Source organism: Clinocottus analis, unplaced genomic scaffold (assembly GCF_023055335.1).
Source record: "Clinocottus analis isolate CAN_PGR_092001 unplaced genomic scaffold, fCliAna1.0.p SCAF_5, whole genome shotgun sequence".
In the NCBI taxonomy this organism is placed as follows: Eukaryota; Metazoa; Chordata; class Actinopteri; order Perciformes; family Cottidae; genus Clinocottus; species Clinocottus analis.
In genome coordinates this window covers 4,319,172-4,390,759 of record NW_027176207.1, presented here as the reverse complement: position 1 = coordinate 4,390,759, position 71,588 = coordinate 4,319,172, and the positions used below count along the sequence as shown (strand labels likewise).

General features: G+C 43.5%; 3 protein-coding genes across 13 annotated transcripts; 2 read left to right on the top strand and 1 right to left on the bottom strand.

The window, feature by feature from the left end:
* Window positions 1–22,107: 22,107 nt before the first annotated feature.
* gdpd5a (glycerophosphodiester phosphodiesterase domain containing 5a) lies at window positions 22,108–44,826 on the bottom strand. Of its 9 annotated transcripts, none has more exons than XM_068601460.1 (17): window positions 44,546–44,826; window positions 38,750–38,924; window positions 32,515–32,618; window positions 32,243–32,336; window positions 32,099–32,158; window positions 31,918–32,016; window positions 31,084–31,177; window positions 30,332–30,477; window positions 29,557–29,639; window positions 29,105–29,255; window positions 28,249–28,479; window positions 27,262–27,407; window positions 25,958–26,105; window positions 25,475–25,557; window positions 24,394–24,408; window positions 23,992–24,152; window positions 22,108–23,063 (listed from the first exon to the last, which is right to left on the bottom strand). In XM_068601460.1, exons 2-17 carry the CDS (start codon window positions 38,864–38,866, stop codon window positions 22,972–22,974), a joined length of 1,824 nt encoding a protein of 607 aa, XP_068457561.1. In that variant the 5' UTR covers window positions 38,867–38,924; window positions 44,546–44,826; the 3' UTR covers window positions 22,108–22,971. The 9 variants fall into 9 exon arrangements, 7 of the variants coding, with proteins under 7 accessions (XP_068457561.1, XP_068457565.1, XP_068457562.1 ...); XM_068601464.1 differs by having other exon boundaries at window positions 24,040–24,152; XM_068601461.1 differs by having other exon boundaries at window positions 28,258–28,479.
* A 5,464-nt stretch (window positions 44,827–50,290) lies between these two features.
* Window positions 50,291–55,635, top strand: serpinh1a (serpin peptidase inhibitor, clade H (heat shock protein 47), member 1a). The gene is made up of 5 exons (XM_068600346.1): window positions 50,291–50,451; window positions 52,560–53,179; window positions 53,264–53,362; window positions 54,326–54,558; window positions 54,640–55,635. The coding sequence occupies exons 2-5, from the start codon at window positions 52,582–52,584 to the stop codon at window positions 54,940–54,942; spliced, it is 1,233 nt and encodes a 410-aa protein (XP_068456447.1). The 5' UTR covers window positions 50,291–50,451; window positions 52,560–52,581; the 3' UTR covers window positions 54,943–55,635.
* A 1,658-nt stretch (window positions 55,636–57,293) lies between these two features.
* On the top strand, window positions 57,294–66,656 carry acer3 (alkaline ceramidase 3). 3 transcript variants are annotated; one of them, XM_068601216.1, is made up of 11 exons: window positions 57,294–57,720; window positions 59,704–59,814; window positions 59,935–59,987; window positions 60,150–60,202; window positions 61,686–61,767; window positions 61,869–61,904; window positions 63,156–63,214; window positions 63,344–63,445; window positions 63,714–63,818; window positions 64,250–64,295; window positions 64,435–66,656. In XM_068601216.1, exons 1-11 carry the CDS (start codon window positions 57,618–57,620, stop codon window positions 64,444–64,446), a joined length of 762 nt encoding a protein of 253 aa, XP_068457317.1. In that variant the 5' UTR covers window positions 57,294–57,617; the 3' UTR covers window positions 64,447–66,656. The 3 variants fall into 3 exon arrangements, with proteins under 3 accessions (XP_068457317.1, XP_068457314.1, XP_068457315.1); XM_068601213.1 differs by having other exon boundaries at window positions 64,393–66,656; XM_068601214.1 differs by lacking the exon at window positions 57,294–57,720 and adding an exon at window positions 57,840–58,205 and having other exon boundaries at window positions 64,393–66,656.
* Window positions 66,657–71,588: the final 4,932 nt, after the last annotated feature.

Sequence of the window (71,588 nt, the reverse complement as noted above, 5' to 3'; positions counted from 1 at the left end):
TCAGGCGGCATCACAGCAGCACATCACCTGCCCCTGAGGCCTCTGGGTGCACTCCACCTTCACCGTTATGAACAACCTCCATCCGAAAACCCTGTACGAGTGACATACATCACATCTACTGGGTCCATATAGTCAGGGGGCGTGAATATAGGCGGTACAGGCAGTGCGGTTGCTCCGGGGCCGGTGGGAAAGAGGGGGACAATTGGCCCTTTGCAAAGCCCCGCCCCCTGCTGCCACTCTGTCAAACTGTCAGAGCCACCATGCAGCCCACACGGTCACTAACTGCACTTCATGAAGTAATATGATCATATGATCACATTTATATTTTTTTTTAAAAGGATGAAGGGATTTCAGAGAGAAGCAGGAGATAAAGATAGAAGCTAAAGCTAAAGACCACAGGCTGAAAGTCAACCACCTCCTCACCTGGAGATCCAGACAGAAGACAATAAAGTTAAGGAACAGCAGTGTTCCTGTAAAGTCGATGAGTCTCTGTTCTAATCATTAAAAAGCCAAAGCAGCGTGTGTACACATCCGGTACACCTTCAGTTGCTAGCATCGCGTGATGTGCTAGCTTTCTCAGGCTAATGTTAACCATGTCCACAGGTATTTACGTAGAAACGTAACCTTTCAGAAACGTACATCTCTCCTTCCAGCCTTTGGGTAACAAAGGTCACTATGACACAACGTTTCACCATGACGAGCTCTAAATCCACAAAAACCAGCCTGAACATGAAGAGCATGAACCGGCTGCTGCGGGGCTTGGCTGAAGCTAGCAGGAAGCTGACTATTCTGTATTTATTGTAAACTACCACAAACTATTGAATTAATTCGTTGGTATCTTTGTCACACATGGACACCGTATATATGCAATGAGGATTTATGGGTAATACGGACTTGAATATTGTCTGATGTCAATGTTGATCATGTAACCAGAAAATAAAATGGCCCGTGTGTGTGTGTGTGTCCGTCTTAACTACCTTACACCCCTGCATACAGTTGGCACCGGCAGCGCCCCCATACTGGTGTGTGTGATTGAAAACCGCTTCCTTCCCTAACTGCTGCAATCGTGGCCCAGAAGATGAAGGCTCTTTAAAACTCCTCCCCGAATGGTGAAACGATGGTCCACTTGCCCGGAGTCATAATCCCGTGTTTTGTCTGAGCCGGTGATGTGTTCTGTGGTTTTGCCTTGAGAGAAAGGTGTTTGATTGCCTCCCCTGCCGGCAGCGTCACCGCCGTAGAAAACACAAAGCCAGCAAACACATTTGATGACACGACATCACTCGGAACGAGCAGACGAGATGAGAGAGGACTCGAGTCGAAATACGGAGGGCAGTCCAGTTCAGACAGGGGTTAGTTAGTGGAATTGGCAGAGCTGAAAAGAAAAAGAAGAAGAAGAAGAAAAGAAGCAGGACTTCGTTTGAGATCTATGTCCTCCCCTCCTCCCGGCCTTCAAAGCCTCTTTTCTGCAGCTTCTCCTAATTTCCACCCGGGCCAGAAGAATGGGTAATTGCTGACCAGAAAACGGGTTTATTTTGCCATCCTATTAAAGAACACACATGGTGAGGATGTCCTTCCTGTGCCGCCGTGCGATCAGAGAGGCAGCACTGATGCTCTCGGCTTCACACACTTGAATGCACACGTAGGGGTGGGAATCTCAAAATTAGAAGTGGGATCACACCGGTGGTATAACGAGCGACAGCTCCTCTCTGTCTTTTCTTTTTTTTTCTTTTTTTTTTAAAGAAGGGTGGCTGTTGTACAAGCCTCTTTTTCAGGAGTCCTAATTTCCTTATGGTCCCTCAGTGACAAACCCTTTGTCAGAGACTGGGGCTTTGTAGATATTTAGGTGCCTGGGGAGAGCATTTTTTTTATATCATTATTATTATTCCAAACAATGAAGCTCACACAGGGACAGAAATGGGTCACAAATGGATTATCTATTTTGCGTTTGTTTGTTTTTTGACACCGCTTTCATTGCGTTCTATATTTAGCTGTTGTGAGGAAGCGATTCATTATTGTGCCTTTGATAAAGTGGTGGCTGAGCGCCGTCGCTGCAGAGCACACGACCGCTTTCAGGCCTCAAATGAAAACACAGAAACTCTTCTGATTTGAGTTTTGCGGTGGAAAGCAAACTCCCGAATCCACGTCTGCCTGCTCTGTTCCTACACAGGAGGAGATGCATTATTTTCACTGCAACAGAGTATCTTGCACATTTTAATTGAAATCCCATCTATAGAGAATACCATCATCATTTAGCTCTGCATCAGACATATTTATTCATCATATAAATTCATACGTGCAGATCTTCCTCTGTTGGGTTGCAGGTGAAAGGATCCAGCAAGTGCCGCACATGGAAATAAGGCACAAGTTAAACTTGCAATAACTATTTTATTTATTATCATTTGGGCCACTTGGGGGCAGCAGTAACACAGCTGAGAACACGTTGACATATTATCGCCTTTTAAGTTGACTTTAATGCATCCAACAGATGTGGGATGAATCCCGAGTCGTGTGTTTTAGCCGCCGTCGTAAACGACGTCATGAAACAAGAGGGAACCAGAGCGCTGACCCTCTAGCGCTACAAAGTGCTGACCCTCTAGCGCCGTAATGCTGAGGAGAACAGGAGTCAGCTGATGAGTCTCGGACATCGCTACAAGCCACCATGTTCTCGTTACCCGTAGTTATTTAATCCATTGTTTTTTATGAATGTATTGATTAACCATTAGGCTAAAAGCCTTTTTGTCCAGCCACATTTTCACTCCGTGTGAGCTCGACTGTCCAAAGGTTAAAAAGACATCCGTCGCCTGGACTTTAATTAATCAACTTGAGTTAACCTAAATTCTGCTTGCTCCATTGTTATTTTATCGCTGCGAAGTGAAGGCTCCTCTCCGTCCTGACACGCTGGTACACGCCCACTTCTGCCCACGCCCACTGCTGCCCACGCCTTCTTCATCAGCACTAGTGCACCAGCGTCACAGGGTTCGGCCACCTGACTTTTACGACTGTCACAGACAACACGGTGTGTGTGCAATTAGCCTGACGTCACCACGCCAGTGGGAATGAAAGGGCACCTCGTGACCCACGGGCCGAGGCAGATCAAAGGTCAACGTAAAGGGCCAACTTGTGTGAGTGGCGCGCTCGCATCATCTGTGCTGCCCGGGCCCGCACAGGGAAGCTCGCACACGTCCGCCGAGCCTCATTATAGTTTCCAGTGCGTCTTTGAGTTGAACGACCTCCAGTGACACAGTGGATTATGTAAAAGAGGGTAAACAGCAGCCTTTGAGGGCCGGAGACGAGGTCTGGCTGCCCTCTCCTCTTTGCTACATTACTGTAAGGTTGAAGGGTGAATGTGGCCCCGGGGACGCGAGCCAGTCGATGGTGATGGGCTTTACTGAGAGTGACATTTAAGATAGGAACGACATCAAGTGTGGCACCGCTGTGCCCTGTGGCAAGCCAACCACATGGAGACAATGTCAGCATGATCTGGCTTTAGCCCCAAAACGCAGCGGATCCCCCCCCACCCACCCACACCCCCCACACACACACACACACACACACACACACACACACCCTCCACCATCACTCCCCTCCCACACACACACAAACCGACATATCTCTTACACATGTCAACTGCATCTCATGTCAAGTGACAGTAAACAAGATCTGCCACCTTCCAGATGTGGATGTGCTGTTGGTGCCTTGGGGGCGGATTTAGCTGCATGAGATTTATGAAATACACAATAAATGTTCTTCTATTTTAGTTTGGTTTTTTTTAGTGGTGGAGGGGGTTATTCTATTTATTTTTTTCTTTTAGCATTGAGATCATCAAAGCTAAATCCCCTTCGCTGCTTTTAAAAATAACATCCGCCCGATTAAGTTATTCAGCCATCGCTAAGCTAAATGTGCTCAGGATGAGCGTGAGGGGGCCTCCTGCACCGGCAGCGTTCAACACAATAGGTTTCACGTCGTACGGGAGCCAAACAGGAAAGACGTGAATCACAGTTGTCGGGGCGAGGAGCTGCACCACCCGGCATAAGCACTCGGCACATCGGCGAGCCTCAAAATCCAATTATGGTATTCAGACGTGGCACAGTGACCTTTGACTTCACATTCAAATGGTCAATTTCAGTGGAACTCACAGACACACAGGAGGCGCGAGAAATTGTGTGTGTGTTTTTTTTTCCTCCTCCCTCTCTCGCTGAGAGCTTATCTTGAGCCGCGCTATTATTTTTTTATTAGAGATCTGTTTTGTGCCACACGTAAGTCATCAGAACTACAACTCCCAAGGAGAATGGAGATCAGATAGGGAGGTCTGGGCAACAAGGACGGGGAAGCCATTTAAAGGTGACATTTCAGTCCACGCAGCAGATGCTGCCAATCTATCTTCCCCCGGCTCTATCTGCTGCCCTCGTTTCACATCCCTATCTCTCTCTCTCTCTCTCTCTCTCTCTCTCTCTCTCTCTCTCTCTCTCCCTCCTCCCCTCCACAGCTCTCTCTTTTTCGGCTTTCTTTTGCTTTCCTGCTCGTTCTCATTCTGCCCCCCCCCCCACCCCCCCTTCTCTCTGGCCTCCACCATCCCCCGCCCCGTGACGTGCTGACGAGGCAGCAGGGGAGGAAGCTGTGTAATAAAAGGACGAGCTAATGAAAGGTCGAGCGGGGTCAACGTGCTCACATACCTTTGCCGGGACAAGGGGGGGAAGAGAGGTCATTTATTCCAAGGGGACAACTGTTTCACTTTTCGGCTGAGGCAGGGGGAGGAGGCGTCGAAAGGTCAAAAGGTCGCAATAAAGGACGCCGGGGTCGTGGCCTTTGGGCTGAGATTCTGCACGTCCCGGGGTCAGAGGTCGGCGCAGGAATGCTGGGTAAACGGGAGGTTGGGAGGAGGGTCAAAGGTGCGGTCTCCATCCCCCGTTTGGACGGACATCTCTATGAGTAGAGGTCAGACTCTACCTGCAGCAGCAGCTGGAGCAGAATCAAGGTATAACTGTGATTTAATATCATAATTACGCACAGTGGAGGGCATATAACGGGAGATAATGAATCATATTATATTCAGACTGTCGGAAGAAGAATTACGGCATTTAATTAAACTTTTCAAGAAGGACTGTTGCTGCGTTGTATAAAATTGATGCAACTAATATAAGATCCCATGACTCTCATTCTTCCAAGACTCAAAATGTAGAGGCTTGCACACTGTAACTCATTACAAGTCTGAGGGATATGCAATCATTTAAATAAACACATGTGGAATAGTTAAGATTATGGAAGATAAAGCTAAAAGAAAGAAAGCCCAAGTACTTCTCATTGACATCACTGTAAGGCGTATGGATATTAACAGTGTCGAGCTAAGCGCTAATGACAGATGGGATGAGCTCAGGGCCACGGGGAAATCAGCAGGTGTGACACTGCCATCTACAGGAGCCGTGTGGAACAGGCAGCGCCGCTCCGCGCTGACTCTGTGAAGACTCCAAGAGAACGACTGAATGACAGGAGGTTAACGTCGGGGTCGGCAACGGGAGGAGGCCTTTTTTAAATCCTCTTGTCCACCCGTTTGCCGCATCAGCATTAAGTTAACAACATTTGCAAATATTGTAAATATTCATGCTCTCATTTACCGCACTCTGTTTATTGTGAAATGTCAAATGTTATGCACCTCCCCCGCCAGGACACATTCCTTGTCTGTGAAAACATACAATGCTTGTGATTCTGATTTGGATACCAGATTCAAGTCAGGGTTTTTTAATCTAAATATCAAAACACATGTTTCTCCCATAATAAGGACTTTGTCATCATATTTAAGACGCTGCTGGTGAAGCGACGGCGTGCCTGCGGTTGCCAGCTGCTGGTTTGATGCGACGCTGGAGATGACAGCAATGAGCCTCTAGACATGTCACGCATGTGAAAGAACAGGATCACTAGTCCTTGTTTAACTCACGACAGCGTTCAGACCTGAGGCCTCGTGTGATCCCTCATCCGGTGTTGGAAAGGCCCCAAAATGAAATAACGTCTGAAAACGTCCTCCGATTTGTACTTCACCTGATTGAAAATGTAGTAAAGCCCAATAATGTAACAACTTGACCGAGAATGTAATAAAATATCTTGACTGATATTGTAATAACATTCCAACCCTTAATATAATATAATAATGTAATATTATTCATGGCCCTCTTGTGTAACGTTAGCCATCTTCTGCAGCGTTAATCATCTTCTGATGGAGTCTGAGATCCACTCTGCTCTAATGGACCACTCGTTCATCCCTCACTGAGAGGGATTCTGAGCCTGATAACAACGGGCCCTCGCCTTCTGTTGTAAATATCAAATCAATACAGCCTCCAGTTTACTTTATCGTACATTAAATCACTTTCAAGTATTATTGTTTTAAGCAGCAATCTGGACTCTCGGGTATCACCAATTTGTATACATGCACTTTACATTATCCGTCATATTGATCCTGGTGTTTGAAAGGTAATACATTATCAATCAATTGTTATTGCAAGACCAATGAGGCCATTTTTATTACGTTATTGGTCAAGTTATTACATTATTGGGTTTTTGCTCGTGAAAAGTGCCGATTTTATTTCAGTTGTAATTCTTTTATTATTTTGGTGCTTCAAGAGCTCCGACTACAGTAAAAGGAAAGTGAAACACATTGATAATCGCTCATGAAACGTGCTTCAGTCTCGTCTGGACAACAGAAACGATCTTTTAGTTTGAAGCGTTGGAGGATGAACGGGAGCCGGCTGCGTCCGAGAGCTTGCATGGTCCAGTGGAGGCAGCACAGAGGCTCGCGGTTCACACCCTAAAGTTATTGGTTGATTTGGGCCCAAAAACAACACAATACAGAATTTTTCTCCAATGATCAACCAGGATTCACCAAACAAGGAAAATATGAGTATTTACTTTTTTTAAAAACTTTAAAAACAAAAAAAATGAATAAGGAAATTGGACCTAATCTAGAATCCAGAAGTTTTTTCAAGCTGCATTATCTATGCCGACCACCAGGGGGCGACTCCCCCGGTTGTATAGAAGTCTATGCTTCATGTGTTGAACCTGCATACTTCAATTTGGCTTTATTAAATAATTTTCACTGATGTCGGCAGTATTTTTTTTAAAGATCCGACAGCCATGACAGGAGGTTAACGTATCTCTTCCCCATGAGCTCTGTGTCACACAGAAGCTTATGTCTGGGACAGATGTTCAGCAGCAGCAGCAGCAGCAGCAGCAGCAGCAGCAGCAGCAGCAGCAGCATGACATACAGACATTCAGCCATAACATGAGCGTTTCCATACGCTGCAGCACTGATAGCTACTTAGAGGATCGAGAGCGAAGCCATAGGGTCCACAGTGTGTATGGTGGGATTAAGTTAAAGGTAACCCAGAGGTTGCAGCCCTGCTACTGTTGAGGTGCCCTTGAGCAAAGCACTTAATCCCCTCAGTGTTCAGCAGATCAGACTGTGGTTGTACTGGGCGGCTTCCAGGCCGGCCGGTGTGTAACTGGGTGAGTGTGGTGCACGCAGTGAACTGACCATTGACTAAAAACACACAACTAATAGATTTGAGAAAGTTCAGAATTCATATCAATACTCTTTTTGTCTATCTATATCAGCATAGTATAAATAATCATTAAAACACGATACTCTGTAAATGTGTTGGAGAAGAATGCTCGTGCAGATCTAATTTAATCAGATAGATATCCTTAAAGGGCCACTCCGTGAGGTGCATTGCTGGAAAAAGGTTGACAAAATAGTCGGCGAACAAGCTCTCCAAAGTCTGAAAAATGATGACATTATCATCCTCCTCCTCATCAGACGCTTTGCAGCGACCAGGAGTCCAGGTATCTCAGCCGCTGCAGCTTCCACTTTTCACTTTGAAGAAAAAGAAATCATCCTTTTTGAGTCTTTGAAAGCGCAATGCAATAAACCCCTTTAATCTCATGAATAGCAATGTGAGATTTGATTGACATCACGCATGTAAATTAAAAATAAATCCTCGCTGCAGTGAACACAGAGATGCAAATGCAAGTGTCACTGTTAGCCTCTGTGCTTCTGATTAGCACAGAAATATGGCTCTCGTGCTCTGACCCAATTCTGCAGCCGAGCTGCGATCACAACAACATGAAGGGTCTTTATCTGCATGAGGAGGCAACCAGACAGACAGCGGGGCAGGAGGAGGCGACTGGACCGGGACCGACCAGGAGGAGATCACCAGCAGTGATGGAGGTGTTGTTGTTTTCAGAAGCCTGTTCACTGACTCGCCAGGTCAAGAACTGAGAGGCAGCGAGCCGAGAGCTCGGCATTGAGAGATCTGTGAGACTTCCACTCACACACGTTTCTGCAGCATCACCGTGCACCTGTGGGGTGATGACGTCATGTCTCATGGCTGTTTTTTACCCCGAGTTCAATCGTCCTAGAAATACTGTCGTTCGTTAGCTCCACCTGTCCAATCAGAAACAGTGAGGCTGGAGGATTAAAAGTATTCCTGGCCTGATTAGGAGCTGTGTTGTGAACCTTTAGCTCCACACCAGCAGACGTGATAACGCAGGACAAAACCTCGTGGGGGGGGGGGGGGGGAGGAGACACTTTGCTATTGTTTGTCTGTTTTTTTTTGTGGTGTTCCTGGCCTCTGCTGATCTCGTCCAGGTCGTGACGTGATGTCTCCGGACACACGGCCGTCATTGTCTTGTTGTTTTCCCTCCCGCAGGCCCGTGTTGAACAGAGGGCTCACCGCGTCTATTGGATTACGCGAGGGATTTGAAACTAGGATTATGGGCCTTTGGGTCCACGGGCGGGAGTGGGGAGGAGGGAAAGGGGGGTGGGGGTGGGGGCTGCGTGCGCTTCTGCATCAGAGGCTGTGTGTGCGTGCGTGTGTGTGTGTGTGTGCGTGCATGCGCATTTGAGCGGGAGGGTGGTGGCGGTGTGTGAAAGTGTGTGTTACGCATCCCAGAGAGGCCACACAGCTTGTCTCCACTTGGCTCCGTTGTCTCTTCTGGCACGGACCTTCAAACATGAACCTGTTCTGCTTCACTCTGGTAAGATATATCTTCATTATTATTATTATTATTTTTTAAGCTTTTTGGATCCGGGGCGGCGTGTTTTTTGGACCCCCCCGCAGCCGGAGCGTCCCGCTGTGGGAGAGATGTGATGTTTTTGTTGTTGAAGGATCTGGAGGTCCCCCGGAGGGACGGACCACTCTCCCTCTTCTTGACTCATCGGGTCCCTCGTGGAGTCTTCCTGCTGCGCGCACATTCAATACAATACAACTGTAACATATAACTTATTTTTTATCTGATCATTATTTAATTGTTTAATGGTAATCCTGTCCACGTGACACATTCTCCAGCAATGTAACAACTTTCTGACTCTGCATGGTGTCCACGAGTCCTGATTATTGAATTTCTTATGAGTTGATATATGTTTAAAAATCAGCTTGAACAAAGCTCATCACAATGTGAGGATTATCATAACAAGAAGATACAAGAATGCTAATAAGTATAAAGTCTTTGTTGTGTCTTTATCAGGGATGAGGGTTTGTTGTTGGAGGTGATGACGTGTTCAGGTGTCACGTGGCTGCATGTTCAATTTGATTATTAGAGGCAATTTTTAGCTGCTGTTAATACACTTACTCCTCTTCCTCTCAGGGCCAGCTTTGGGGCTTTACTCTCAGGTACACTCCTCTATGCTATAGCAACACAAACAGGACACAATGTCACAACAGAAGACGTTCAGATTTATGTCAGCGGTTACATAACTGATCTGAAAAACAGTGTAAATATAATATTATATCATATATTTTCATGATATATGAAAATCAGCATGAAATGTCCCCTTTAAAATATTTAGCCCACTCAAATATATATCAGGAGAGCCAAACATGTGTGTTGTAAACTTCTTTCCATGACATAAAACAATCATTTCACGTAGATTTATCATACATGATATGGTTATCTTTTCTTTGCGGTCTTGTATGTTTGACCATCAGCTGAAATAAATGTATGGACATGGTGCACTGGAGTCTTTGGTGATTGTTGGTGGAGAAGGATGAAGGGGTGAAGGGATGAAGGGAGATGCTTGGAGAGAGTTGATGGCAGACTGCTGATGTGTAAACCTTCAGATGGAAGAAATGAAAAACAAAAGTGCGTTGAACAATGAGTGAGTGTGTGTGTGCAGAACAATTCCACCAGTGAAGATGCTGGACGGTTAGATTAGAAGACCTGCTGGTCTCTCCTTGATGTAAAGCTTTTAATTGGTTTTGCATTGTTGACTCGGACTGATGATTGATTCCAGACAATTCCTCTAATTGAGCCTCAGCAACAGGAAACCTTTAGTCTCTTGAACGCAGCCAATCAGTGTGCTGTAGTACTTATAATCCCACTGTCCTCTCCCCCTCCTCTCAGGATGGCTCCACAGAAAGCATGTATGAACCGCCTTATGGACAAACACCCAAGGAAGTCCCGCCCAAGTACCATAGCAGCCCTTCTCTCCACAGGTGTAAGCTTGAATGGGGCGGTTCAGATCCAGCCATCGCTTCCGTAAGTTCATGTCTTTATGTGTTTCACTCAGATTCGACACCCACAATGTACACAGCTGACGCTTTCCAGACATTCAAACCAATTGGAAACCGCTGTGTTTGGAGGCTTGTGACACTCCTCACATCTTTTACTGGCTGCACCAAAATGTGCATGTTAGCGGGATAGTTAGTTCGAATGCCAAATCAAAAGGCTTCCTGGATGTTTGTACCAAATTTCCACCCAATAGTTTCTGATATACCTATACGGGGGCGCCTGTGGCTCGGTGATGGAGCAGGTCGTCCTTCGATAAGAGGGCACGTAACCTCAAATTGCTCTGGCAAAGCTGGGTATGAATGCGTATAAATGATGAGTTCATGCTCTGATGGGCAGGTGGCATCTGGCACGGAAGCCCCTCCCATCAGTGTATGCATGTGTGTGAATGGGTGAATGATGACATGTAGTGTGAGAGAGCTTTGAGTGGTTGGAAGAAAAGAAAAGGGCGACACAAGTGCATTTGCATTTTTCCATTTCCTGGTGTCTCTGCTGAGCTACAACAGTTCCAGTGTCCACGTCAGCTGACTAAATGCTGGCGCATCCAATTATTTCTTTCTCTCTGATTTTACCTCTAAGATGCGTCTGTCTTTGTTCCCTCAGGGCCGACCTCAGAGTACAATAAAAGTAAAGAGAAACAGCAGACGGTATGTGAGTTTCGTTAGCTCATGAATAATTTTAAAGAAGGCATTTCTTTAGATTGTCTCGAGTTTGGTTTGTTTTTCACTCATCGGAATGAACTCATTTCCCATAAGGAAAACACAATAAATGTCATTATCTTTTGTCATTTCAGGTCATGTGCGCCGACATTTCCCTCGAACGATGAAACATTAGGTTGGTGCAAAATGTTCACAGTCCGTGAAGTTCATATTTTCAATGATTTTCTTTCAGACTTTATTCAGAAGTAACTTCAGGCTCACATTGCTCATATTGATCTCACATTATTTTACAATCACAATGAGAGCACTCGTCCACGGCTTCCCCTCCACCTTGTCTGTTGCAGACAGGAGTTGTACCTGCTGGATGTCATCAGGTGACGAGAAGGACCTTTCTCATCCCAGGAGAGGTAAAGACATCTACCTGAGCAAAAACAAAGCGCTTCCACTGACACACCATGGTGCACTGAAGATGGAGATTAAAGTGCAGAAACAGTTCTAGCATATCAGAGACTGTCTGGTGTACGACAGCTGAAGGATCAATGCTGATGCCATTTATATGTTTTACAATATACAAACGAGAAAGGTGCACTCTGCAGAGCTCCACCCGGAGTCCCAAATTGGCTGCGAGGCGTCATGATGAAAAACACTTCATTCAATCTCAAAAACAAGAGGCTGCGTATGCAATTGACTCAAAGACACATCTCACTCAAACCAAAATGAATCTCACCAGGAGGCTGAGGGGCAGAGAAGTACAGCAGTGTGTCCTGGTAGTTCTGCTAGCGAGTAAGAAACACACCCTGCAAAACCATGAAAGAGAGCCAAGTAACAACCTGTGATGTACACAACCGATGGGCTGTAAGATGTGGTAAAACTCAGTGATGTCTGCGAGCAATCGGCTCAAAGTTGTAGTATCATACACTTCATGCAGTCCTGCCATAATACGCATATTACAATCTTGCCAAAACATTATATTAAACCCACAAAGCAGTTTGCCAGCGTAGCAGCGACTGAGTCGCAGAGATATAGCAGTGTTGAGACGGGTGGTGCCGTTAGCTGTTAGCGATCATCCAAACACACCGTCCAACACAATACGAGTGAGTCGTCGAGCAGCGGCTGAGAGGTACACAGCAGTGTGTGTACTGGGGGTTTCGTTAGCTCATCCGATTGTGTCTCTTGACGCAGGCGAGTGGCTGGGGGTCGGAGACGCACTCGGTTGTGTTGTCACTACAGGCCGGTTCAGAGTGAGGAGTCAGCAGACAGTCAATGGCAAAAAAAACAAATAATAAAAGGCGTTTTGAGAAAGAGGGAGTCTCAAGAGGTCTGACCACCAGGTGCACACTCACTCACTCACTCACTCACTCACTCACTCACGCCTGCACACATGCGACCTTTTGCGTGACCCTCCTTCCGGCGATAACAAGGAGGAAATAGAGCATGGTCTGACCCGTGTGGTTGATCCTACAGAGATGTGCGACGCTCCACGTCCGAGCGGCACGTCGACACGAGGCGACAGAGAGAAGGAGCTGAACTCTCACAGGATGCAGACCGATCCGCCCGCTCAGGTGAGCCCACACCATGCTCACTGTATGCTTCAGCATTCTCATTGGTGGTTTTAATACTACATTCTCTCACTTTTTTTGTGTACACCGAGATTTCACAAAATGTTTTGGTCATGGAAATTTGGTTTAAAGTCATGGACAAATCATGGAAATCTATTGGTCCAATGTCTTTAAACCCTGCTTAGGGCAGGTTTAACCCTCACAAGAGCCCGATTACGATGATATAGAAGAGAGACTCTTAATTATCTAAATAAAAATCACATTTGAGTTTAGAGTCCGTGAATACACAGCATAAAATTGTAGTTTTTCACATTTGGACATAATCACTTAAGTACCATGAGGAATTATTATTTGCAAAGCTGCCGAGTCTTTTTTAATATCGCACCCGCACCTGACACACCTGGATGTTTGTTCACATGTTAGTGTTCGTCTGTGGTTGTTTATTGGATCATATTACAGTCCGGCATCTCTAAAATGAATAATAAGGCTGTGTTAGGCCCTTTGACGGTAGATAACACAACCTTTGTTTCAAAGCGTGAAGCCAGTCTTCTGACCACTGCTTCAGAGTTCGCTCGCTCGGTGCCCGCGTGGTCACAGGAGTTACAGAAGGGGAAAACTGAATCTATGACAGAGAGGTCGTTTGTAAGTCAGCCAAATCAGATCCCCAGTTCACTTTGATCTGCTTTGTAATCTCGGCTCTTCCTTTTATATCTGCCCTGTGTTCTTCTGGATTCTGTACCGTTTGGTGCTTTTCATGCCAGCGGCTGATAGTTGGGAGGGAGACGGGACAGCAATCGCCTCCACGTGGAGAGAACAAAATGATAGGGCGGTGCCAGTGTGATAAGGTGACTTTTTTGTCTGAGCAGGAACCCGAGAGGGAACACAGAGTGTTTCTGAAGGTTCAGCTCTGCCAGCATTGGTGAATGTTGAGGCGACGTTGTAGGGGTGGAAATAGGAAATACTCACTTCCTAATACTGCCCTCAAAATCTTACCGAGGTACAGTGATGTCATAACAAACTCAAAAAGTTTGAAAAGGTAGACTGAGACTGATATATTATTATATATACCGGTATTCGATCGTTAAAGGTCCCATATTGTAGAAAGTGAGATTGCCATGTCTTTTTTTTTTAAATTATAAAGCATGTCTAGGTGCAATTTAGAGACTGCGTGAATATTAAAGCGCTTAATCCGCGAAGAAATGCACATTTATTCAGAAACAGCGCCTTTAAAGGATCAGTATGCAGCAGAAAGAGGGATCTATTGGCATAAATTGAATATAATATTATTCAGCATGTTTCCTTTCGTTTATTTTCACCTGATAATAAGAAATATTCTGCCCCGAAACTGTGTGGTTGACATGAACGGTGAAGGCCTGGCAGAGACCAGATATGCTGATATGCTCGGAGCAAACTGGGCTTTTTTGGGGGGTGGAGCCTGACAGTGACAGGCACTAATACAGAGCGCTTCAGAGAGAGATTTAATACAAATAATCAGACAGATAGTATGAGAAATATAACCTTTTTCTTTTACATTAACATGTAAAACCCAAATATGAAGCTGTAAATGATATGTCTCCTTTAATACTGATGAACCGATGTGTAAGCAGCACTTAAGTGTTGAAAGGTAGTTTTTCTTCTCCATCACATGCAGTTAGGGCTGAATGTGTGTCCACTGCATTGAGCGCTCACGTTGTTTCTTTCGTGCAGGGCGGTGAAACTGCAGCTGACACCGCAGAATCAATACGCACTACAGGAAGACTGAAGAAGTTACAGAACCTGCTGCAAACAAAGAAGGCCCATCAGAGCGGCGCTGCGAGAGGGAAGAGGACCTCGGGGAATACCGGTGAGTCTTTGCGGACGATGCTCTTCAACCTGCTCAGAAAGCTGCGCCGACGCAATACCAGGACCTTCTGCTAATCTTCAGATCACTTGGCAGATGCGTCGAGTAACAACAATCCGGTGCTGACCTGCATCGGCCTGGGGAAGAGAGCGGAGAACCCGATGGCGGCGACGCCATCGCCACAGCGCCAACAACGGCGGACCAGAGACGCCCATGACGATTCGGAGGAGGAAGGGCTTTGGAGTCCACAGCTTGGAAACTATCAGTGGAACCCGTTTGAGTGTCCGCAGCCCTGGACTCCCTTCTACCACACCTGTCGACAAGCCCGACACGAGCCGTCGCTGTGCGGTGGCACGTTGTCGCTGCCCCGCACCACAGAGTGGGACCGCTTTGAGAGTTTGATCCAGGAACTGGACGGCAAACAGTCTGACCTGTCTCCTCCAGAAATGATCCGCTGCATCACGGATCGGCCGCTCCCGCAGAACACAGTAAGACATACCTCAGTGACATCACCTGCAGGAAATGGGATCAAGTAAATCAAGCTCACAATCTAGTATCTTTAAACAGTGGGACATATTGGGAAATGGTGGGTTGGCAGGTGGATTTTGTGACCTTTTGACAAAGAAAAGCGGTTTCCTCGGTCTTCCAATCTTTATGCTAAGCTAAGCTAACTGGCAACTTGCTTGCTATTGCAGTATATTTAACAGACTTTTCATCTCGAATTACTACAAGGCCTTCAGGTAATAGCCAGTGTTTGGTTTGTCCCTTCTGGGCTACTGTAGAAACATGGTGGTGCTACATGGACCCGCTCCATTTATAGATATGAAGGGCTCATTCTAATCCAACGATTTCAAATGATTATTTATATATATATATAAATAAATAAATAAATAAATAAATGAATGAATGGAGTCCAAAAAAAAAAAAAAAATTGAAATCCACATAAAACTGAATAGATTAACTGCCTGAATTATACATCTGAAACATGATATTTAATATATATATATATATATATATATATATATATATATATATATATATATATATATATATATATATATATATATATATATATAAATATAAATAAATAAATAAATAAATAAAATTTCTACTGATAAATCCCCGAAATGCTACACTGGCCCTTTAAGTGGCTTCCTCTTGAAACATGGTGGAGAGCCTTTCATTTCATCTGGTTATGCTACACATTTTATTTGAATATCAACCGCTCTTCCTGTTGAGGTTTGGCGTAACAGAGCAGACCAACACATGTCCTGAGGTCTGTTCGAACAAACAAAGGATAACACATTGTAGGTTTACAGTTGAAGCCCGTCAGTCTTGTGCGATCCAGCAGACACCAACAAGAAGCTCCATTCAGGACGTCCCTCTGTCGGCGCGGCCTGCTCCCACAGGATCTCTGAAGTATCTTTAAACTGGGCTCTGCATGGCCTGACTTTCTAATTGAGCTCTTGGGGGAACATTTAGACCAACAGCATTTAAATTTCCAGCGAATGCTTTTTTATATTTTTTTATTATTGCGTATCAGATATTCAGAACTTCGTAACGATTACTTTCCTGTTCAGCCTCAGTAGGCACAGCTCATGCGTCATATATTGCTGTTTAATAATACCAACAAAATGTCAAACTCTCATCCGGCAGGTCAGAGCAAACATGATTCACAGTAAAACATCAGTTTACTAACGGTCAATGTTGGGAATGAGCCAAGACTTAGTGTAACAGATGCTCTGTGGGCCACTAAACTGAAGCTAATGGCAAACAACAAGGAACGACTCTCTGTCTCATTAACGTCATGGGAAGGAATAAGATCTGCACACAGTACAATGCAAGATCAACGCGACAATATCTTTAAAAAAGCATTCTGATATGAAAACAAACGACATGTCTCTAACAGGGTTTAACCTAATTCAGAACACAGATCATGAAGAGGGAATAAACACAAACTGTTTGTGTTGTGGGGTCACACACACACACACACACACACACGCTCAGGCTGATAATGTGCCCATCTGTCACCAGGACAACACACATGTTAATCGCTCTCTCACCCAAACAGTTGACCAGATTGGGGAGATTTGACGCTTCCAAGCAGCCCTCCCCTCCAACCAGGCCTTCAGATAATGGAAGCGCTCCGGTAAGAGAAGCGTCGTCCTCCATCTGCCAGTTTGCCCATCGAGGAAATGTATTTACTTCAACGTCCTTCACGACCAAATCAGATTTCATCTTTTCAGACAGACCGGGCACACAGTGGCGGGTGAAGCCGTCTGCTCACGGTGCGCTCTTTGTGTTTCAAAGCCAACGCAGGAGCAGGAAGGCGACCCGAGCACACCGAGGCTGCCGAGGAGGGAGGCGGAGAGCTCCTCGCGCGGCGGCGACAGGACGCACGCGGAGGCCTCGCCTGGCAAAACGCCGCCAGCCATCACCGTATGTCACGCACTCTGCGCAGCTTTTATTAATGCGACCGCTTTCGGGATCGCGGCACCCGGCGCTGGCTGTGGTTAGCACCTAATGAAACATCTGTTTCCAAGCAGACAGCTGTCAGCCACACACCTGCCTGCCACGCCGCAAACTATCAATCACAGGAGCGCTTTTGCATTTTTTTGACACGAGGCTGTGAAAAGTGGAGCTCAACGCAGAACAGGGACTGACAGATCCAGCACGCTCTGCCGCCTTATCGGGTTGACCTGGTTAAAAACAAACGATGTGTTCACACAACAATATGGACACGAGTCTCAGTGGAAACGCCCCAAAGACAGTGATTTACTGAAGTAGAAATGGGTGTTTGTAGTGAGAGGAAACTGCAGAGCTCGTCAAATGTCTTTTCTTCTTCCTTTTGGAGACGTAAAACATTATCCAGCAACTTCATCAAACCTTGACCAGACTCGCATTACAGATGTTTGTAATTCATAAGAGGAAGTATGAGGGTGTGAAAACACATGATCATGAAGACTAAGTCATGATGATTTAATAAATACATGTATTAGGTATTTTAATACACAGTTTACTGTAAAATCCATGTATGTATTCATTAAACTGTACACGTCACCTGCATTTTATCAAGGAAAATACCTGTAAAGCTCAAGAGGACAGCTTCATTATCTTTTTTTATATTTAATTTTATACAATTGCTTTTGCAATTGCCCTAGAAACAAAAACTGGTACACAATCAGAGAGAGCACAAACTCATGTAGGCATATAATTCATGAGCAGCTATGCTGAACCATGAATAAAATGATGAGGTGAACGACCGCCATTTTTCAAAATGTCTGATCATATAGTAGCCATGCCAGCTGTTTTTCACTCGGTACTATTAAGATGTGTGCTTTGTACCATCATTCTCATCAGAGAGATGAGTCATTATGATTAATAAATACTTACTAAGTCTTAACAGTGATAAATAGGCATTCATGAAGCATCCGCATTAAGTCATGCATTAAATCATTGCTCATTGTCATCACTGGTGACATTAGTTATTTCTATTAAGCACATGTTTTATCAAAACTATTCCAGGCACCTTTTCATAGCAGGATAGTAAATGATAACATTAATGAATGCCTCCATGGAACAGAGCCATAAGGCATGACATTATTCACACCTGTGTTCACCCTGTGAGGACCACGTGGCTGCTGGGAAAAGGGCCTCACGTAACGTCATTGTGAGTGCTTGCTTCGACTATTCACTGAGAAAGAGGTCATAAATGATATCCGATAATATACACTGGCAGTGACTGTGTTCATGTGATGTATGAACGTACACGAGGCTGGTTAAGTTGTCCTAGCCAGTGTAATTCTAGAAAAACGCAGGTTCGATGGGGATGCTGATGCAAACGTGGTCCCCGTACAGGAAGAGGAAGTTAAAAGCTGAGCGCAGGTAGCTGGGGATTATTCCCGCCACACATCTCCTGTAGGTCTCAGCTATAAAAAGCCAGGCAACCCTTGCAGGATTAAGTGTTTTGCTTGCCAGAGGAGCCGCGTGTCCCAGAACCGGAACATTGAGGCGCTCCGTCGCATGAGGAATCAAACACAGCAGCTTTGGGCCCTGACTCAGCTCTCTGGTTGGTTAGCTTCCTCTTTTGTTTGCCTGAAGTGGAAGATGACGGATGGTAGGGAACATAAAGCATATAATGCCGGATAAAAAATCTGACTTGTGGTGGGTTTTTTTTTTTTTACTGTGCAGACTGGGAACACGCAGAAGAGGAAAGCTGGTAGGCGACCGTTTAGTAAAGGACACGGGCGGTCCAGTAACTCTCTGGAAAGCCTCTACAGCCTCAACAGTGGACAAAGCTCCTCAAGTAAGCACCTTCAGGCCCAGTCGAGACCTTTCTCTTTCTTCCCACCACCACATGATGAATTATGCAACCTTTGCTTGTTCACCCAGGTGTCCCGTTACTGCCATGTAGGATGCACTCATTTGTGGAGCGACAGCAACCTCTGACAAATCAAACGACTAGTTATTGACGTGTGGTGAGCTCACTTCGACCCTTCATTGTTGGTGTGCTGTTCCCCAGGTGGAGTCACCAGCGGGTCAGGCTGCTCCAGTAACAGAGACAGTCTGAGGCTGGAGGACGACCTGCTGTGCACACGAGCGCTCTGCGGCCGAGCAACGGTCCATACGGACTTCACGCCCAGTCCGTATGACACCGAATCCCTCAAACTCGAGGTAAGCAGGTCAATGTGTTTGTCACAACATGCACATTTCAGTGACGCCACTTGCAAAACCCATTCCGCTAGGTTGGAGGAAAACATCATGGTTAGGCTCAAAATAAGAACGTTAATTATGTCAAATGTTAAAGTAACACAAGTAGGGAATACTTCTTTAAAACATCACTCATCAACTCCAAAACGTCTCCTTGAGACTCGTGTGTGTTTGTTGGACCCATCCACCGTTCCAATTCCCCATTAGTTGACTTTCTTGTCTTTCTAGATTGTGATAATTATTATTATACCACTAAACCTTCATACCACATTACATACATCACCTTCCAGGTGACTTTCTCTATGCATAGTTTTTAACTACAATACAGAATACCATCAATTAGTCCTGAATGGTCATATCACCTCAACGCAGTCTTTTACTCTATTTTGTCTTTGTGGCTGCTAACAGAAATATGAACGCAATAAAGCATTTTGTATTCATTTCATTTTGACCTTGTATTTGTGTTCCCTGTATTAGTAGTAACATATGTAAAGTATCTATAGCTACTCTGGTACAAGCATCTCTTCTCTGTCTGAGATTTCACATGTTTTGAACATGCTCTAATAAATGCAATGGACCTAAAAGTAAACTTTCATCCAGGTGGGAGATGTGATCGACATCATTGCCAAGCCCTCTATGGGAATATGGACCGGCATGCTGAACGGCCGAACGGGAAACTTCAAGTTCATTTATGTGGATGTGCTGACAGAGGAGAGTCCTCATACGCACACGGAGACACAAAGCCGCAGACTGAGACAGAAATCAACGGTCCGGGAAGTGTTGAGGCGCCTCAGTATGGAGGTACTTTGACTTTGGGAGTTGGACGCAGCATCACTCATCTTCCATACCAGACCGTGTTCCTTCAGCTTCTGAATGGTTATTTTTTTTATCCCACATTTGCATTAGGAGCATTTCCCGTCCCTACAGCTGAACGGTTACCAAACAGTGTTGGACTTGATGAGACTGAGGGAGCATCACCTGACGGAGCTGAATGTGACTGATCCAGAGCACCGGCTTCGTCTGCTCACCGCTGTCCGTTCCCTGCAGCAACTGCGCTGTGAGTAATGGGGAACGTGGGAAAAGGAGTGTCATCACGCACATTTTGTGACATGATAAAACCGTAAGATGATTTGCCGAGACGTTTAGCTCCAGAAAGGGAAAAGGGACAAGCAGATAAGACTGGGAGGGTATCCGGGCCACAGCTAAAGAGGTTAAAGATAACAGGATCACCCCCAAAGAGTGTAGCTGAGAATAGAGCAGCACACAAATAGGCCGCTGAGCCCTGATGCACGCGAATAGTAGCTGTAAAAAGGATTACTTACTGCTCATCTATTCAACTCGGGGACCGAACATCCAACCAACCCTTTTTCTATGCTTCACAGCTGACAGTCAGTTGGAGAACAAGGCCAATCAGGGGGCCGAGCCCCCCGGCGAGAACATGAAGATGGATACGAACAACTGCCCAAGAGACTCCGGCTGCCACATGCCATCTGACAACCCCGACAGCAGCACAGAGGACACAGACCTGCACTTTATCTCTGAGTACCCGCTGCCAGCTGAGACGACAGCTTCGTGAGAATAATCTGCTTCCTGTTTATTCCTTATGCTGCTTTTGAGACGACTTGTGAATAAAAAAACCTGTTTTTCTACGACTTGGAATGGCGTCATTTCTCATCACGTACAATAAAATGGCCATGCTGAGCCTTTAACGCTGTTAATCCCCAACTCCACTACTGTATGCCGGGCTGAAAATGGAAAGATTTGAATTTGTTTGAAATAAAAGTATTATGTGTTCTTTTTAGTGTAATTTACTGTGTTTGAGAACCGACTTCAGAGAATCATGATGAAATGTATAAGTGTTGATCGCAACGTCACAGTAAAGCTGACAACAGACCATCCAGGAAAAAGCTAGTTTTCAGTAGTACAGATGTCTGGGCAACTAACGGCTATTTCATTATAAATTAGTTTAGACTTTTCATTTCTTGATTAGTTGTTTGGTCTGCAGGATGCCAGAATTTATTTATTCATGAGGTGGAAAGTCTTTAGTAAAACAGCAAATTGAGTTAACATTGCTAATCATAGAAACAAGTGCAAGCTAACTTCCTGTTGTAGCCGGTGCATTAACGTCATTGACAATTACACCACTTTACAGGAAGTAACACTATGTAATAAAAGTAAACACCTAAAGCAGCAAACTACTTGCAACATATACAGTAAATGCTCCTTAGAAGTGTCTTAAGACCAAAAAGTCTCCAGCGAGCCGCAGTGCTAGTGTTTATTTACCTTGTTTACCAATTTAGCATAGCGTGTTAGCCCGCTAACAGTAGCTATAGCTGAGGCCGATGAGGATGTTGTTAGCTTTATTTGGCCCCAAACCAAATTAACAAATACAGGTAGAATGCATGAAAGTTAAGCTGCTCAGTTTACTGACCTATTGTTAAACAACACTATTTTTTTCCCCTCCATTTTGAAAATTTTGTTTTGCGATTTATTTCTTACAAAAGACAAAGCTCACATTTATCAGAGAAAAAAATATGACTTTTATTGACCAGCCGACATGTCTACGGCTGCAGAGGTGTAGCTGTAACTAGAAAGTTGTACCCTTTTTATTTAACTAAAAGACTACACTAAATAGTCAACGCTATACTACCAGTCCATTAAGTTAACAAAAAGGCAGTCACGTGAAAGATGCAATAGCTAATATGACTAAATCAATCATGGCATGACAGAAAAGAACATTCATCACAATATGCTCACAATAACCCCCCCCCCCCCCCCTCCATAACACTTTTGCAGTCCCTATTCTGTCTTTTGCACATAAAAGAGGACATCAGTCACAATGGTAATACATGAAAACAGAAAATATACAATTGATTTGTCCAAACCATTGAAAAACAGAATAAAAACAACTCATATTTACAACAGTTTATAATACAGAACACTACACCTCTGTTATAAAACAGTGAAACAAATGAAAAATTGAAAAAAAATACAACATTACAGTCCGTATTCACTTAAAGGTCACTCAAGCACGCAGATTCTTTTCTCCTTGTTGTCAAATGGATTTTGGCCCAATCACCATTAACATCACCAAAGATACAATGATGTTTTTAAATGATTCATAATAATGATTTAAATAAGGTTTTGAGCAGCACAAATCCCAGGTTCACCTGGTCAATGGATTCAGTTCAGGGGGAAATAACATCCGACTCATCAAGAGACGTTTGGTCACTGGTCAGCTGACCCCCGAAGTGATGACGACATGGACACACACAATGTCCCAGTGAAGATTTTTGTTAACAAATTTATAACACTGAAAACACGAAAATGACTTTTAAAAAAAGGTAAGTGGTGAACTATTTTCATGGAAAATGCTGGCAGTATTACGGAAAGAATGCACATAATAAATGATATTACATACACACATTACATAGAACTCACACATTAGCAAGTGAATAATGTGTTATTTTAAAATCTGAATCAATAGGCCAAACACTTTAGATACAATTTGGTATCCGTGCTGTCATAACTCCACCAGTTGACCAACAGATTGATTCCCGAGCTGTGCTGCTTCTTCCTTCCGATCACAAAACGAGGTTCAGTCCGTTGAGCGCTGAAATCAGACGTCCAGCTGTCGCCAGGTGTTCAGTCAGTGACCGAGGTCTCCATGAGAGTACGTGGCATAACCGTTCTCAGGGTACAGACACAGCTCCTCGGTACTGCTCAGCCCATTGTTGACTTCTGAAACAGATGACAGGGAGATGATGGATGATGATGATGTCCATGTCTCTTTATTGAACACATTAATGTATACGCCATTTAGCTGGGAAAGATTTAGTTGGATTCCCTTTACAGCTTAGGACTGCATATACTGTCCCATCATACCTCAATGAAAAGTGAAGCATTTTAAAATTTGAACTTTCGGCACCCCTAAACGGCATTTACAAACCAGGGGAGTTTTGATTATGTGATATATTTAAATCCAAATTTATTTCTAAGACTGCGGTTTAATTCATAAGTACTTTTACAGAAAATCTTATTTTTTTCTGAACTTTCGCAAGTAAAAGCATCAAAAGGCATCACATTGTGTAGGACATACAAAACAACAAGGAGGCAACCAATGCTGAAAGGCCTTAAACCTGCATTCTCTGAAATGCCCATCAGGGGGCGACAAGAAAGAAGTCTGATAGTATAGAAGTCTATGAGAAAATGACCCTACTTCTAATTAAACATCCTACGACAGAGGCTTTGAAGTGCAAACACAGAAAGAACTCTTTCAACTTTGACAAAGGCAGCAGACCAGACCGACTGCTTCTGTTATTATTTTTAACAATAAAAGCCTGAGAACTCAATTTCACTGCGGGACAAACTTATAATAATAAGTGTGGGTAAGCATGTTGTGCTGAACTGTTATTATTGATAACCATGATATTTAAAAAAAAAAAATATTGATATTATGTTAGTTATAGACATATGATGTCATATGAATAATCCAGCCCCTCTTAAGGATGCTTTTGTACAGTTATAGACTCTCTACCTCCGTACACACATTGAGTGTAATGCATTTGACAAAAAAAGATAGATGAATTTGACTCGTGGCATCATTTATTTTTCTTTTCTTTCAAAATATTGGTGAAGGAGTGAAAATCTGATATCGTATTTCACACACGTTTTGTTGTGTCCAGTTTCAAACTGTGACATCCAGTCAAAGCTGCACCTGAGAATATGAGCTTCTCCTTCATGATGTTGACGTCCCGACTGGACCGCCGCGCCACGGCGCTCAGCATGATCTGCTCCGGGTTGTAAGTCTGCATCCCTCTCATCCTCCACCTGGGGCAGCGCACACAGATACAGACCGTCACAAGCATGCCGGGGCAATGAGTCCATTACATCATACAATTCAATTGTTATGCCCAGACTGGGTCTTTACAGTACGAGTACACATACACTGAATGGGATGCACATCGGTAAACAAGAGGAAGGAAATCGGCCTTGAGCCGTCGGGCAGAGAATGCACAAGTAGGACAGACAAGGAGGCAGAAACAAAGGCCGAAGCAGTCGCAGCAGTTACCTGATCATATGATAGCTGACAGATGCCAGGGGGGCAGCGGAGGAGAGGTTGCATGCAGAGCACAGGACAAAGTACAAATATCAGAGAGAGACAGAGAGGAACAGGACAGGTTATAGCGTGGAGGAGAAACAAGGAGACAGCCAGAAGACAACAGACACAGGAAAGAGACAGACAATAGATAAAGAAAGATTAGAAAGTACAGTTACACTTAGAGGCTGTTATTGGCACTGTGCAGTCACAGGAACACTGGCAACACCTTAAAAAGGGACAGAGCTGATATTCTGCTGTAGCTGGAGGCTTGGGAGACAGACAGGAGCACCAAAGCAATGTACTGCTGTGGACGCATCTTATACAGCGTACAGAGTGTACACTATATTTGAAATATTTCCACCGCTTCATCTTGTTTTGAGACCGTGCTCTCTTCAAATTCATTAGACTCCAGTGGCAGAAACAATCAGTTAGTTTGTGTTATTGGGGGACCTTAACACTTCAAACTCATCCTGATGGGCACAGCAGTACATTATTTTGCCCGTTTCTACAAACTCCATCTACTGTAGTAATTAGCCGAGCATGGAACAGTACCTCATACAACCACGCTGCAAACATCAGAACTATCCCTTTCACACAACACTACTTATATATTCAGAGATGTGATAAGATAAGCTAAATAAAAATACAACATGTACTGTGTTTCCTAAAGCGGATCAAAATGTTAAATTATGATTCTGTGAACAGGAGATTGTTTTTAATTTAAAACCATCCGTGTGTTCAGTGAATTATTCAGAATGAACGTGACATTGTTTCTGTAAAGACACATTGATGTTGAATGGAAAGTTTCACTACTGTGTGTACCACACATGCAATTGCATTGCATTACATTATAACAAAACCAAAACTATCTGCATAGGTTGGATACTAATTACTTATCAAAAAGTAAATACATGTTTCTTGTTAGTGCTTTAAACTAATTGCAGTAAAAATAAATGTGATCAAAATGTTTGATATCAGTTTTTTTCTGACAGACGGGTGTGTTCGGTATTCGATGCAAGCCTTTGACCTTCAACATGATCACTGCACTTACTTCTGGAAACCGAAAATCCCTATGACTAAGGCGATGGAGACCAGATCGGAGGTGATCCAGATGAAGTTGTAAGCGGTCCGACTCTGCAAGAGAAGGGAAGAAGAGGCAAGGCAGTTCCCAGTCAACGCCACCGGAGGTCACCATTAACATGCGTGTCGCCTGAAGCTGCTAACGCGAGGCCCCCCCCCTCCCTCCCCGAGTGCACAAAAGCAGTCTAGACAGCTGCTTCTTACTTTCAGATCCCTGCCCTTGTCTCACTCTCTTCCCAGGGTCCTGTTGTTCCCCATCACCGTGCAGAGCTCCCGATCATTTCTCTGCGTCCTTGCCCTCGAGTCTTGCTGGGCCCTCGTCCGTCTCTGTCCTCTCTCCTGCTGTCCTCTCGTCTCTCTGTGCGACCTTGTCCGTCTGTGTCCTTGTCTGTCTGTGTGTGGGTGTGTATGTGTGTGTCGTCAGATGAGAGACAGGGAGAGGAGAGCTGTTTACCATGAGCCAGATGGGGTAAGGCACCTTTCGGAGGACTTGGGGGGCATCAGAGGACACAGAAGGCACCCCGCTACACCACAGGATGGAGTAGAGCCAGGGCTCATTCACCGGGTAGACAGTCACACTCACATTATTGGCCAGAAACTCTCTGGGGAAAGAAGAAGAAAAACAACCATGTCAGCACTGAGGAGAAAAGGTCGTCTCCCTTTTAAATCCTTTGCTCCTTTCACTGCGTTTTGTGGATCAGAAATGCACATAAAGCCTACGGCGTGTCACCTAAAGCTGCTGTAAACAGGGTTGTGTCCCTGATGACGACAAAGTACACAAGTCATCACTCTGTTGTTGTTATGCCTGTGAATACACGCATGTTGTTTATGCATTATTACATATGCAATAAGGGCTCAGCGGCCTTTATGGATGTGCTACTTAGCGGACCTTAGGGTTCAGGTAAAGTGGCTGTGGTACTATATTTTATCTACATGGCAGAATAAACATTAAGAACATGGCAGGACGCTACCTTACACGCCAGCACCGGAATGATCCAGCTATCTAATCGAAAAATCCCACGTTGCCGTTGTTTGGTTCAGTGGAAAAGAGAAACCAGCGTGACGGATTTTTTTGACGGCGGTATCACAGAATCTAAACAGGCTCATGGGGCTTTATTATATATTTATTATTATTTTCTGTCAAAGTTACAACTGCTTTTCACCATCTTTCAGGTAGATGAGGATCACCTAAGAAAAGCTGGTGTTGAACATTTCAATTCCTCAATCAATATTTGAATCAAAATCCGTAAATAACTTGTGGGTTTTTAATTACTTTTTACTATTATGTCAGATTCATAACGGAGAATTAGAAGGAAAAAATGCATGAAGCAGAACCAAAGATAGTCTTTTTTGTTCAACTTGTTCTTCTTTCTTGTCAAAATGTAGCGACTGCATTACCCAGAATGCAACTCAATATCATATCACATCACTTTTGCTGAAGAGATGAGACTTGAAATTATTCCCATACTTTATCTCCATCCCTTTTCTCCATCCGCTCAGCAAGCAAAGCAAAGCAGACACCGTACGAGCACAAGAACATGGGCGCCATTTCACACGAGTCCAGAAATATGAAGGAGTTGCATCACAGTCATTCCTAAATGTCAATATTTTATGAGGATCAAGGCAAAAGGACAACAATGTGGTCTTTTAATGTTCTGTCTTTCCGTTTTTTCCAGCAACAAACAAAGCTCCCTGTTCTCTCCATCGTGGTCCGTCTCAGCATCCCCCCGTTGCCTAGCGCTACACGCTCGCTCTTACTGTAGGTCTTTGTGGCTGGCCTTGCTGTAGTGGAGGGTCAGGCTGGTTATTCCCCTGCGCCTTATGTCTTCCACCGACAGCTTCTCGTTCGCGGTCTGCTGAAGCCCTCGCACCCTCCCCCTGTCCGTGTCGGGGGTCCACGTCACCTGGCACAAACACATATGACAGGGACAGACCCCTGGTCAGACAGAAAGCTGCGGGCCTCACATCCAGAAATCTTGCACATTCATGGCATAAAAGAAAAAAGAAAGAACAAAAAAAAAGACGTTTTTTTTGTTCTTTCTTTAATTGGTGCTACTTCTAGAATTTCTAACATCAACATAATGCTGTTCATTTGTTATACAGTAATTACAGTAAACATGGTGATTATTTCTGCACCATGTTTAGCAGACAAACTCCGGGCTGCGTATTGTTTGTGCTCTTTTTTTGTCCAACAGTATTAACACAACAAGTACAACTCAGCCTCCTGGAGGACAATACCAGCTGCCAATCTCAGGGACAGTCGTTTGTGTGCTTAACTCAGTGGTTCTCAAACTGTGGGGCGCGACCCTCTAGTGGAGGTGTTACAGGTGGGGCGCAGGGGGAGATGCAGAATCTTGAAAAGAAAGTGTTTATAAATACTTTTTTTTCTTCCTTTTTTAATAATCCTTTATTAATCCCACAGTGGGGAAATTATTCTCCTCATTTTACCATCCTTAGTAATTCAGGAGCTTTGTGCTGCTGTGAAGCTCTGAGGCTTCAGTGTCTTGCTCAAGGACACTTCAACATGCAAACTATGGAGAGAACAGGGGTCAAACCGGCTACCTTGTGGTATTTTTTGTTGCTAAATATTAGTTATATTTTGCACAGATAGACCATTTTGTCCCAAACATTTTTCTTCCTCCACAGTGCGGCATGACAGAAAACGTTTGAGAACCACTGGCTGAACTCAACAGTACCACAAGCAGCGCCTTCAAGCAATCAAAGGTGGATTATGGAGTGACCTACAGTCCTCACCCTCTTCTGGGAAATCCCCGCTTTCTGCACCGCCCACAGCGTGTCCATGAACCAGCTCCGGTAGCGCGGGTGCTCTGGAGGAGGCCTGCGGACGTTGAGCAGTGCCGAGCTGTTGGTCCTGGCCGCCAGACGCAGCATTTCCAACAGACTGCAGACCGTCTGGTTGCCTATTCTGCTGCGGTCCCTGGCTGTGAGGCTCTCGACCGTCCAGTAGGGGTCAGTCTGGAGGCAGAGGGAAGCAAAGGAGAGACACAGATGTAACGTACACTTTGCGCTTTTGTGTACAATATATTCTTGCATTTAAATTTTAGTAATTTAGTATGCAGCCTATTTGTTCATTTTATTTTTTTAAATAGCGCTTTTTTTATTTTTACGTCTTTGCATCACTATTTAGCAGAAGAAATCATCGACACACTTAACTCCAGTACAAACATTGTCGTGTCCGCCGGGCATACGACTGCCTGTGAGGAGATCATGTGTGTGTCTGTCTGTGCACGGCTAATCGGACACACTTTTGTGCTCATTTAGGACTGGATGCTCAAGGACATCTTGTGAAAAACTCTTGTATAACGTTTTCTACTGTTGACTGCTGACTCCTCTGAACCGGTCAATAGAGAAAGAGATCAGCAACTGCTTCAGAAACATGTCCGGCCATCAGCGCGGTTAAAAACAAGCCTCATGTAGTCTGCTAAAGGCCACATTTTGACCTTTGTCAGAGCACAAAAACTGACAACCATTTTATATTCCTGAAGGACTTATTTTTTGTGGAAACAGAACCTGGTGAATAAGGTGGGGTGATGGTGGGGTGATTTAAGGGGAAACGTAGTGATGGAAAGGATTTCAGTACCTCTAAAAACCACTGGCCTGCGTTTAGAGAGCGAATCTCAGTCCAGTTGAAGAAAGAGGCGTCTTCATACTGCCGGCCTGGAAAGACCTTACGGACGTCTGTGGTTCGTTTCAACGTGCGGTCTCGCATAAGGAAGGGAAAACCATCCACGCTGAAACAGAAGAAATGGTCAGAAAAAAGAACTATACAACTTTAGTTATGATTTAGAATATACTTTGGTAATAAATAATAAAAACCTCACATCAAAACAGCTCAATAAAAAAAACATCAGAAGAAAAGGTGGAATGTGTTGATAACGAGCTCAAATGGCAATATTAATGTACATCTCTCTCAGTAAATGTCAACGTTCCTACCAAACAACCTATATGTCAGCTGTGGGATCTATATATGGAACTTCGGTTCATTAAAAGATAAATAACGTGGGATTAAAAAGGCTTCATGTGGTGAATAACCTGATAGTGACGTCTGCCTCCAGGGAGCTGGCTCCATACTGCAGGGCTCTGTTAAAGGACACCATGGTGTTTTCTGGTGCCAGCTAAAGCAGAAATGAGATGCAAGAGAACGTTAAAAGAACAAAGAACAAACAACAAACAACTGAATGCCCCTCCGCTCAATCCTCCCTTCCCAAGCCGGTCAGAGAAATACATTGTCTGTAAATCTTGTGACGACCCGGCAGTCCCCCGTTAGAGCCAGTTTTGGGTTTGTCTGTTCCAAGCTACTCCGTTTCAGGGGATCAAAACATAGTTATGAATATTATTTGACTTTTTAGAAAATAAATCACACTAAATCCTACACACGGTGAGATTTATTGAAAACACACTTTCAAAAAAAGTTAGTTGTTCTTTGTCGTGGATTTATTTGTGTCATTTGTGTGGACATACTGTGCGTGTGTGTCTGTGCATGCGTGTAGGAAAGGGACAGCTCTGGACATCTCTGAACATTTGTTTACAGCTAGTCATGTGGAACAGTGTGTGCTCGCCCAGCTGTGAAATGACAGTTCAGTGTGGTTCTGTAGCTGGATACCACTCTGCAGTGTGAAGTATTAGTGCAGAGCCATGCACACGCTCAGTCTCCGTACTGATGAAAATAAAAACAACTCCAGTGATCCATGAGCGGGATTATGCACCTATGAAAAAGGGGGACACCTGACACGGCCTCTGTAGGGACGTGTTCTCTCGCAGAGCAGTGAACCGGATCAGACTGAGGTCCGGCCGAGCACCCACTCACCATGGGAGCTCCACGTCGACCGATAATGTCCGGTCGCGGTCCGAGGCTGTGGCGGTCCATGATGCAGGGGCAGGTGAACGCGAGCGGCGCCAAATACACAGCCAGGAGGATGACCATGTAGATCAGCAACATCGTCACCTGGAAATCTGAGAGGGAGGAGTGAAGGGGTTTAAACAACATTTTGGAAAGGGACTTGCTGAAAAATATTAAAATCATGTAAAAAAAAAAAAAGATCACCAGTCCTCGTAACTCTGCATTAGTGTTGTTGTAAATACAACCTAAACGAAGACCAAGTCAGGTCCAAGACTAGAGTGTATCAAATCATTATTCAGATAAAATGAGGAACTTGCAAACCACATATGCATCCTTGTATCGGAAAGATCCAAATTTCCATACAAAGACCTTCAGAAAAACCTCTTCTATTGCGATGTACTGTGTGTGTGTGTGTGTGTGTGTGTGTGTACACATACATAGCATTATAAATGTCTTGATTAAATAATCAAAAAGGCATTACAGGAGATGAATTTGATGTGTCTGAATTTTCTTTGTCTCCTATGAGCAATCACAGTACTGATGGCAACAAATGAGTCAAGCAATGCAGTAATACGTTTCCTGGATCCCCCCCTCAATTGTGGAGGACGAGACAAGATAAATGATGGTCCATTCCAAGACCGGGACCATCGTAGACTACGACGGCTCTATAAGCCAAAAGAATTAGAAACCTTTACTTAAAACAAGTCAACAACACTTACTGGATCGCTCTCTGCGGACCACATATCCAGCTACCAACCAGCTGATCGCTGTGACAGTCACCAGGGCTCCAATGTGCAGGAAAGGTGCTGTGGACTGGCAACAAAACACAAATGGAGAACACTGTGGTAAATTGGTGGTCACTTATTAGAAAGTAACACAGGACAATTTTGAGGAGATTCAAATAATAAATACACATCAGAAATACGTCCAAGAGCAATGATCAGAGCTCCTCTTACCGAAGGAATAAAGTAAATTTAGTTGTGTGTTCCTTCCAACACAAACAGTGTGTGCGCGGTCTGTCTTTGATCATGCGTATTGTTGGTGACGTTAATTTACTTCCAGTGGTAGCAAGAACAGACGCGGTAGTCTTTCAATATTTGAGAGCCGCAATTTAGTTTTGAAAAGACATGTTTTTGTTTGTAACAGATTGATCGATACCACTCTTATGGTCTGTTAAATAACCGTCATCCAGCAGGTTACCTTAGCTTAGCATAACGAGTTAAAGCAGGGGGGAAAACAGCTGGCCTGATTCTGAATGAAGGAATAAAGAAAATCTGCCAACCGACTCCATAAAAGTGCACCACGTTGTGGTTTTACAAGGCGTCATGTGCCAGGACTACTTCCTGACACGAGAGCAGTGAATTCATTGCGTTATGCTAAGCTAAGCCAATTTACTTCCTGTCAGTACATTTAACGTCTGGCGACAATGCACAGATGGTGTGTTCCCTAAATTATTAAACTGTTCTTTTAAGCAAAGGTAAAAAAAAAAAAAAAAAACAGCAAAAACATCATGCAGCTATTGCACAGCCATGTCCTTCTGATGGTGGACCAACCTGCAGTGAAACCAGCAGGATGTCCCACTCATCTCCCCATACGTCGTCGACGGAGATGACGCCGGAGATCGTGGTGAGCAACGTTGCCAACACTCCTATCTGTGGAGACAACAAGGTTTGTATTTTAGAAGGAGTTGTGGAGCAAATTCACGGCAAAAATGTGAGAGGTGAATCACAGCACCTTGTGAACCCAGTAGAGGTTCAGCTGCTGGCCCAAGGATATATGGAAAAGTGCCAAGATCTGAAAAGAGAAGCTGCATTCAGTCAGTCTTATCGTCACTGAGCAATAAACACGTTCGCTAACATCTAGGGGTGGAAGCATTACCAATAAGAATGTGATGTAGCTGAATCCCACAGTGGTGGATGCGAGGATGGGGATCGTCTCGTCCCTCCATTCTCCAGAGCGGTTGTATACCAACCTGGAGTGGCAACAGGTGAGGTTTTAGTTCTCCATTAAATTTCAAAAATACATTTGTTGGTGGAGCTGGTTGCCGCCCTACTGCCTGCCCTTCACGTCATCATCTGAATTAGTTTCATCCTCATCTAATACGCCGGGCACAAACAGCTTACAGTCACATCGGGGGATAACCGACTCACCAGTTGAACTCGTTGAAGTCATTTTGAGCTACCAACCAGAAGTAGGCCCAAAAGAGAAGCAGGAGGAAAGAACTGCACAAGATGACGAACCATGTACACTCCCACTGTGAAGGAAAGCACAAGCAACAGTTATCACACACACATCAGAATATGAAGTTTGTTCTGCACTACACGCTCAGCAACAAACAGCCAGCAGACTAACAGGCAACATTCACAAGGTAGCCCTGCCCATTTGACTCAAAATGGACCATAATTTACTAAATGAACGTCATGCTGTACTGACGAAGACATGAAACTGGAGATTGAGACAAACTCATGTTTACTGAATAAATCAAGAGAGAAGTAGTCATTTATTTATATAGACTTCTATACAACCGGAGGAGTCGCCCTAGTGATTAGTAGAGAGATTGCAGGTTAAAGGCGCTTGGCTTCACTTTTCAGAAGTGGATTTTGCCATCTGTTACAACCAGAGCTTAAAAGGAGAGTGAATATTGGACTTACTTGTTAACCATAAAAACTTAATGGGGTGACAAGACGTTTTTTTTAAATAATTTTGAAGTATGCAAAGTATTTTGTTTTTAGCTTGGCTGACAAAAATGACCACACAATCAACTTGAAATTAGCTGATAATCAAATGATATTCAAACATTAATGTCAGACCCTTTGAGGATCTCCAGCAGAGTCTGGTTCTCAAGCTCTCGCATCAATAAAATGACTACTTTTACTTGTTTTTGTTAAGATCCGAGATGATATGCATGCAATAACGTGTGACCATCACTATGGTGTCGTCACGCTGCACTTGCCAGAGATTACTTTTCAAATCAGACACTCCTTCATATTTTCTCATACTTGTGGAACATTTCTGTGACTCTTCAGTCATGATGACGATATCCATCCTTCATGGTATTTGATGGAAGGATGGACTACGAGCCGAGAAAGAACCCATTGAATCAGATCCAAATCATGACGCAGTTACACATTTTTTATGAACTTATGGAACGGCCTTGGTGGAGGTCTGCGCTCTCCGGGTGTCCTTTCAGCCACTCGTAGCGCTCAAGGACTCGTCCCTTCAGTAGTTAACAGGATTAGGAGCTAATGCCATGTGAGGGGCGGTGTAAAGTATGATAGGCCTTCAACAAATCTTGTTGAGCGTTGATCAGCTTTGCGCCACACTGTACCTGGACTGGCTTACGTAAGAGGCTGGGAGCTAATGAGATGTGTGTGCAGGTGAACAGCATATGGCTGCACTGCTGAAGCAGTTGAGTCGGCACAGAGAGACTTGTGAGAGGTTTCACTTCATGCCAGGCGGGCATGCACCAGCGAAGGCCTTGTAACCCGCTAGCCATTGACAACATGGCAGTAGACGAGGGGGTATGACCTGGAGGTCAGGTGACTCTGAGGTACTGAGCCGGTGTCACATTGTTAAATTTACCTGTGCACCAAACAGTGGAAGGGCGTCCTAAATATAAGCCACTTTAATGAACTGGGAGAAACGCAGTGATTCCAATTTGCCACTTGCCAAAATGTTTGTCTCATATGATCCCGCCTTGGTTATTCTAACATTTTCTGCACTCTCTAAATGGCCTTGCAATAGAGAACGGTTGTCACTAACGGGTCAAGTAATCCCTGGCTGAGAAAATCTCCTTGGTGAAGAAAAATGGTGACGAGGAGAAGCATGCGCCTCAGTAACTTCTGTTAAAACTCCCTCAGCCGCTTAAGTGGGGCTGCCTTTGTGTCATTGGACAAATAAAAACCTAAATAGAAATTCATACAAAAACGTGAAGTAAAACGTGAGTCGGAGGGGATCTACAAAAGGATTTATCTGTGCTTGAAAAGCACATGATAAAAGCAGTTAAACCGTTAGTACGAAACACATTTACCACATTTCATCCACTCGTTATCTAGAGTGTGGTAGTTACCTCCATTTCACTTTTTACAACCCTTAGCAGGTCACTCTGTGCAGTACAACCCGTGCTGCGTGATATTTTATACTTTCTCCTGAGTGCTACATGGCCTTCAAAGGTCTCTCCATCTCTTCAATTAGAACCGTGGAGCACAGCCTCAGACAGCGCTCATAAATCCTGATCTCGGTGCTGACTTGAACCCCCCCCCCTCCGTCTTCCCTCTGCTGATTAATACAGTACAGACGAAGTCAGTGCCAGAGGTACTTGGACCCTGATAAAGCAAGTACACATGGGTGTATGCAGTGTGCAGTTATGCAAAACTAAGGTATAAATAAGTTACAAATGGACATGTGCAACGGGAGAACAAAGTAGAAATCAACATTGTATTCTCAAAATGTTGACTAGATAAATGTCTAATGTGTACAAGGACAGGACTTGCATTCATTTACAAACTGTAGACACAACATTGACTACTAATGCACACTTATATCCCACTATTATTCTGAATATGGCATGACTCATGGGAACATTACTCTGTTTGGATATTGTGAATTAGGCCTCATTCTGGATGGAGCAGTTTGCCATTAAGACATTTGATAATTATTCGGGTCTGAGAGGCATTCTTTGGACATGTATGAATATGAATATGCGTCTCAGTAGATGTAGGTTATGGGAGGCTGTTGAACAAGTCAGCCACCAGTGTTTTTTTTTACCTTTGAAAAAAGACACTGTGGCTAAATATTTTGACGTGATTAACGACATCTATGAGCACAGACGCCAGTCAAACTCAGCCGAGAATGGCGATGCCGTGGGATTTGTTAAGACACAAAGTCTACGCCGCACAGCTGGACAACGGCGTTAGTCCCGCCTCTGGCGCTGATTGGTAAAGCAGTTAGTCTCGCTCTGGCACAAATTGGCTCGATTGCTTTTTCAACCGCGAAACGGTTTCATATCCCGATGCCGGACAAATCGATCAACTCAAACTAGGTCAAGAGCGTCGAATCCACACACCCAGACAAGGGAGACTTGCAGAGTTGGCTAAAAGGCTTTATTTGAGTCAATATTTTGCAGCCAATTTAAATTATTTACAGGATATTCAACCTTTGTTTCGTCATAATGAATGTAATACGAAGTGTGTTCCGATACAGGGCTTGTACAAAGGCAATAAAGTAGTGCATGAATATGAGTTTACAGATCATTACAATCCCTCCTCGGCATTGCGGAGGTTGGTTTTTAGGGCTTTTTGCCAGTTATACCTGCAGTCTTTGAGCATATCTATAAGTAACACTCGGACGCTGCGTTTGCTGGAGCCGGCGATTTCAAAACAAGATTTCAACGATTTTAACCATCACAAACTCAGAGTGTCCTCCCAAAATACTATCAACAAGTGAACTTCCCGACAAATGGCAATGTTGTATCAATGCAGAGTGTATAAAGATACAATGAACAATACTATTATCATATTTATCATACCAATACTATTATTATATTTACAATAGCAATACAATTATATTTTTGTGCAATACGGTTATATTTTTTGCCTTATTCTTTTTTTTTTTAACCTTAAGTTTATTGTAATTCTGTGTTAGGAGGACCAAGCAAAATATGCTTTTCATTGTATAGAATAACTGTCTGTTATCTCTGTATACGACAGTAAAAACATATTGAATCTTAAACTCTTTGTCTTGATTCTTCACAGTACATTTGTTTGTACGCCCTCTGGTGTTTCGGGGAATTATGCGGCGAAACAACTCGGGGTGGGAACCACCAGAGGTCCCACGATACAATATCGTCATGATACTTAAGTCCAGAAACAATATTATCGTGATATATTAAGTAATGTGATGTAATGCAATTTATTACATTTTTTCCAACCACAAATTGTCCCCAAAGGAAAACTTTGTCAACAAAAAATATAATGATGTTATTATTCTAGGACCAACAAGTTTAGAATTAATTAAATAAAAGATCGATACACGGCTTCCTTGTAAAATACAATATCGCCACGCAAAATATTGCGATACTACGCTATGTCGATATTTTCCCCCACCGCTAGAAACAACGCAGAGAGAATAACGATCTCCGTTCATGCTCGGAGCTCGCAGGCCCGTCTGCGGAGGCTCATGCGCAAGTAAAAACAAAAGCTGTATTCTCTGAGGGGTTGGACCTCATCAAATTAAACCTAATTATGTGATCCTGTGTCAATACATATATTGATTGAGGCAGCTTTTAACGGTCATGAAGTAGAAGCAGAGGTTCAGAGTCCTGATGATGTTGAAGAAAGAGTTAAGTCTGAAACCCAAAGAAGCGCTGAGGTAGTAATCTGCCCCTACAGATAAAAGACTGTCCTGGATGACAAATCAGCCACACATCACTGTGTTGCAGTGTAAACAGACAGCATTGCAGTGTGTGAATCCTAACCTCTCCGCTTCAGTGTGTGAGTGTGAGTGAGTGTGTGTGTGTGTATTAATCTTTGTAAAAGGGGACAGAAAAGGGAAAAGGGGCAGCTGTGCGCTTGCATTTTCCCCTTTTGGTCAGCACATCATCAGTGCCCGCCTCACACATTCAGTAAATGGACTAATTTACGGCCGAGCCGCTGGCTCTTTGTGATGAAGACGACGTCCAGCAGCAGTGGCTGCGGCTGCCCAGTGGGTGTCCAACACAGCTGGGTGTCTGGCTCTGCTTTACACATCCAAACACTGCACTGTTTCTGCTACTTGCTTTATTGTGAGGATCGTTTTCCCCAGTTACTATGGCCTGGCCTAGAAGTCACTTAGGAATTCAGCAAAAAAAAAAAAGAAATTGGGATGACATCAAATTAGATAGATTAGTCTTGGAAATAACCTTTCAAATTAAATCTCTTTTAAGCATGATGATGATTCCTAAACTATATAATGAGTTGCTAAAGTGAAGCTACAAATTAATGATACTTTACAAACACAGAAGAAAGATTTTTTTTTAAAAAAAGGAGATTAGGCTGGGATAATTATTTGGGGTTTTGGCTCTTTAACGCTGCCCTACATCCTGCCATTGTAAACAAATATTTTCTAAATCAACAGAAGTTTATTTTAGCCCCATATGCCATAATCTAAATGACTGAATGCACGTTGGGGTACTGTTTTGTGTTGCCTTTGACAAAGCCTGACCTATTTTCTGCCCTTCAAAACCACAAAATGGAAAATAGCTCATTTATTCCTGAGACGCGATCAGGTTTCAGCGCAGTGTCAGCAGGATTATGCCCATTATCTTACTGCACATTATGTACAGTAAGATAATGGACACACTCTACTTTCCAAACATAAATCTACAAGATCCCTGCGTACATGTAGCATACGTGGAACTTGAGATAAGGATATCTGTTTGGACGTAAATGTATCATAGATGTATACGCCGCTACTCTATGGCATCATGTGTCTTGTTCTTATTACAACCAAGAAGACTGCGACTTACATGTTCTTCATGAAGCAGTACACATTTCTGTTTCACTTCTCCCCAGGAATGTGACGACCGAGTTGTAAGAAAGGTTACACAACTAAAACAGCAGATGCAGATGTGCTGAACCACCTATGATCATCTAAATAACTACACTCTTCATGTCAATTACAACAGCCCAAATGTAATAAGCAGTTGAAAGATGACATTGTTTTTTTGTCTACTTTCTGTGAAAAGACTGAATAACTTCAGGACTAATCTTCCTTACACAGATATCTGCATACAAATGCAGAATACAGGGGCACGGTTTCCTGGGTGGTATCAACCAATCACGCTTAAGCAAGATTTGGTGTCATGCAGGTGTGTCTGTGTGGCGTAAAGCATTAGCCCAAACGCAATCTGGTAACCCATTTAACCATTAGCTAGCTTGGCTCCAAACAAAACTATTGTCTTGAACGTTCAACTCCATCCACACATTTCTAGTTGCTAATAGTACTGGAAACAAGGACCGTTGCACAGAAGAGGAAGTCTACACCGAAACACCTCAAATATTGGTCATTGTCACTAGAGGCTAAATCAAAGAGAGTTGGAGCGATGAAGGTAACTAGCAAAAGAGCTGAAAGGCAATGTGTGACGTTTGGCTTCTTTTGTTCAATGAAATGGGTTTAGCAGACAAACAAATTGACCATTCTTAAAGTATTGGGACTAAAACAGCCCATCCAAAAAGTAACACGCTTTCATCAAAGAGCCATAATGTGATCACCCATCAGCAATACAACATCTTCGGTAGCGCAAAAAGGTTGTGACAGGAATAAAAAGTAATGTATTAGTACACCAAGCAAATCACATTTGAACTTCTGTACATTATCATGATACTCATACTTAGTGATCGGTCTTACCCTGGAGCTGTCGTCTTGGGAACGCTGGTAGCGTTTCCAGCGGCAACCATATATCCCAGTGACAAAGGACACAAAGACCTGTTTCTCATAGACCTGCAAGGGTTGGTGTTTCACCATGCTCCTTCAGCCTCAACGCGACACCAGTCCGTTAACATCCCACACAGGACTGGGAACCCTGGGGAAGATCAAAGGGTTACTAAACAGAGCAAGCTTTTGAATCGGGAGCTCAGTCTTTGTGCGTACAATTACGCCTTTCATCAACACGCCAGGTCACGTCATGTTGCCGAGGTATATTTTCACAAAACACTGCGAACATGTTGACGGTCCTGGGTTTTGTTGGGAGTAACAACACCTGGTGGAGGAAGTCAACACACTTTTCAAAACGTGAGTCATGTCTGGGACCGACATAATAATATGGTTTACAGTCACGGAGTCAACCTTTAGCATCTCCGGGATTTATGAAATGGGGGAAACCGGCATCGGTACGTAGGCAGCGTCTATCTATGGCTTGAGCCGTCACAATAACAATAAAATCAATAAAAAGGAAAAGAGTGAGATGGCGTCATTGTGTTGACCTCAACCTCAATTCTGCCTTGGAGAAAAGCTTGTTGCCTTGGTGGCAGGTAAAAATGTCTTGGCACAGGAGGTTGTGTTTTTTTCATGGCCTTCTGAAAGACATGGTGCTGTGCCGAACCCTCATTAGTCTTGTTTTTACTTTTCTCAACGTCATTTCAAAAGCTTATGGAACAGCACAATAGTATATCATGTAACCTACAGTATGAGTTGTTTGTATCAAGTCTAAAAATAAAGATGGACACAAGGGACACGCTCCCAGTTTCAGCATGTGTGCAAGCAGGGCCTTTCCGTTAAGAAAACCTTGGTGCGCTGGGAGAGTGACAGTTCCTAGGAAAATTTGGACTTTCAAAGCATCACTGGTAGCTTCAAGCCATTGTTTTAATCCGTCCAAGATTTTCGTGTACAAACAGATACCTGTAAAAATACCCATCGACATCTTGTAAATGCTGGCATGCCAACGATCTCAAGTACGATGGTGAACCTGGTAAATATAGCCTAGATATCAATGTGTAAGCATTGTCACAGTAAGCACATTACACATGCTGATAGTAGCTGCTGTGCCAAGGTTGTGCCGTGTCATTGTTCCGACACCCTATTATTCCCCCAAAAATGTCCCATTGGACTGAAAGCCCACAAACAGTAGCACATGGCTAAATATTATGCTGAATGACGTCTTCAAGCTGCTGCAATATTTTTCTTCTTCTTAGGATTGCAATGACATGACCCATCCTACTCTGTCTCTGATGGGCTTAACCTGATAGTCTTACCCTAAAGCTGACTAATCTCACGCCTCATACCTAAACCTAACCAACCAAACAAACAAACGACGGCAACAAGTAAGAAAATGCAGAGTGGTGTCATGACTTGAATCCTATATTGCCACAACAGTGCCCACAACCATCTCCAAGAAGTTGATGAATAATTAGCCATGTGCTTCTGTTTGTTGCATCTTCAGAGCAATGGGCCTTTAGAACAAAGGCAGCTTGTTTTCAGGGTAACAATGGGACATTTTTAGAAGTACAGTATTGGGGTATTGGAATAATGGGCTGTCGGAACAATGGGCCATCCCCACCCAAGTATAGCCTCACGGAGCCGTGGCCGTAGACTTTTAGTCTTGTTAAGTCTTCACTTAGTAAATTGTATTGATCGTTGGGTTACATGGCTGACTGACAATACTGCCTAGGATGCCAAGTAAAGATACTTGATGGCCGTTAAACCAAATTGCCATTACGCCGTACAAGCATGAAAGCCTGCCGAGCCTCGTTGAGCAGCGGTGCCAAGACCATCACTGTCTGGACTTGGTTTCGAAACGAAAAACTAATTTGAGGTGAAGACTCAGCTGACATAAAAAAAAATGTGTAGCATTTTACTGTGTGTCTCTTTTAATAAAAAAGGCGGTAATGAACGGCAATGTTCCAGTCTGATGGAGGCAGATAAGGGCGTGTTTCCTGGTCAACAGTCCTTATCAAAACAAACTGCTTCTTTGTTCAGGAATTACTACAGGACAGGGGGACCAGGCGAAATCAGTGTCTGTGTACAGCCAACACTCTTTCCATGTCACTTTTCATTATCAGAGATTTTTTTTTTATAAAAAGGTAAATAGTGACACAAACCTGATTGATAAGCAGATTTATCGAAAGGAAAAGGTCATTTGTAAGTTGAAGATATAGAAGAGCATGAAATATTAAATACTGGTCCTAATCATCAATCTGGGCTTTCATCTCATCAGGAGAGGTTAGTCAACATTCTCAAATGAAATATTTTGGAGCATTACTAGTAGTATCAATGGATTATTTAAAAACTGAAAATGAGTATTCGGACTAATATTCTTCTCTCCAGTTGGTCGGTGTTTGAAACACTGGCAGCACAGATTGAGACTAGAAATGGACTTTGTACCAGCGATCATCTTATGTACATTAGTATTTTCAGAGTAGTGTACTTTCTAAACTGCCTCTTTTTACTGACAGACAGAAACTGCTAAAATATAAATACTGTATAAACAATTCAAAGTTCTATTAAACCTGGTTCCTATCTGGCTTAGTGTCTATGCGATCCATTAAACTACAGTACAATTGGGTATTGTGTGTCTCATGCTGTATAGTACTTGAGCTGTGCTTCCTTTTGAGGTGTTCTCAGGGGATCAGTGTGACCTTTTATCTAGGATTCAGCGCTAACCTTCATCTATACAACGATCTTCAAGAGGGGGAAATTGTTACGCAGCCGCCTTGCAGATCTGCATTCTTTCGCTGTCGACTGGTTATGATATGAGAACTCGGGCCTGAGGGAGCCTTTTCCTAGATTCAGAGGAGTTGGCAGATTCCCAGCATTCACATCCTGACCCTATCCTCAAAACAAGGGCCAACTGGAGCTGAAATCACCGGGGCCCTGTTCCAGCCAGGTCGGCCTATTGTGTCATTGTGTTATGTTTTTTTTTGTTTCTTTCCAATCGTCACAGTATTGCAGCGATCATTAGGTAAACTAGGCCCAGTCGAAGTTGAGACACTTCACTTTTCTATTGCTGGGTGGTTTAAAGCTTCTGTACAGACATAACTGAAAATAACTCCACATCAATGAGGTCTGGTACAGGATGCAGTTATGAGAGGTTTGTCTTCCCATAGTCACTCATCTTTCCTAGCAGGCGTAATCTGGACGAATGGGAATAAAGCCGTCCCGAATGTGGATTACAGGGAAATAATGTACAGGTCTCCATTACCAGAGTAAATAAAATGATAGATTGTGTTGGTAAGGCTGGGCAATATATTCATACATCAATATTGTGACACGAGACTGGATATCATTTTAGATTTTGGAAATCTTAATATGGCATGTGTGATTTTGCTGGTTTGATGGCATTTTCTGTTGTAGCTGTTCTATTATTTGCCTTTACCCTGAAGATACTTTTTCAAAAAAATCTCATTATGTAAATATTTTGTAAAACAATGCACCATGGTCAATCTTACAGTATTAATATCAAGGTATTTGGTGAAAAATATCTTAGATATCTCCATAGCGAAGACCTGCAGAGAACAAAGACAGTGCCGGTGTGGAGCAACACATTTCAAAAGAGATCCAGGACTTTCATGAACACTTGACAGATATGTGTGTAGCAGAAACTAGCTTGCCTTTGAAGGAACATCTTACAACACACGTTCTATTTACAGTCAAACCACTGTGGCAACCGCACACAGACAACTCTGAGAAGACTAGACGCTGAGGCTTTTGACCTTAATGAACGCAAGTTTTGAGGGAGCTACATTTACCAGATGGAAAGACACATTAGCAGAAGTTCAACATTGTTTGTGGAACTTGCTTCTCTGTATAATGTGCAAGGAGTCAGCTGTAGCAACTGATGGGAGCCTCGGGTGGGAAGTGCTATTCTATTGCATTTTGGTTTTCCATCGTTTCTGGTAGCTTCTGTTTCGTGTACAGTAGGCTTTCGCCGTGGCTCTCATTCCTCTGGCATTAGACCAGTTCTCACTCAGGAACCTGCCACATACATGAGAAGACTTTACTACTCTTCTCACCTCTCTGCCAAGTCACCTGCTCACCGTCAGCACGCCTCCAAGGCCCCTCGCTGCGTCAAAGTTGTCGGTGGAAGTTAGATTTGTGTGCTCATTAAATGATGATGCATTATAATCCGCTAAATCTCAGCCGACCAATTGCCACACAGACACCGCTATATGAGTCTATTATTAGCTTTTGTATCTCGGTCACTGTCGCCTCAGTCCAGGCTTCCATCGTTCACTCACTTCATGAATTTTATATATGCATGCATTAATAGTATGCTTAATCTTTCAGTGGGTTTTGCCAAAAATAGACTTTCCATTAGTGCCACGCGTTCATTACCCGGGTGGGTGGGGTGGTGGTGACGGGGCTCAAACTGGAAACAAAGCTGCTTTTTGAGCTCGTGTGAGTGCATGTTCTCCGGAAACCATCAAGTCTCCGGATGACATGACTTCAGCTTGTGAACGGAGACGCTGTGTCCGTTGGCCGGGCAGCATCTGCCGGGTCGTAGGCGACTTGATTTATTAAAAGGTGATATCGGTCTGACACATGCGAGTGGCGCCGCGGTAAGGCCGGGGGTACAGATAAGGGGGGGAAATTGGAAGTCGGATAAGTCTTCTCCTAATCAGATTTGAGAGAAGAAAAAAAAAGGACAGACCAATGTGATTAAAGCTTGAATAATTTGCTTTGTAAAAAAAAACATGGTGACGTCACCACTTTGTCGTCAAGGACTTCAAGACCCATACACACGACGAGGCCGATAACCAAACATTTTGTATGAGGACAATGTATTACTTTCTGTAATGTTTTAAGTAACCAGAAAACTTCCATCTACCTCATTAGTTCGCCGGTCACCATGCCAGAAAAAGTTAGATGCATGATCAAAATAATCCAGTTCAGTATGTGTTCATGTTACCAATTCTTGTTACAAGCCAAGACAATAACAATGCCATTTCATTTTGTGAATCTGAGTCATCATGGCCCAACTTCATCCTGAAGACACCTGTAGTGACAGGAAGTTCCACAGAACAAGTGTGCCAGCGGTTTAAATGTCTGTCTATGAACAGATTGTGACACCTCGATAGCATCACAACCATTTAAGACGCAGTCATGAAACTTTACAGGTGTGTAGCTGAGATCAAAATGAAGGCGGAGTTTGATGATGGGCGTGGTCCGACGACGGGTTTAGAGGGGGGGGGGGGGGAGAAGTCATTGACCTCCCCCCTTTACGGCTCTGGCCCAACCTGAACCTGAGTCGCGGCTGCTGGTCCGTGTCTGAAACGAGCTCTCGGTTCCGCAGCAGGTGTCAGCGAAGCCGCTTCAGCAGACAGAAGCGGGCTCACTGGTTTCACAACTGTCAACCAACCAGAGAACACATGGACATTGTAGTCGTCTGTGTGCTGCCTTTAATCCGTCACATCGGTCACACTAAAGCCGACAGTACATGCCCTCGTGAAGACAGCGACGTGTCACAGATTAAAACAGTGCCGACAATGGACACAGCAGCGTTTAAAGTTAGGAAGGAGGGTGTTCACAATACTTGAATGAACATATTAAAATGAGGTTACATATACATATGAAAAAAATAGAAAAGGAAGAAACACACAGCCAGTGAGGACAGACCACTCAGCGGGTCACTATACCACAGAGCCAAGTGGCAGTAACTGAGATTATAGGAAGATAATCCGACAAAGTGCACACAAACACGAACCTTACCTCCACGGCAGCCCTCTTTTATACTTGTCTTTCTTTTGTTTTATCCCGGACAGAGTCGGGCACGCGAGGAAGCTGTCGGTTAATCAGTTATCTCCGTGGATGTTGACATACTGTCCTCTCCTCACAGTTTACGGATTCACAGAAGTCTGTTAAGTGACTTTGAGCGGCGGCACTCATCAGCCACCGGTGCACAGCGACGGAGAACAGCGACTTTAACGGGTTAACTGCTTCCCGTTTCGACAACTGTTACCGGATAGTTTCCCCGTGGGTAAAGACGTACCTTCAGCGGTCACAGAAAGAGTTCAAAAAGCTGTAATCCGTCAGGCACAGTGTGGGTGGAGCTGTGGCGCACGCTGCAAAAAAATACTCCGCCCACGTAATATGTGAGAGCAGCCGCGGGACTACTTTTTATAGCGTGCACGAGTGTCTGTCACAGGTAAATTGACCGGAGCGGAGAATGAGGGTTCCGTTAGAAAGAAGAAGAAAAAATGTATATATAAATAAACTTTCCAGTCTTTATTTATCTAATAAAGCACGTTTCATGCTGTAACATATTTCTTATCACTTGTATTTTAAAAGCCTGTGTTGTTTGTTTAACATACCACATTCAATCGTCTGTCAGTTTTACCCAGAATGCAACACCTGTGAAAACACCTGGAACCAATTAGATCACTTAGAAGTCAGAGCGCGAGCGCAAATGTAAATCTCTCTGATATTGTGTTCATCATGAAGCTATTTGAATATACCTTTCTACTGCTGGTGCTTCTTTTTCAATATCATTGACAATGTCTCTCTCAAGATCATGCTCAATAGGACTTTTCTATTTTAGTTTCCATTCGGCAGTGTCACTTTTAAAACGCTTTATTTGTTTTATTTGCTGTCTGTGTTTTACTCTTTTATTGCCTTACTCGTTTTGCTATTCTTCTGTTGTAATCTTTAATGGACCACTGGCACAATCATTTATTTCGGGATTAATACAGTTTTATCTTCTCTTATCTTTACAAGATAATACCGTTGAGAACAATACAGTATGTTTATGATTAAAACAGTTTATTTTGTCATTGTTTGTAAAGTTGTGTTGAAAAAATACCATTTGTTGATATCATTTTCAATATCAATTTCAATTCAGTTTATTTTGTATAGCCAAAAAAAAATCACAAATTACAAATTTGCCTCAGAGGGCTTTACAATCTGTACACATATGACATCTTCTGTACCGGGACCTCACATCAGATCAGGAAAAACTCTTCCAAAAATACTTTTCACAGGGAAAAAAGGAAGAAACCTTCAGGAGAGCAACAGAGGAGGATCCTCTCCCCAGATGGTCAGAAGCAATAGATGTCATGTGACCAGAATGAACAATGTAACAGAGTTACAGCAGATTACATGAATATGACAGAAATTATTCATATAATGAGTAGTATGCATGGACCACAATCCAGATAACCACAATCCATGTCAGCAGAAGGAAGTAGACAGGAGGCAGGAGACAGGAGGCAGGAGGCAGGATGCAGGAGACAGGACCGGCTCCAGACAGCCACAATCCATGGAAACTTGAGGTAAGGAAGCACAGAGGCTCCTGGTAAGAAGTAGAGTTATCCTTCATCCAGAAGGAGAGAGAGAGCGAAGAGGAGAGATTTTAAATGAAGTGTTTACTTTTGCAAGCGCTGGAACATATTTAGTGTGTATTTTTTAGTGTGTAGAGTTTTGACAAAGGGGGCTCTAGTTTCAGAAACTGTGCTTTAGCTGCTGCTAAATAAGTCTGAGGAATCATCACTGCAAGATGATGATAAAGACAGGAACAGGAAAGACATGAGAGGTACAGGGGCGGAGCTAAAGTGTGTACCTCTTCCTGTTGTCCGTCTCCAGTCTGGTCTTCTCCAGTGTGGACATAAAATGTGTCATGTGCTGGAGTTGAGAGGTGTTTGGAGGGTTAAACTGAGTATGTTGCCAGTTTGAAGTGTGGAGATGTCAGGAGGGAGAGGTCACAGAAGGATAAGAGAGAAATAATTTAATTAAACTTCTCTGCAGGGGTGGGGATGGAGGGGGTTGAAGACGCCATGGAGGGTTGGCATTGTCCCCATCTCTAGGAAATGTTAGTGTTTCCTGGAATGTTCCAGACAGGGCTACGAGGCCGGAGGTTTGGGGTTTACTGTGACGGAGAGTTTCCATGGAGGCCGACATGAGGGTAGACATATAGACTATATTCAGACTACGCTCTCAACATATCGAGTTAGAGGCATCTCTAAACCCGGTTGGCGCTTAAGCATGCCAATGCTGTGCTCCTCCCTTCAGTTTAGTGCCACTAACCGTTGAACTGAACACTTGTACCGGACTGTACAGGCGCCAGTACAACACCTGGCAAGGAGGTAGAGTAGCGTCTTCGAGCCTCACAGATCTATTCCAGGCCCAGCAGTCAGAGATTAACCCCATGGACCTGGGATAATTACGTCAGATCCCTTTAATCCTAAACAATTAAGCGGTGGCAGGGGCGGGCCTTCAACTAGAAGTTCTCTCGCAGAAGAGATGCATGCTGGTCCTGCGATGGCGTCTCGTGTCAGGAGTGGCATTTGGACCTGCATAAGTAATACCATATGACATGTTTGTATGTGTACTTGTTATTCAACTCATCACAGCGGAACTGCAATGAAGTAATTTGTGTATAAAGTATGATGATGATAATCTATTTAAATGTTCATTTGATTCTATATTTAGCCAGGAAGGTCCCATTTAGATATGAAACCTCTTCCTCCAGAGAGTCCCGGTCAAACGACTCGGGAGCTCAAGCAGTTATTCACATTTCTCAAAGTGAAATGTCACATATTAGAACAGATACAGCACATAAAGGCTGCACATGGGAACATGTTAAAAGAAGACCAGCACACAGACCATAGCAATGATATCCATAGCACATTCCACTCGAGTCATGGATTATCCAAAAAGACCACATGTTTCCTTCAGGCCACTCTGCAGAAGATCTTTAGAATGGTATTGAAAGAAGGGCGTAAGGTAATGGCATTTTTTGCAGCCCATCCCAAGCTCTGAGCTCACCCCGGGGACATGTAAAAGAATCCAATTTGTAGATCCAGTGTTGCTATATGATAAAGGATGAAAGGCTGGAGATCAAAGTAAGTACAGTTTGTCTGACCATCTTGAGGATTCACATTAAAAAAAAAAGGTAAACGCACTAGCCTGCATTTGTTACAAAACGTAATGTTGCGTAATATTCTAAATCCAGTTTTAAGTGTACCTAAACTGGATTCGGCCTATAGCTTCTATCTATCCACTATTTTGGAAAATGGAATACATTTTTATTTAATTTTTAAACATAGATTGACTTTTAATCCTAACAATAGAGCTGCAGTGATTGGATCAGCTCTATGGACAATAAAGATAGTGGTGGTGATCATGGCAGTAACCTAGCAGCATCATTAGTATCAACAGTATACTGCATTGTTAGCTCTTTGTGGACCTCTAGTGGCCATAGGACGTACTTCTACTGCTCTGCTGACAAGTCAGTATTTATCTACATCAGCCAGATGAGGGCGTCTGTACCATCCGGACTGTCGGTCCCTTGGCTCTCTGGCTTTTAGAGCTCAACATAAGATCATATACATGAGCAATTAATCTGTTCATCTGGGTATTCCAGTTCTTCAGATACACAGGACTCAGAGGAACTGGAGCCACGCTCTGTTTTACCTTAAAATGAAGATTTGATTGAATTAAAATGCCTGAGAAAAGGCCTGATGCCCGACGTGAACGCAGGCCCCAACGGGATGCAGCGAATGAATGCGAGAGAATCAATAACATGAATAAACACTGGACCCTTTGGTGCGTTCATGGGGAGACACGCCAGAGAGAAAGTCATGAGGAAACATGTTAAACATGTTTAATACCAATCAGAAATGAATACGCACCGAGGATGTCTCAAACAGACATCACACATAACTCATTTCAACAGCTAGTGGGTAGAACTTTAGTGTTTTGGCAATAAAGTACTGTAAACAGATGCATCACAACCTTGTCACAGACAGGAAGTGGACTGGAATGTTCACTTTTCAGATAATTTAAAAATGATGTCCACGTTGTTGCACGTCTCGAAGTGTGTTTCTCAAAACAATTTGTACAAACAGCACCACACAATCGATTACCTGCAAAGACCTGGAACTTGTAAATAAATCAATAGCCATGTTACTACCATCAGAAAGTCCTTGAGTCCTTGCTTTACAAACAGGATATAGGAATAATGCTTGGCGAAGGCGCTGAACTGATAATCATCAGTGGAAGTCATCAGTTCAGCACGTTTAGAAACAAAGTCTGGAGGGATGGCTTTAAAATATGCTTGAGCAACTGATAATAAGGGAAACAATAGAGAAAAAGTGTGCCAAAGCATTTTTAATGTGTTTAAAAAGAGTGAGACACGACGTGAATGGTGTGGACGGGGCTACAGCACGGCTCTAAAAGCTGCAACAGAAAAGTGAGACCAGACGAGTGTAAAGTGAAAAATATGCACTTTGATTTAAAGAATGACGACATCTTATGAAATCTAATGTGGCAAGTCAGAAAAAAATGTTCTAGTGTTTGTTCACAGTAAAAAGAAACGGGGAAAAGTTAATTTTATGGCTGTCACTCCTCAGATTCTAAACATTATGGGTGTACTATACGAAAGCCTGTACTGTACAAGATCCTTTCCTGGTTTTGCCTCGGAAAATGAACTCCATTACAGCGCAACACATGTACTGTAGTTAGAGCACAATACAGTACAGGGACATAATACCATGTTTACGGATTCAATTTGCTGGAGTAGTACGAGGTGTTTTGTGGAACTGACTTGGAAACAGGTAAAAAGTTAAACCACATCATATCTGGATTGGAAATACGACAGCAGCCGCACAGAAATGGCTATAAAGTACACAACAATAGCTGCAAGAAGCTCTGGAGAACAGGGCTGTGTTACAGCGGACATGCATCCGCTCCTACTGTAACTTCCTGCTGTCTGACCCACATCAACACCGCTCCCAAGAAGGAGAGAGAGAAGGGGGGCGGGGGGACGACACAACAACATAACACAAGGATGATGAGAAGGGAACATTTATAGATGAAAAGAAGCTCTACACACGGCCGACTGAACTGACTGGACTGATTCTTAATGGATGCATTTCTATCATTCTGAATGCATCTGCATGTACTGCATGCAGCTCCTTTGCCTCGCTGCTCCTTGTTGTTGTTGTTGTGGAGAACTTGAGTCAAACTATGGGTCGAAGAAGACCACGGGGGCCCTGATGCACTTAGAACCCTGCAGGCTGAAAGCCACACCACATCCTGTCTGCCTCCCTCGTCTCTCGCCTGCAGGGATCCTCCACAGAGTCTGCCAGTTAATAAACATACAGCTAATGCTCTGCTGTTGCTGTTTAATACATATATATATATATATATATATATATATATATATATATACACATATATAGTTTATACAAGTACAAACCATCTCAAAGAAAACCAACAGTAATACCAACTTTGCATTAACAAATATAACTCTATTGTGAGTGAAACTGGCCCAGATACTGAAGAGGGAACTGTCACATATTTCAGTGCAACCATCAGTAAGTATCGAGGGGTAGCTTCATTACGGGTCACTGACTGGTAGCTGTCTGAGGGCTTTAGGACCTGGAGGGGGAACATTCTTCTGTCCTGAATACTGTGGGCGGGACGGGCCCGAGAGGAAGATCCCAGTGCAGAGATTTCAATGCTTTGTGAACTGGGCATGGACATTCCTACAGCTGTCTCAGACAACTCTGACTCCAACCATTACATACATTAAGTTCACATAGAGCGGCTCAGCGCTGGGGGATCTGTTTGGGAGCGAGCTTGAGGAGAAGCTGCTGAAGTATTGAAAACCTAACAAGGTAAGATACATAGTGCTGGCTGTGAGAGAGGGGGGAAGGGAGACTCTGCAGAGTTCCACTGGTGGGAAATGCCCAGGCATGTGAAAAGAGGCCACAGAGTCAGATCTGTACTGAGCGCTTTCAGACTCTACTGCAGAATCAAGCAGTGTGTTGTATCCAAGTTGTTTAGTTTCTGATTCAAATATTTAAAAAAAAAGGAGAATATGTTTCCCTGAAGTTCGAAAAGAATGAGAATTCTTTAGGGAGTTGAGTGCAACTTTTATTATTTTTCCAAAATACAATACTTTTTTTTTTACTGTTGACTTTACATTCATACAGTGTCTCTCGTGCTTTGAAACACGACAAGATAGTTTCACATCATTCATTCATCAAAGTCCCGACCTGAACGAAGCTACATCCAAACTAAATGTAGCAATGTTAGTCACAAGGTCCTCCAGAGAGACGACTTCAAAAGGTCACACGCAGTGTTACTTTACAAATGCTTCTTAGATCACATCATCAGCATTTGATACATCGAAGCATCTGTATATATTCTGTTCTAACTAAAGATTCACCGTCAAGTTGTACTTTAAACATGCAACTAAAGAGCATTTGAAGAATGATGTAGACATAAACTCTGTGCCGGTTAAAAGTGATCTCTACCATGCTCAGATCTCGGTCAGACATCTTTCTCAGCAAACCTGTAGAAACATGTCTCGGGAGCTGCTGAGAGGAGACTCCTGGTGCATGTCATTCTTCTCTTTAAGGTGGTTTCCTTATTGCATTTTAATTATCGGCTGATACCAGTTCATCCGTCAGCATATTTACTTTAACCCTAATGAAAACAAAAGAAAAAGAAAGAAAAAATCTAATCCTAAAATCCTCTTCTGAGAGCAACCCTGTTCTCTATATACGTGGACTGGAATAAAAAGCTGACATTGGTCGAGTGTGCGTCAGCACGTGGTCACTTCCTCCACACCGCGAGGAACCAATCAGCGTCAACCACACATATTCCTCTCCAGATCATTTTCAAAACCCTCAATCTTTTGTGTTGCCATGGCGTGAAGAACGTCAGACGAGGCTGGCCAACATGTTTGGCTTAGTTGCATCCTGCAGCTGCCTACGTGGCTGTAATGGAAGTCTTTCCATGAGGTCTACTGGGAGAGGTCTTGATGAAATGGTGTCAGCTAACCAGCTTCCCTGCAGACTAAACCCTTAATAATCCACAAAATGGTCTCACCGAGTTTGAAAAAGTGAAGTGAACCCCAGACAAGAGTTCTTATCTTCTTAGTAGACTAGAGCAGTATGGCCAACATCGTCTATAAATCATTGTATAGCTCAAACACGTTGTATTTCACGATATAGCATGTTTTCTGGTAAATCAATCATTAGTCTTTTTTACAAACCACATGGATTTGAAAACGCTTTTATGAATTAACTACTTGACTAACGAAAAGACTGAGTATTTTATCATTTAGTTAAGAACTTGAGTGCAAAATTCTTAGATTTTCTGAGGAATTTGTGCTGAAATGATCTGATCAATTACCATCAATAGGACGACAAAACAGAGATACAAGCCAGCAAGACATCATATATTCAGGATTTATAACTATGGTGTGTGTCTGTGTGTCTGTGTGTATGTGTGTGCATGTTTATTATTTCAACTCGAAAAAAGGCACAAAGTATAGATGAGGGTGGACTTATATGTGTGTGCGTATCCGTGTATGCATGTACGTGGGCTTCAATTGGGTTTCAGGTTAAAAAAAAACTCAAATGTGATTATTAATAGAATGAGTGGTGTCGTGCTTGTAAAAACATAGTGAAGATGACCAGATGGAGTGAGGTTCTGTTGTGTTGTAAATCATGGAGGACGTTAGAATTCCCAATAAAATGTATTCAATCATTAGTTTCTCCAGTGTATGATATGTGTAGTATTCCTTAATTTTCCAGTTCATGAAGATACTTTTCTTTATTATCAATTTGGACAATGCAATTGTTTATTGCGATATCGCGATGTGTGATTTCCTACCGGTACATTGAAAGACGATAAATGATCATTTGGGGTGCTCGCCCAGCCTTCTGAGGTCAGCGCATGACTGACTGACGCGTGTCTTCATGTGCCCTCGTAGGTTTCCTCTAAAGCGGGCCACCATGTGGGTGACTGACCTGGCAGCCCTGGTCCTCTTGGCCTCTTCGGCTACTGCTGCCACCTCGGCCTCTCCAGACAAGGTCCTGAGTAACCACGCCACCATCCTGGCTGACAACAGTGCCATGCTGGCTTTCAAGCTCTACCAGAAAATGGCCAAGGAAAAAGGTTTGGAAAACATCCTCATCTCCCCCGTGGTCGTGGCCTCCTCTCTGGGTCTGGTGGCTCTCGGGGGCAAAGCCTCCACGGCCGCCCAGGTCAAAACCCTTCTGAATGCGGCTAAAGTCAAAGACGAGCAGCTGCACTCCGGCCTGGCCGAGCTCCTGACCGAGGTAAGCGACCCGAAGACCCGCAATGTCACCTGGAAGATCGGCAACCGCCTGTACGGACCCAGCTCCGTCACCTTCGTGGAGGAGTTCGTCAAGAGCAGCAAGAAGCACTACAACTGTGACCAGTCCAAGATCAACTTCAGAGACAAGAAGAGCGCCGTGAGCTCCATCAACGAGTGGGCGGCCAAGTCTACCGATGGCAAACTGCCCGAGGTCACCAAGGATGTGGAGCAGACTGACGGGGCGATGATCGTCAACGCCATGTTTTTCAAACGTGAGTCTGCGTGCCGCTTGTGCTCGGGCGTTGCTCTTTCTCGAAATGCTCTCAGAATCAATCGATTGTCTTTGTTTCTCACAGCTCACTGGGATGAGCAGTTCCATCATAAGATGGTGGACAACCGTGGATTCATGTTGCCCAACAGCTTCACCATTTCAGTGGAGATGATGCACCGCACAGGTAGATGGAGACAGTTCGTGGTCGGCCTGCAAACATACGTCATCCCTACTGCACTCATTTACAATATACGTGTTTCTATGATGGTTTGTATGGCTAGTTAGTCCTGGTGGGCAGGTGGCACCTTGCACGGTGGTATCAGCCAGTGTATGAATGGGTGAATGGCATGTCTTGTTTAAGCATTTTGAGTGGTCGAAAGACAAAAAAAGTACAATTTCATTTCCCTTTTACGATAGAATAATGCAAATAACCACAAAGGAATTGGATTTCACTCAATGGCTTCACTAATATAGTTTTTCGTGGCCTTTAATAAACATCCTTTCCTTAAAACGGGCACATAAAGCGAGAGATAATTGAGAGTTATCACATTTTGATGGACTGCTTCTATTTTAACCGGCTTTTTTTAGCCTTCAACGGTCCAGGAAACACACCGAGCACTTACATGCGTTATAAATCACATCACGTGATGCTACTCAGCCAATCAAATATGTGTATTTCAATAAGCGCTGTGATTCAATACAATAAATCTGAATCCTGACACATGAATTAACGCCAACACTGATGTGAACAGAGAGGAGAATAGAGGTGAAACAAGAGGTTTAATATCCAGATATCGTCCCTGCACACACATGTCTCTTCCTAGAAGATGAGAATAATATGGATATCGTAGCTTTTTCTATTGACATCACTTGACACATCTAAATGAACTGAATTTAAAGCTGCAGAACAAAGACAATTTTAGATTTTAATATTGAATATGTTAATCTTAAATGCATCTCTTCTTTCACATTTAACACTATTCTCCATTTTATAAGTGTATAAAATCTCCCCTTAGTGCTCACAATAGAGTAAAACTATTGAGTGCCTATTACACAGTGATGAAAGAGTGAAGATGGGCTGTTACAGTCTAACACACAATGGAGATGGCTAATATTTGTAATGCACCTTTTTTTTTTGCTTCCTCAGGCCTCTATGGCTTCTACACTGACAAAACCAACAAGTTAAATATCCTGAGCATGCCTCTGGCTCACAAGAAGTCCACGGTGCTGCTCATCATGCCCCACCAGGTGGAACCTCTGCAGAGACTGGAGAAGATGCTGACCAAGAAGCAGCTGGACACGTGGATGGGCAAGCTGCAGGAGACGGCGGTGGCCGTGTCTCTGCCCAAAGTCAGCATGGAAGTCAGCCACAACCTGCAGGTAAGAGATGTGAAAGAAGGGCCCCTCGGTTTTACCATCGAAAGCTTCTTTTACACAGTCTGAATATCTGCCCCCGCTCAGAAACACCTGGGGGAGCTGGGCCTGACGGAGGCCGTGAACAAATCCAAAGCCGACTTGTCCAGAATGTCCGGGAAGAAGGATCTGTACCTGGCCGGCGTGTTCCACGCCTCCGCCATGGAGTGGGACATCGACGGCAACGAAATGGACACGAGCATCTTTGGCACGGACAAGCTGAAAAACCCCAAACTGTTCTACGCCGACCACCCTTTCATCTTCCTCGTGAAGGACCAGAAGACTAACTCCATCCTGTTCATCGGCAGGATGGCCAGGCCAAAAGGCGAGAAGATGAGAGATGAGCTGTGACCTCATTCACCTAAAGTCTGGCTGTGTGTGTGTGTGTGTGTATTTTCTACTACGGGACGCCGAGAGCGGCGGGAAATGAAAGCGCATTCCTTAACGTCACACGCCAACAGCATTCCACAATACATGTCTGAAGACATGTCAAACTTTTGATCCCGTGTCTTAGTGAGCAAAGCATTGTGCTCTGCCTTCCTTTTTGGTCTTGAAGAATATTTGATATCTTTTTCTTTTCTTTTCGTTTTGCATTGGCTGATCACACTATGGACTGAAGACTTACATTAAGTATGATTTCCCTGATTCATGTCTTTAAAGTTAAGTCTTATAATGTGTGCAACACTCTTACTTCTGCAGAGATTTGATGGTGCTCGTTGTTTATTTAACGGAACGTCTCAGTTTGTCGAGCGGCTGCTTTTAATTCGCTAACTCAGAGATTATTTACAATTGTTTCGCCCATCTTTTGCACTGCTTTCCACGACAAGCATTTAGTTTGAACCAAGGTACATTGCTGTTTTTCCTATTATTGATCCTCCCTGAATGCACTGACCTACACTGGCAAACAAACCAAAGCATTTTTATTAGATTTAATTTAAAAAAAACACATCTATAATACAATGTGTCCATGCACAATTTGACAATTTCAAAACATGAATTGTTTCAGAGTGTTACAATTTTTGCAATAAAAGCGTGGGAAAATAACACCCTCCAAGTGTCATATTCATTTTAAATATCGGGCGCTGCCATCGTCCCAATCCGACTCCTTGAACCAGTCGGCCTCTTGGTTCGTCTGCTTTGCAGGAGCAGGTTGGCCTTGAGCCGGTCTGCTGAGCTCAGGGCTCCAGTGGGACGGTCTAGCTGAATAACATGAGGGCGAGGAATGTGGGAGAGTTGTAAAGGTACACACTGCGTGGTAAACATGGGCTCTTAATCAGTAAACTGTGCATGTTTAGACAAAACAGAAATATTTGCGTACATCCAGATGGGTCCTGCAGCTGCTCCAATGAGCAAAGGCCCTGGTTAGAAGCGACATCATCAACCTGACTGTTAGCAGGGGGTCAATAACGTCGTGATAAAGTACGTGCATATCGTTGCATCAGTGGGTTAGTGTATCACACCACCTTGAGGACATCTGGGTTCATGACATCAGAGCAATGATTGTTTTTCATAATTTATAATCTATCATACGGCATTCTTTGGAGAATTGTTTAAATAATGTGCCGTACAAATAGTTATATTTCATTGTAAAGTGCAAACAAGGAGAATTGTGACAGACATGAACAGATTGAGGCCTTAGTCTGGTTTCATAAAACTATTCAGAGGAACCCTGATCAGGCATGTGCAGCAGTATTCTTTTCAAATACTGTTTCATAAGAACAATCTGTACTATTATGACTTCAAGATTATTATCTTAAATTTTCAAAAATAGGTTGAGTCTGGTATGTAAAAAAGTAAGGGTTTTGTTCCCCATAAAATGATGGCGTTCACACGGCATCAAAGTGTTAATTACTGTGCTTTTACTAGAGCTGCACAACTTGGAGAAAGACTCAGATGTTAAATGCTCTGTAGTGGTAACTCAGCTTTGGAGAAATAGAGGAGCTGCATATTGTGTGTGAGGTACAGTATAGGCTTCAGTCTTAAACTTCCTTATAATGAAGTGCTGGCTGCAGTTCACCAGCCACCTGCCAGAGGAAGATACACGTGTATGAAGTGCAAGACTGCTTACCCTGTAGCCATCCTTCATTTTATAATGCAACAGGCTTTACTCTATCATCTGCTCTTTTTTTGCGTCTTATATCCTGTTGTTTAATTACTGATTAATTACTGACATCCTGTTCTTGTGATATTGTTTACTCTATTGCTATGTTGCATAGCGTGTGTCTGTGTTCCTCTTTTGTCTGAGCTGCTTGGCAAATTCTGTCAAATTATTGCTGACGTGACACTGAAAACCGGGTGTGAAACTATATCTTTCAGTCGCTGCAGCTCGCCGTGAGCGCTAATGTACACAGGATGAGAGTCAGTCAGGGCTCTCAAGTGTCACGCATTGAGCGTGACTGTCACGCATTTCGGTCTTAAATCACGCCCTCCCGCCACACATCGTATTTCTCACGCTGAAAAAAACCTCCAGGCTATTTAATGTGCCGCAGCGCGCAGACATGACCTGGTCGCGCGCTGCCCTCACCACGGAGGAATCAAGCCCCCACCCTCCCTCCCCCTCGTGAGGAGCCACTCATCAGCCAATCAAAAAAAAAAAGAAATGGGCTACAGCCAATCAGAAAAACATATGATTTGTATCCGGGTAAGATGTAATGACAGGCGCCCCCCCAACCCCCAACCCCGATCCCAGTCAACGACTCCAGGGGGATATATGTCTTGCATGCCTGTCTTCAAAACTGCGATACACATCACACACACGGAGGGGTATTTGGTTCAACACCTGAGTTATGTGCTACACAAGGTTCGTTGTAGACTTTATACTGAGCACAAAGAGTGATACTACGTGGAGCTAAATCACACAATGTACAGGCTGCTATCTGTAAAGCTGTCTGTATCTGTGTAGCAACAGTTATGCTGGACTTTGTTCAAGAGGAGGAGTAGGAGGAGGAAGAGGAGGAGGAGGAGGGCTCGCGCTGTGGTGATGGAACTACTAACCCGTTAGCACCACAGCCTCCTCCTCTTCCATCATGGCTCCCTCGGCAGACAGGCAAGGATACTGGGGCCGGCCGACCTCAACGCTCGATTGGTGCGAGGAGAATTATGTCGCCTCTTTTTACATCGCGGAATTCTGTAAGTGAAATACAACTGACTTTTCTTTTTTCTTTCCCCACTTAAAAATTGTGAATTGTCGGTCCCGCCTCCGCATCTCTCGGAGTGGAGGGTGGGCGGAGGGGGGGACGTTAGGTCGCCGCGTCCGGACGGCCGCCTCTGAGGAGCGGACAGACGAAGCGGGGCCGCGGCGGCAGGTGATAACAACGGACCGCTTCGTGCTGCAGGGGCGGCTAGGAGCGGCGGTTAGCGAGTGTAGCCGATGCTACGCGTTAGCTAGCGCGGCCGGCGTCTTACCGAGAGCGAACGGGGGAAGGAGGAGCGCTGTCCGGTGCACCTGCTCCGTGTCGTTCCGCTCACGTCATTACTGACTCGGTACACTGTCGACTAGTGAACGGGGTCTGGGATGGAGCATTTCCTCCATAACAACCGGGAAAGTCTCATGATGAAAACAACAACCACAAGAAAAAAAAAACGGGTTCCTCGTGAACCATATCTCAGACAAGGTTCGTGTCAGCCGTTACAGAAATGACTCTCAGCGGGAACATGGTTTCATTCAAAAGCATTGAGCTAAACTACTGCACACTACAAATAATGGTTTAAGTTACTCATTATTGCCCAGAAAGAGGAAGGGAACTAGGCTTCAAGAGATATGTCTACTTTACAGTGTTTGTATTCATTCATAAATGAATGCATGCCGCAATAAATTGGCATTAAGCTAAAATATACTATTGTAATGTGCATAATTCATATAGATTTATTGTATAATATAAGGTAATCTCTTTACAGGACAATCATCACTTGTATGTTGAGGAAGTAAAGATAAACTGATGCCAAGTGGGTCAGAGTTTAGTTATTTTATTGCTCTTTTATTGTCTGTGTATTTAGTTCACGCCACGCCTTTGTTATGGTACATTACATTTGATTGTCCTCATATCTTTTACTTAAGGCCACTAGTTGTGGGTCGACTTTGATCCGGCCCGCGGCGTTCATGCGTGTCATTGTTTCTAAAACACAAGAACATCAAGGAGACTGACAGTTGAGGCTTTTGTTTGCACACGCTGTCCCAGGGTTGGCATTTAAACATTGATTCAGGTTACAATGGCTGGAATGTGGCATTGTTCACGGGGGGGAAAAACCAGAGACACCGACGTGGTTTTAATCCTCATTCCATGTGTGTTTTTGTGCACTATCTCCACATCAGCACACGGTGACGGGAGAAAGTAGAGACACAGAGGCCATAAAGAGCCTCTCACACGGGCACAGGCGTCCCATCACATTCAGATGTTTGTGGTTGTGTAAAAGCACAACACTCATATGTTGTAGTATACTTTGGTTGTGTGCATTTGTTATCAGTAACCAAAGTCCACCCATTTAAAAAAGGACTGCCAACAACCCGTTGACCTTAATCAGACAACTGCCGATAAAGAGTCAACACCAGCCAGCACCGGCAGAGTGGCAGCTGCAGTTTTCAAACTACTTACAGTTTTTTCAAGACTCAAAAACTGGTTCTAGTGGCCCAATTATAATTCACATAGTCTACCCAGTGGCCAGCTTCGCTGAACCGTCAGCACATGATTCTGCTTTAAGTTTGAAATTCTGGAACACACTTTTTGCAAATAACTGCACACAGTTATCTTTAGCGCGCACTCATGTGTGTGTGCTCGAGACTGCCATTGAAACACTCATCTAGCAATCACCTGCGCCCAGAATGCACCTGTGAAAACATATATAACAAATTAGATCACTAGGGTTTAGGTTTGTTCTTTGGGGTGAACAACAATGTAGAGAGAGACTGTAATTATAATACACTGTATTTAGATTACAGTACAATACTATAATATAATGCAGATGTTGTGATGATCACAACATGTTACTCAGCCTCACTGAACTCTCACCGCTGTCATGTGGCCCAAACACAGAGGTGATAAATCAGAGGCGTTTCAAGTGTCGCACAGGTCATGTCGCCCAGCTCTAATGGTTCTCTGTTGTCTTTTTGAACAGGGAACACTGTCAGCAACCTGATTATGATCCTTCCTCCTATCTATGGGGCCGTCCAGACGTTCCGAGACGGCCTCGAGTTTCGCTACGTCTGCTCTTTCCTCGGACTGGCAGGTTAGTACGTTCAAATCACGAGTTTCATTAGCTCTTCTTTACATGTCGCCGCCTTCCGCTTTGAGTTCACTCCTGACTTTCAAATGTAATGTTTCGTGCGGTTGTCTGTCCATCGGCCAGCTGTGGGTGTCGGTTCCTGGTGCTTCCACATGACGTTGCTCTATCAGATGCAGGTGAGATACACCTTTTATCAATTCATTGATTAATCATACATAGACAAATATTTGTAATAAATTCACAAGATCAAACATGTTCTGCCTCACGCCGTGTTGCAGAAACAATGCAGTTCTATAGAGAGATACTAACATGGGTTTTCTTTGCATTCTCACTTGCAGTTACTGGACGAGTTGCCGATGATTTACAGCACATGCGTCTTCGTCTACTGCCTGTAAGCGCCTCAACCCTTTTGGATTCATTGCTCTTGAAGCAGTGACTGACTGTCACTGAGAACAGACTTTCGGTGATTGTGGCTGTAAAATGAACAGCTGAATCCCTTTCTGGTCACTTTGTCTGATCCAAGAAAGTGGTGTATCATCTTCTTGTGGCTATTGATTCTAAACTGGACATCGGTCCTTCCATTTCATCACTGGCCAGGTCTTTTTTTTTCATCCTCGTTAGCATAATGTGTGCATGGTTGGGAGAGAATTTGCTTGTGGGTCTTGGTGTCCCCTTCCAAGCCTCTCTTGGGGAAGCAGAGCGGCCCAAGCAGGAGCACTATAATGACGGATGCCGTGCTCGCCAGAATGTATTGGACCTGTGTCAATCCAGGGACAGCTGGTTAACACAAGAGCTGGTCAAGACTTGAACCAGCACCACCTGGCGCACCTGTTCTTCTGGGCTGGGTTCTACGATGACTCAGTATTCGAGACGTTCGATTTGCCATTTACCATTTATAGTTCACCCCACTGACAAAGTCAGCCAATTTTCAGTGGTGGGTGACAAGCAGGCCATGGCAGCAGAGAGCTCCACTCTCGTGCTAAAAGAAGGTCATCTGGGAAGTGAGGCAGAAATATCAGGAGGCTGAGTTGTACGAGTAGAATGGGAGACTTATTTTGGATTCTAAAAGGGGAGGTTTATGAGACCTCTGTGTTGACGGTGGGTTTGTTCCTCAGGGTGTCTGGTTTGCCACGATCGACCGAGAGAATGCTTGTTTTTCTTATGGGAGGCACTTAGAATCCGTCTCAAGGTCACAAGACTCGAGAGTTCCATGTCCTTGCATTCTGCACATTATCCGCGTCCCGCTATCGAGGTATCTGGTTAAACATACTGTGATATTAGATTATATCCTCATCGCCAGCCGTATGCCGCACATTAACAAGGTGCATCCACATCGTCCCGGGACCCTTGGGTTTGGAAGGTCTCTAAATCCTAAATTACTGTGTAATAACGGTAACAGGCCTTAAAACACCCGCTCCTCAACAGGAGGAGCAGGCTCCTGCCCTCCAGACCTCCTGTGGTTGGATGCCAGGACAGGAACTGAACTCCAGGAAGACACGCCCCCTCAGTGTTTGCCAGTCTATGTGCTGAGCCTAAGCTTGGGAAACATGCATTCTTTATCTTTTTTAAACATAAATCAGTGTGTAGGTTGTGCGCTAAACGTTAGCGAGCGTCACAGAGATAGAGAAGGTAGCAGCACTGTGACAGCTGTTTGTATACAGTTTATTTATTGAGGAATAAATGCTACAAGACCGAAGCTAAGTCCCTGTGCCACATGCTAATTAAAGTGACTTTGAAGGAGGACCAGTGATTCGCCGCTCCTCCCTGTTTTACTCTGCACCATTTTACACATTATATTTTCTGCTATTACTTGCTGTATTTACTTTAAGCCCAACGTGTAAGATAATCACATTTGTTTCTGTCTTTTTCCACAGATATGAGTGTTTCAAACAAGAGCACAGCATCAGTTTATTTCCTATCGCGTTACTGTTGCTCTTCAGCGTCTCAGTCACTGTGGTGAGTATCCACCCGCACTGTACATTTTATGTGAACCATGATGTAAAAAAAGCATGCCATCATCCCCTTTTTTTGAGTTGTTCCTGTGCTTCTGTCCGCAGGTGTACTTGCAGTGGCAGGAGCCGGTCTTCCACCAGGTAAGGGAGTTCTCTGCCTCACGCTCAGATGGCTCATTGTTTGCTCTCAGGGCTGAGCGTGCCTTCACTCATCTTATACCTTGTGTCAACATATTGGGTTTGCCGACACTAAGCACACATCACTCAGTTTGCTGCATGCAGCACACTGGTTGTATGACACACAGTATCATGTTATAACAAAGCAAGTAACCAAAAGGATGCAACATTTCATTTTCTTTACTAAAAGAAAACATGCTATGTTTTAAACTCAATGTTGAATCCCGTGTGGATCAAAACAGTGAACACCGGACCTCATGGAAGAACATTTTCAGATTCTCGTCTCAGCGTTGTCCTACTTGTTTTCATACGGTGTGCCAGTACTCCTTACTTTGGATCGCTGAGTAAATGACCAGCGTGGACATGATGCACCTGTGTGTAAGTGAGGGCTTTCAAGGCTAAGCGTCTGATATTGAAGTTCTGCTTTCAGACATCCAAAAAGGAACGTCTGTCCATATAACAGCAAAATGAAGAGACCTGCTAAAACTCGTGCTGTTCATGGCATGTCCCCAGAGTGTCATACTCTTTGAAATGAAGAAGACATTCTTCCATAATCTCATAACCCTGACCATGTAAACCTTTAAAGATACCGTAGCCTGTTTAGGGTTTCACATTGTGTACGTGTTGCTTTACAGTTGTAGGGACAATGTGACTAAGCTGCCTCTGTTTTATCTTTGGCACTGACTTTGTTTACTGATCACTATGGTGGCTCATAAGGATCAGTATCAGTATTGTTCTGCTTTTAAATAGAGTTTACTGGAAGCATGGAGCATTTATGTTGGCTCTACTCATTTATGTGCATTTGTGGACTGTAGCAGGTACACAATTGTATGTTTTCTGTAATCAAACCATCTCTACCTGTGGCCCCTCGGTTAAGCTCAGGACCTGAATGTGAACACGAGTTGTGTGCAGTGTTTTCTTTTTTCCTTCACCGATTCATTGTTTAGGAATATTATCATCTGAAGATGTAGAAATAGTTCTGTAGAAAGACTAAAAGTCTGCGCTCTAAAAAAGAGGACTGACTTCAAGATCAATAAAGACACTTGACACTGTAAGAAGGAAGAAACAAACTTGTTGCATATCAGAACATTTGAGAGACAACTTTGCAGTTATTGGAAAGACTAAGCTAGCAGACTGTGTTAGCAATAATGTTTGCACTGATCTCAATGTTCCTCTTCTGGTCACCTCTCCACTAATGACTGTGTCTTCCTCTAGGTCATGTATGGCGCTCTAGTAGCTTGCCTAGTGATGCGATCTATCTACATTGTTACATGGTAAGTTAGCCAAGAGGACGTTCAAAATGGAAAACATTACCATGTCAAAGGAATGCTTGTTCATTAATATTCAATGCAGCAACCACTAGCGTAAGAGTTTCTTCTTTGCGTCTTTTGTTTCCATGCTAGGGTGTACCCATGGCTCCGACCGCTGTGTTACACCTCCTTAGGAGTCTTCTTGTTGGGGTTCCTGCTGTGGAACATTGACAACATCTTCTGTGACACATTGAGGTGAGTCTTGTTATTATTAACATGCTTGATTTGAGTTTCCATCCATTTAACAGCAGCGGTGCGGGAAATGTTCAGTCAGTGACATTAACCTTTATGTGACAACATACCAATAGTGTTAATCATTTTTGCATCTCTAGGACAAGTCAGGCAACCAAGTTATATCAGCTCATTTCCTGTGGAATAAGAAACTTCTTTTTTTTTAAATCTAAAATGCACGATGCATTCAAGCACAGACAGTTAACAAGTATCCTCTTCCTTTGTCTCTCAGAAGCAGCAGGCAGACGCTTCCCTCTGGTGTTGGAGTCGTGACACAGTTCCATGCCTGGTGGCACATCTTCACAGGCCTCGGGTCCTACCTGCACATACTTCTCAGGTGAGCCCTCCCTTTCCAGCAACAGGAGACAGCCGCAGTGAGTCTAACGGCAAAGCGCCAGACGGCATCTGTGGAATCATGTTTCCTGGGGGATTGTCCGTCCGGTCCATTCTTCTGAACGTAATATCACAGGAAGCCTTCAGGGAGGGTCTTCAAATTTGGCACAAACTTCCACTTAGACTCAACGATGAATTGACTAGAATCAGGTGGTCACAAAAGGTGACCTTCAAGACACAGTTATGACATCATTATGGAACCCATATTCTAATTATGACAATGTCTAATGGGATAAAATGACGAGGTGATGCCATTCATGACAAACATGGATGTACACTGTGACATGAGAGTTTAGCGCAGGTGTACGGCGGTAATTGTGGTTGTGGTGAGACGTGCTCACTTGTTTTACAATCTCATGTTCCTCTTCTTTTTAGCCTGCAGATCAGGTCAACCTACCTCAAGCACAGACCAAATGTAAAGGTACGTCCAGCCCGCAGCCACTGTATGCACTGCAGCTTTGACTTAAATGCATTCATTCATTTACTTATTCGTCCTGTCTTATCCTGACTCTGTCCAGTTTCTTTGTGGAGTTTGGCCAACGTTGCACATTGATCCACAGAAGACAAGTTGAACTGAAGGCACGGGGGCCGACTGAAGGCCGGTGACTGCCATATCCAGACACCATCGGCACAGGGACCTGCCCAAAGCCCACTGCTGGGGACTCAGCCCACAGCTAGGGGGCAGGTGGACCCCAAGGCACCGACCTAGGGACCCCTCGCTTTTGCACTGTGGGGATTTTACTAAGAACAGTGAAGCACTGAGTCCAGTTTAAAGAAATGGAAGATTTTCTTTCACAATTTATTAGATTAGCTTTTCTTTAATCTTATTGAAGTGTAATAATTGTATTTGCTCATTCAATTTCAATGCAGAGATGATGTGTTGGCCAGTGCAGTGGTACATACTGAAGGGGGGACAGGGAAAGCTTTGTCATTATTTAGTCTTGGACCATTAGCATATTTATTGTTGTATGTTTGATTCTGTGCATATTTGAATCTCCGAAGCCTAAAGATATTGACATAGATCCCTAAGCTAAAGTATAACTGAGACGTTTGCATATTTGTAGTATTAACACAGAGTTGTCATATCCCGTTTGAGGGAGTATTTTATTGCTTTTAGACACTTCTGACACTACAGCCGGGACAGAAAGTGCCAACTAGACAGTGGAAGTGAAACTGTGTTATTGTTGCTCAGCTGTCTGGACGAGGATCCCCTCCTTCATTTTGACTTTACTCCAGTTTTCCTCTCAAATCAAGACTAAAATGATCAATCCCTCTTTTCTTTTTTCGCTAAATTTGCTCCGGGATTTTAAAAGAGTCACGTAATGACCTTTTCATGTTTTACCTTGCTATTTGTTAAGGAAATGCAATGTTCACAGTTTTTATTCCACGGCATTATCACATATCCTTGTGGTATTGTTCAAGGACACTGGTTAAGAATATGCCAGGTACACAAAGCCAGTCGAACCACTTTCGACAGCTCGGGTTTCAGTGGACAGAGACGCACTTTCACGCTCTTTAAAGGGGCACTGCACACATCGAGCTGTGAGGGACAACCACTTTATAGCCCCCTCCTTCATCCCACATGGGTTGACTGTTGGGTTGTAACAGAATCCCCATGAGCCTCCCTGGGGGTGTGTTATGCTAAGAAACCTGTTTGTTGCATCTGAAGCTGATGTGTGCAGCCAGCTCGGAAGGTGGACGGAGTTGAAATCCGTATAGTTGAGACGCAGTCAACGAGGCAGGCTAACAAAGAAGAAGAAGATTTCCTATTTGTGTCGTTGCATGCTCGTAACGCTGCAGAGGATGAGGCACCAGACAGCCTCCTGCTTTGTTCCACTCATTTATACCTGGTAGTTATTATAAACACACTATTTAAGCCGAGACGAGACGATACCACTACATTTGATTCACTTATTTATTCGTCCTTTTTAGTTGTTTAATATATTTACACCGAGGCATGATGCTGAAAAGTCCAACGGCCCGTGTGCATCTTGTCGGGGGAAAACTGTTTATAATGATACCACTAGATGGCATTAACTTCCAGCTTATTTCAGACATTGCCAAACATGCCGCAGTGCATTGATGAGCTATCTACCTACTGAACTCTGAGGAGCTCTGACTTGGTTTTCCAGTGACAGATTTGAGGCGTGGAACAAAGGGATTTTTTTGTGTGTGTGTTTGTTCTGCTGCTGCGAATACGTGGATATGTAACGGTAACAATGTAACTTAAAGCCTGAAGTAACTGTCCGGAGATGCACATCATGTATGGCGTGCAGAGTTTGTATTTGTGGGCCTCCTGAACCGCCGTGTGCTGGGTTATCTCCGAGACCGCACACGATACATCCATATTTCACAATTCATCTTCACGCTGCGTCACTCTGCTAACCCGGAGTCACAAGCGCTCGTGAGCACAACGTGTGAAGAAGAAAAAAGTATTAACATTGTTCAAATGTCTGTGTGGAACCTTCAATGTGTGCTATCATCATTGACATCGCTGCTCACCAGCAGGCTGTCAGAGCGGGTGCCTTATTGTTATCCTCGCAGTCCAAGTAATCCGAGTTGCCTTGACGTCGGTGATAAACAAACCCATTCGACTGCCCCGGTCATTTCATGTGTCCAGCATCTTAGTTACAGCTCGTTCTGATGTTCACTGTAAGCTGTACGTGACAAAATAGGTGTTGAGGCCAAAAGAGCAAACTGTTGAACTCTGTGCCAGTCTTTAATGATGCCCTGTATTATCAAATAAAAGAAAATGTGTCGGACAGTTTGTTTACGGAAGAAAGTCACTTTGTCCTCGTCCTCTCTCTGGAGCCATGTGCCGTCTTTCACTTCATGAAGAGCAGCCGATGATAACTACTGGAACACAAAGATGTGACTCACGAATGCTTTATCTGCACATTCTTATCACGTCTGCTGTTATATAGTTCGGGGGTTTGGATTGAGTCATGCAGCTCCAGGGTGTGGTGGTCATTTAGTAGCCGTGAGACAAACACTACACACTAAAGGTGCTGGCTTGCTTCCGCTGTTGACTCGTGGACCAGGTCTGGTTTACACTCCTACGTTTAAGCTGGCTGGCAGACTGGATTCAGATATTTTCTCTCAGAGGATTGTTTGAACTAATAACAATAACTTCAGGGCTACGTTACATTTGAAAAATCATGTACATCTTGTCTCAGAAAAATGGCTTCACACATTTGTTACTTCTGGACAAGATTACTGTAGCTCCTTATTATCAGGCTGCTCTCTAATAAGTCTTAAATCGCTCCAGTTGATCCAGAATGCTGCAGCTCGTGTACTAAAGAGGACTAAGAAGAGAGATCACATTACTCCTGTATTGGCTGCTCTGCACTGGCTTCCTGTAAGATCAAGAATCAAATTTAAAATCCTTCTCCTTGCCTACAACCCCTTCACTTGTGATATACCATCATATCTTAAGGAGCTTATAGTACCATATTACCCCACTAGAGAGCTCATAGTACCATATTAACCCACTAGAGAGCTTATAATACCCCATTAGAAAGTTTATAGTACCATATTAACCCACTACAGAGATATTAGTACCACATTAGAGAGTTTATAGTACCATATTACCCCACTAGAGAGCTCATAGTACCATATTAACCCACTAGAGAGATATTAGTACCGCATCAGAGAGTTTATAGTACCATATTACCCAACAAGAGAGCTTATAGTACCATATTTCCCCACTAGAGAGCTTATAGTACCATATTAACCCACAAGAGTGTTACGGTTACTTAAACCCTGCATGTAAATAAATAAATGTACTGTATATCTCTTTTCTAGTTTTCCAACCAATCAAAGCTCTTTAACACGTCATCATTCACTCATTCATAGCCATTCAAACACTGATGGGAGGAGCTACCATGCAAGGTGTCACCTGCCCATCAGGAGTAATGAAGCTTCATACACCGGAGTAATATCTTTGGGAGCAATCTGTGCACATACAACAGAGGATGTCATATGTGTACAGATTGTAAAGACCTTTGAGGCAAATTAGTCATTTGTGTTTTTGGGCTATACCAATCAATTTAATTAAATTACTCTTTTGAGAAAAGGTGCAAGAAATGTACTTGCAAACAAAGTTTTCCAAAGTCACAGAACTTCATGTGTCACAAAGTGACCAGACGTCACTCTTATGACAACACCACCATGGGAGCCGCTCAGCAAACAGCCAACCACCCACTGTATGCAGGAGTTGAGGAAGTGCCTGCACCTTGAGGAAGTCTTCTTTTGCGTCACCGCAGACCATAAAACCCTCAGCACGCACAGGGCTCGACTGTCTGAACAGCTCAATGTGTCAAATGGGCTTTTCATCCAAGGTTTCAGTGACTGATTTGCTCCTTTAGTCACTCGATCCTTAGTCAGTCGCATGGGTTCGTCACATGGAAGTGCCCACACATTTCAGAGGTGCTGTGTGTGTGTGTGTGTGTGGGGGGGGGGGGGGGGGGGGGCTCAGGCAATGCGCAGTAAAGCATGTTGGTGCAAAAACAGATCGCAATTATGTCACAAGGACAGAGCGTAATGACAGTAATGTGAATACTACTGTACACTTTAAAGCTTCAGGGGAATGAAAATTTTGGATGACGGCGTTTGATGATTGATTTAAAATCCTTTGAGCGTATTTCCTATGTGGTGTGTTTAGCTTTTATATTTAGTGCCATACACCTGTTTGAGTTGTTGCTTCACATCTTTGACTACAATGTAGGCGTAGGTTTTCACTGCTGACAGGGTTCAGTATTTAGCAGCAGGGACGTTAGTTGTATAAATGCCAAAAGAGTCAGGCAGCAGACTACTTACAGATGTTCAGAGATCAACATCAGGACTATAGTAGTGAGTCCAAATGCAGTCACAATACCATGGCTCTGAACCTCTCAATGTGGTAACAGTGAAACAGCTTACCGGGTCCAAAAAAACTTGTAAAAATGGAAAGATGGGTGAATTTACTTTTAATAAACATGTTATGTTATTATTTAAACATGAACATTTGATACGCCCACAGCACCTCATTTTAAAATGGCACCTTAATTAATACCAATAACCCTTGTGTGTGTATATATATATATATGCTCATCACTAATGCTGGTGCACAGTAGTGGAAAGTAAGTACATTTACTCAAGTACTGCTCGTAACCTCTTGAACCTACAGGCCTCTCTCTCAGGCGCCGGATCAAAAGTGAGTGTTACTCTGCAACTATAAAGTCTATTTGAACAATTTTGCGATGATATTTTTTATGATTTCTGCATCAGTGTAAACACTGTATTTTACCTGGTCAGAGTACAGAAGAAGGAATGAGAGATTATATTCACTGTTTAATAGAACGGCACACGTTGAGAGAGTACAACATGGTTGCAAACCCTTTCCTGACTTCTGAACAGAGACGGATGCTAATAAAGTGAAGCAGATCAAAGTGGAGGTTGTAGTAGAGACATGTTAAGGTGGTAAAAAACAGGTCAACATATTTATTACGAGCTTATAGCAGAGCTTCTTCCTGTTACGTGGGTATTCAGGAGAAATATGTGGCCACATGTTCTTTTCTGGTGTTTGTTACACTTTACTTTTTCTATTTCATGCTACTTTAAAACCTACTTCCACTCCTTTCGGAGGCCAATATTGTACTTTTTACTTTAATTCATTTGGCAGCTGGTGAAACGTTTACAGATTTAAATTACAAAATATTAATCAACCAATCCATCATGATGCATTTCATATCATTTATCAATGATTATAATCAAATAATTTATGCTAATATACATTATTCTGAAAGGGGAAACTTTACATGAGTGAGTTTCCCTTGGAGGTCTTTCCTTACATTTGTAATACTTCACTACTTTTACATCATTAAAACTTGGCAAGTGTTTTACTTCTAACAGTACTTTGTAAACGGTCTGAAGACGTCTTCCACCTCATGGTTTGTCATTGTGGACCTGCCAGCTCTCAGACGGCGTTCACAAAACTTTTAACCAAATCCTCTGGATTTCACAACACGGTGAACGTTCTCCTGCTCAATAAGCTTCACCGTCAGTCAGCTAGTACATGGACACTCAGTACACCTGGAATACTCCTTGACATCTTTGTGCTGTCAGAAGAGCAAGTTTAGACAATGTGTAACGCCAACATCCATCGACTGCATGTTCTTGCCATTCACCGTAAGAACACAAACCACTCGTCAGTGTTCACAATGTAATGTTGACTTAATCAGTGAGGCTTTGCATAAATGGTGCGATATAAACAGTGTGGAGCAGCAGGTGGATGCATCCTGATCCTAACAGGGATCATCAAACTGTCACACAAAAGAAACTCTTCTGTACCAAACCTTATATTACACTTGTATATTACTTATGGTGTTCAACGCAGCAGTTTTTTAGCTTTTAACTTCTTTTCTTTTGAGCAAAACATGTTTTCTGAATCAAAAGACAACCACACAAATGAACTGAATGCTGGACCCAAATGGAACAGATTGAATTTAAGAAATATGTTATTGGTAAAAAAAATAAACAGTAAAAACACTGTAGAAAAACTATTAAAAAAAAAAAAAAAAAAAAAGGATAAAACAAATCATTGTCACAAATTACAATCAGTGTCAAAGAAAACAAAATACTCACTACATTCAACGTGTCGTAAAAAGGAATAAAAATACATTCATAGTGTCGAAGAGAAATATTAAAAAGATATATAATAACACCTTAAAAGCCCACCCATGATGTCGCAGGCCTATATACTTTAGACTCTGGTCTTTGACGCAGCTCTAGATAGTGTTTAATAGTGCTGCGACTAGACTTACCTGAATAAATAGATATTAATATTGGATTAAATAAAACTGAGATTTCTATGATGTACATATTTCGTGAACACATTCTGAACCTCTAAATTATTACTAGTGGCATTCATCAAGTCGTCTATAACGAGTACATGTTTTGTCTGGAGGTAACAAGTCATCATTGCACGCAGACACAGGTAACCCATTTACAAAGTTAACGGCTCGTTTCAAGGAGTTGGTCATACATTGGTTGCCAACACAATTAATATATATACACAACATATCAAAAACTGTGCACGTTCTTTATAACCGTCTCGTTCATTAAATGGAAATGCTTTTCATCCCTCTTGATATGCCCCCCGAGTGTGAAAACCCCTTTAGTCCCCCGTGATGTAAAGATAATACTGAGTCTGTGTCACAATACAACGGTTCCTGCAATTTATTTAGCACATCATAAAGCATCAGTCTTGCCTGTGCTGCAGTCATCGCACCTTTAAAAAGACATTTACATCCTTAACACGTGAAGGCCTGGCGTCTGTACGTTGCCACAACGTCTGAGATAAAGCAGAACTGCCGCACATCAAAGTCATCGCTGACCATGAGTTTGGTAAACTTGGAAGGCTCAGTGATGAGCTCAAAGGACGGCATATTACCTCTCACGCTAAAAAACGTCCCCACAGGGAGTTTAGGAGTAGCTTGTTGCAGCGCCTCATCGCCTTAACACGCATTTTAGCAGGGTCGAGCTGAATGCCCTCCTTTGGTAAATAGTTTGCAACATATTTCGCCTGCTCCACTTGTGTTTTTATATGTCCGGGATACCCAGATGCTTCCTGCTTACATGTGATACATGTATTGACATACACCCTAAACAAATCGGTTGTCGTCTTGGGAAAATGCAACACTTCGTCTACGCACACAACACAACACCCCTTTAA

Excerpts from the sequence above, each read along its gene's own strand:
- acer3 (XM_068601213.1), top strand. The coding sequence starts at position 57,618 with ATGGCTCCCTCGGCAGACAGGCAAGGATACTGGGGCCGGCCGACCTCA. Across the intron at positions 57,721-59,703 it reads TTTTTACATCGCGGAATTCT|GGAACACTGTCAGCAACCTG; the intron begins GTAAGTGAAATA and ends CTTTTTGAACAG. Across the intron at positions 63,446-63,713 it reads ATCTTCTGTGACACATTGAG|AAGCAGCAGGCAGACGCTTC; the intron begins GTGAGTCTTGTT and ends TTTGTCTCTCAG.
- serpinh1a (XM_068600346.1), top strand. The coding sequence starts at position 52,582 with ATGTGGGTGACTGACCTGGCAGCCCTGGTCCTCTTGGCCTCTTCGGCT. Across the intron at positions 53,363-54,325 it reads GGAGATGATGCACCGCACAG|GCCTCTATGGCTTCTACACT; the intron begins GTAGATGGAGAC and ends TTGCTTCCTCAG. Across the intron at positions 54,559-54,639 it reads AAGTCAGCCACAACCTGCAG|AAACACCTGGGGGAGCTGGG; the intron begins GTAAGAGATGTG and ends GCCCCCGCTCAG.
- gdpd5a (XM_068601460.1), bottom strand. The coding sequence starts at position 38,866 with ATGGTGAAACACCAACCCTTGCAGGTCTATGAGAAACAGGTCTTTGTG. Across the intron at positions 31,178-31,917 it reads TCCTGCTGGTTTCACTGCAG|TCCACAGCACCTTTCCTGCA; the intron begins GTTGGTCCACCA and ends TTTTGTTGCCAG. Across the intron at positions 23,064-23,991 it reads GAAACTGGACACAACAAAAC|AAGTCAACAATGGGCTGAGC; the intron begins GTGTGTGAAATA and ends CATCTGTTTCAG.